At 35.7% G+C, this 72,089-nt stretch overlaps 5 protein-coding genes and 2 long non-coding RNA genes across 12 annotated transcripts; 3 read left to right on the top strand and 4 right to left on the bottom strand.

Annotated features, from left to right (window-relative positions):
• Positions 1 to 5,928: 5,928 nt before the first annotated feature.
• LOC101741438 (mitochondrial ribonuclease P catalytic subunit) lies at positions 5,929 to 13,857 on the bottom strand. 2 transcript variants are annotated; one of them, XM_038017193.2, is made up of 9 exons: positions 13,718 to 13,857; positions 12,601 to 13,411; positions 11,777 to 12,163; positions 11,296 to 11,491; positions 8,927 to 9,815; positions 8,409 to 8,589; positions 7,796 to 7,940; positions 7,038 to 7,149; positions 5,929 to 6,246 (listed from the first exon to the last, which is right to left on the bottom strand). In XM_038017193.2, exons 2-5 carry the CDS (start codon positions 13,209 to 13,211, stop codon positions 9,669 to 9,671), a joined length of 1,341 nt encoding a protein of 446 aa, XP_037873121.1. In that variant the 5' UTR covers positions 13,212 to 13,411; positions 13,718 to 13,857; the 3' UTR covers positions 5,929 to 6,246; positions 7,038 to 7,149; positions 7,796 to 7,940; positions 8,409 to 8,589; positions 8,927 to 9,668. The 2 variants fall into 2 exon arrangements, with proteins under 2 accessions (XP_037873121.1, XP_004928216.2); XM_004928159.4 differs by having other exon boundaries at positions 13,536 to 13,852.
• A 3,082-nt stretch (positions 13,858 to 16,939) lies between these two features.
• Positions 16,940 to 20,287, top strand: LOC693107 (N-acetyltransferase). Its single transcript, NM_001046860.1, is given in 5 exon segments — positions 16,940 to 17,335; positions 17,540 to 17,655; positions 19,157 to 19,286; positions 19,951 to 20,087; positions 20,182 to 20,287. Coding segments are annotated over 5 exon segments (522 nt in total). The 5' UTR covers positions 16,940 to 17,282; the 3' UTR covers positions 20,268 to 20,287.
• LOC101742693 (protein crooked neck) lies at positions 20,284 to 23,993 on the bottom strand. Its single transcript, XM_038017192.2, has 5 exons — positions 23,792 to 23,993; positions 23,533 to 23,718; positions 23,072 to 23,187; positions 22,025 to 22,181; positions 20,284 to 21,930 (listed from the first exon to the last, which is right to left on the bottom strand). The coding sequence occupies exons 1-5, from the start codon at positions 23,828 to 23,830 to the stop codon at positions 20,314 to 20,316; spliced, it is 2,115 nt and encodes a 704-aa protein (XP_037873120.1). The 5' UTR covers positions 23,831 to 23,993; the 3' UTR covers positions 20,284 to 20,313.
• A 3,314-nt stretch (positions 23,994 to 27,307) lies between these two features.
• LOC134200553 (uncharacterized) lies at positions 27,308 to 28,242 on the bottom strand. Its single transcript, XR_009975521.1, has 2 exons — positions 27,722 to 28,242; positions 27,308 to 27,483 (listed from the first exon to the last, which is right to left on the bottom strand). It is a non-coding gene; the product is annotated as an uncharacterized LOC134200553 (long non-coding RNA).
• A 74-nt stretch (positions 28,243 to 28,316) lies between these two features.
• On the top strand, positions 28,317 to 49,187 carry LOC101741306 (supporter of activation of yellow protein). Of its 4 annotated transcripts, XM_038017267.2 has the most exons (15): positions 28,399 to 28,646; positions 28,798 to 34,146; positions 34,217 to 34,625; positions 34,700 to 34,803; positions 34,894 to 34,995; positions 35,266 to 35,335; positions 35,661 to 35,811; positions 36,254 to 36,483; positions 37,310 to 37,536; positions 38,252 to 38,387; positions 39,466 to 39,649; positions 40,466 to 40,654; positions 41,097 to 41,274; positions 45,409 to 45,518; positions 46,797 to 49,187. In XM_038017267.2, exons 2-15 carry the CDS (start codon positions 28,826 to 28,828, stop codon positions 47,030 to 47,032), a joined length of 7,647 nt encoding a protein of 2,548 aa, XP_037873195.1. In that variant the 5' UTR covers positions 28,399 to 28,646; positions 28,798 to 28,825; the 3' UTR covers positions 47,033 to 49,187. The 4 variants fall into 4 exon arrangements, with proteins under 4 accessions (XP_037873194.1, XP_037873195.1, XP_062529600.1 ...); XM_038017266.2 differs by having other exon boundaries at positions 28,317 to 34,146; XM_062673616.1 differs by lacking the exon at positions 46,797 to 49,187 and having other exon boundaries at positions 28,414 to 34,146; positions 43,340 to 45,552.
• Positions 49,188 to 49,337: 150 nt separating this feature from the next.
• LOC101741069 (uncharacterized) lies at positions 49,338 to 68,729 on the bottom strand. 2 transcript variants are annotated; one of them, XM_004928156.5, is made up of 14 exons: positions 68,284 to 68,729; positions 67,932 to 68,116; positions 65,826 to 65,899; positions 64,813 to 64,918; positions 61,739 to 61,908; positions 61,072 to 61,583; positions 59,684 to 59,868; positions 56,735 to 56,866; positions 56,300 to 56,461; positions 55,004 to 55,169; positions 54,434 to 54,535; positions 51,572 to 51,759; positions 50,792 to 50,960; positions 49,338 to 49,483 (listed from the first exon to the last, which is right to left on the bottom strand). In XM_004928156.5, exons 1-13 carry the CDS (start codon positions 68,396 to 68,398, stop codon positions 50,817 to 50,819), a joined length of 2,241 nt encoding a protein of 746 aa, XP_004928213.1. In that variant the 5' UTR covers positions 68,399 to 68,729; the 3' UTR covers positions 49,338 to 49,483; positions 50,792 to 50,816. The 2 variants fall into 2 exon arrangements, with proteins under 2 accessions (XP_004928213.1, XP_012547630.1); XM_012692176.4 differs by having other exon boundaries at positions 50,804 to 50,960.
• LOC134200554 (uncharacterized) lies at positions 64,688 to 65,563 on the top strand. Its single transcript, XR_009975522.1, has 2 exons — positions 64,688 to 64,779; positions 65,346 to 65,563. It is a non-coding gene; the product is annotated as an uncharacterized LOC134200554 (long non-coding RNA).
• Positions 68,730 to 72,089: the final 3,360 nt, after the last annotated feature.

Raw genomic sequence — 72,089 nt, 5'->3', positions numbered from 1 at the left:
GTCTCATACCTAAAGATAGGATAGTCTTAAAATTGAGGTATCCACGAGTTTCGGTTTTTTTTCCTACCTAAGCTTGAGCCTTGAGAGGCTATATCAGCGTCGCCTTAACTAGTAGGTGAGCTCGCGGGGCTCAAACCTGATGACGTTGCTAACACGAACCCTAGCAAGAGCCATGCTTCGCAGAATCTACCACCGGATCGGAAACGCGACGCACTGAGAAGATCCGGCGAGAAACCCAGTGGGCTGTGTCTGAGGGTTAATTTACTCGTCGAGCCCTTCGTCGCAAGCGACGGGTTCGACGCGAACGATGACCGGTGCTTGAGGTACCTAGAAACACCGTTAGTGGATCGGGAGGATCCGAAATGACGTGTTTGGGGCGACGTCGACTGCTTTCCATTCTGTCCGCAGGATCGGGAATGTTCGGTTATTACTTAGCAGCGGGTGTGCTGTGGGCCCGCCTTCCCGTTCAGGTAATTTAATCGCGTATTTAATTACTTTATTTCGCAATTTGTTATTACGTCTATGACTCTTGAATATTCTAGAAAATACAATGCGCCTACCTACACCATTACTGACAGCTCGCTCTAATAATTGTTAGATTGACAGTAAATTGAAAGGTAATCAAACAGAGCGCGCGCGACGGCTCGCTTGTTTTGTAGATCAAAGATTGATCTACGCTCTTCAACTATTTCCGTATCGAACATAACCACCCATAATTAAAGTCTCGGCATTGGATCGTGGTGATAAAAATCTATCTATACATATAAATAAAATTGGAGTGTCTGTTTGTAATATTGAAATAACCGCTTTTTACTACATGCATGTGAATATATAAGTATATACATACGGTACATACACCAAAATAACATTTTTTACAATTTTTGTATGTCTGTCTGTTTGTTCCGGCAAATCTCTGGAACGGCTAGACCGATTTTGACGGGACTTTCATTGACAGGTAGCTGATGATATAAGGAGTAACTTAGGCTACTTTTTTTAGACTAGCTTCGCCCCGCGGCGTCACCAGCGATACGACACTAACCGCGGGTAACATCGCGGGACTCAACTATTCAATAATAAAATTTAATGTTTCCGAAGCGAAGCGAGGGCGGGTCGCTAGTACTAAATAATATAAAATCTATTTTAAATTGTTTTTCTTGTTATGCTGATCAACAAAGAGGACTTATGCAATACAATACACAGGTTCTGTGTAGTAAGTAAATGCATAAGGGTGTCGTTTGCGTCTCAGGGCTGGGTGTCCCAAGTGCCAGTATCTTCCACTTAGCTCCTTACCGAAGACGGCTGTTCGGATTGTCCTGATATGACTACTCTCCGACTCCGGCTCACGCAGGACCCAGTTACTGTCGACGCCCTAGACACGTTCTTACGGATCTATCCGATCCACTAACATTATCACGCCTGCAGCTCTAGCTCAAGGAGCAGGCTTAGAGACTCTGGTTACCATACTCGTCAAACTGGCCAAAGAGTTCGACGTGCAACCTAACTCATACATCAGCCCGCAGAGTTTCTCGCCGGATCTTCTCATCGGGTCGTGATTCCGATCCGGTTGTAGATTCATTCACGAAGCAGTTGCTCTTGAGTTGTTAGGTCTCCTTCGGAGGCGCTCGAGCAGCTGTTAGCAAACCCCACCCCTTCTGGTTGAGCCCGTACTTGCCCATCTGTTCTGGTGAAACTGGAAAAGCCTACGGGACGGGAACGAATCGGAAGATCTTCACTTTGTTACTTTCCTCAAAAACAGGAAGATAAAATAAAAAATATCATAATAAGTTTACCAATTTATTATTATACCATATATATGGTTAACAAGCCAAGGGTACACTGCCGATTCATGATGTTTATTACACGATGAAGGATTTAGATGATTGCCGGTCCAATGTATCCCGGGGCGACGTAATGACCGAAAGCGCTGTTTACAACTGTGGGACCAGCTACCAGGGTCTGGGAAAAAAAAATCAATCGTTTTGCAATTGTGACGCATTAGTGTAACTAGACTTTCCAAACCATCGTCAACGGACAGGTTTTAAACATAGACTTCACAAAAAATCCTCTGGATACAGTAGTTTTGGCACTAACTTAAAGCGCTGTCATGCTTACATATAAATATGACGCTTAAAGTTTGGTTAGTAATATAAATTGTGTTTATACCATAAGTTTGTTGGAATTTAATACTTTCATCCATATGTCGAGTCTTAATTTGTTTTGCAATAATGCAAGTGGCGCCTTAACTTCATCTTCTTCTTGATGCCCTTATTCCCATTGTCTGGGGTCGGCGTAGCATGTCCTCTTATCGTGCGGCTAGATTTAGCATGAGTTTTATAACTGGCAGGCTGTCTGTCGTCAACCTCCTTGGCTTATACTATAGTCGTACATCGATTGTAACGTGTGATAGAGAGGGAAGAGGGACTTTTTTCGTTCCTTTTTTGCTGTTACTTTTACTTCATATATTTTTGGTTCTATGATTTCCATTTTATTACGTAAAAACGTAATACGTAATTACGTAATTAAAACACTAAAATAACAATTAAAAAGTGTGACAATTTGTGACTTTCTCGCTTAGAGTGATTGATATCTTCTAGGCAATCCTGTAGCGATAGGAACAATTACACGCGAAAACGACGGTAGTTTTTATTCCATACAACAATTGTTGTAAACAAGAAAGAAAAGGGACTTATTAAATTAGATTGTTTTCTTCAAGATCGATTTGTAAGTAAGTCTTGTGTTTAATATATTAACTATTACGTTTACTTTAATATCTACATTTCATTAAAAACTCTACCTTTATGCAAAGATTAATTTTTAATAAATAACAAAAACCTTCTTCATTATCTTCTTAAACAAATATATGAAAATATGCCTTAACTTACCATTGTTCTCTAATATAAACAGGTAATGATTTTTATATTTTCTAAGCAAAATAATATTTACCCTAGCTGCAGGGTACGGGACGAAGCCAGGCACGATACCAGGCCATGCTGCGACCACCTGGGGAGAAGCGGCAGCCATCGCCACGCACACCACGAGGAAAATGAACTGGGGAAGATTTTTTTGGAATTTTTATTTTTTTAAGATCTTGAGAGTTGTGCTTACTTATCAAATTGAGCTTAACGACTTAATCTGTCCTCGGAGTCAGTGACCACGAAAATTTTAAGCAACTTATTTATTCGAATTTTCAAAAATTGTGTTAGCGATTTTCTGATTGTTCGTCGCGGTAGGATTTTAAACCTGAAATGTGCCACCCACCTTGAGATATAAGTTCTGCCCCACCCTTCAAACCGAAACGCATTACTGCTTCACGGCAAAAATAGGCAGGGTGGTGGTACTCACCCGCGCGGACTCATACGAGGTCCTACCACCAGTAATTAAAGATAACAACAACAAAAATCATGATTTGTTGTTTTAGATGGACGACTGGTTTTTAAATAAAACAGATGTGTGGTGTCGTAGGACACCGGATAGGAACGAAGTTCCTTATTATAAAAATATTAATTTAAAGTTCTATTCGAGGTATAAAGAAAATAAAACTGGAGGTTTTGCAACAACCCACGGTCATTCGGTAACGTGCGAACTTATTGTGGTACACTTCATTAACGGTTGTTTGCATAAGAGTCAGTGTATTGCGCAAACGAACGCTCTGAGATCGTGGTCAATGAATGATAAAAAATATGTTTTTTTGTACGTTATTACAAAATTAAGTCGTACACTGTGTGCATTATTAAAAAATTCTTACGTTACGGACGTTTTTTCCCGGTTAGGGTACCCCTCCGCATCGTCCTATAAGGAACTTCGTTCCAAAAACATTTTGATTAGATGTGTGTTTAGGCAGTTTGTTTATTCCAGCTTAATGCAAAACTATTAAAACATTTTTGATTGAACTTAAAGTACTTTATTAGTTCATTATCAGACTCAACCAACGGTTACATTATCTCATTTAAATGTCGGCCATGGAGAAAGTGTAGGCCTTTAGGCCTAACTTCACGCGAGTACTCGTAAAACTACGAGACATAATAATAATATCTAATTAATTGGAAAAAACTTTTCTTTACCTTCTACCTCCTACCTGTGGTTTAAACTAGTATTTACATTTCACAAAACGTCAAAAACAAAGAATTGAACTATTTTATTCTTATTTAGTAGGTAGGTAGATACATACACAAGCAATAATTAGATAATGCGTAAAATTTACAGGATGAAAAAAAAATGAATCGAATAAAAAAATACTTACGAAGTATTTCATCGTTCCCGAACAGTAAACTGTGAAGTTCCGCAGAAATCAAACGCATATATACTGATTCAAGAAGGTCATCAACAAACCCTACATCTGAATACCTAATCAAAATACTTGTATTGTATAAAAAATATTATAATATGACTCGCTGTGGTTATTATGCGAACTCATAATTATTACTATTGCACTACCTGATTGTTTTTGCTTAGATTAGGAATAGAATAGAACATTTATATCCAACAAATTCATGATTCAAATTTTGTTTAATTTCTGAGTAGCCTTTGCACTAACCGCAGCTTTTGTCATAGAAGATCCGATTGATTTAAGGTATTGAGAATGGATGCTCCCTTAAAGACTAGCGATGAGACCAGGTTGCGCTTGCAAATATTTTGTATTATTTTAATATACTTATATAATAGCTACTTTAGAGGTTTCAATTGTTAGCAGATTGAATTGCATTTTAATACTTATAAACGTTGCACATTCAACATGCCCAAGATCTCGGTATGCCTAGACGCTGACAAGACATACAAGACACTTAAACAACTTGATATCTCTCACTAAGCCACTCAGACGGAGAATCGAAGAAGATTTAATTCATTCATATATAAAACATTTTCTCTTTAAATTTGTTTTTGACATTTAGTAGAAAAAAAACATCTTCATATTTTATTGACACCTAAAACAAAAACTTTTTACATATAGAATATAATATAAAAAGCGTTATTTTTTCCCAGCTTAAACACTGTAAAATTAGAGTTTCAGGTACTAACATCACCCATGTGAGATGTAGACCTGGTCCGCAAGTTTTTTTTTTTTTTTATTGCCCTTGTAGGCAGTCGAGCATACGGCCCACCTGATGGTGACTGGTTACCGTCGCCCATGGACTTCAGCAATGCCAGGGGCAGAGCCAAGCCGCTGCCTACCGAAAAGTCGCTCAGCGTGTTATGGAGTATGCTCGGAGTTTCTTTGATGGACCGAGTCAGAAATGAGGAAATCCGTCAAAGAACCAAAGTAACCGGCATAGCCCTAACGTTAAGAATGTCTTACGTTAAGAAACTCGCACTAAGCACACTGGACTGAAGATCACGTACCGGTAAGCGCAGCGTTGGGCGTCCCCCTGCCCGGTGGACCTATGACTTGCGGCGATATGCTGGAGAAGATTGGATGTGGAAGGCGGAAGATCGTTCATTGTGGCGGATTAAATAAAAAATATTCATAACTTTGTCTTTAAGCATAAAACAAACGAAGCCATTTAATAGACTTAGGTAATTTAAATACCTCTTTTACCTTTATAAATCTAGACTGTAGGCGTTTGGAATTATTTAAAACAATTCAACGAGTTTTATATTTGTCATTACTTAAGAACTGGTATCACGTTGAGTTATGGATTTGCATTCAATTAACTGTCGCACTGACCTCTAGATTGCATATTGGACTAAAAACATACAGAGCGGTAGGTACAGGAGAAACGAGAAAAGGCAAAGCTGTCGAAACAGGTGTGGAGCAGAATAGCGGTGGGATAAAAAATATGAGGCCTGTATTATTAAAAGACAGCCTGTCCCAGTTTCAAGGTGAAGAAAAATATGACTTTTGAACTACTTCAGAATAATTTTTAGTATTCGTTGTTGAATGTTACTGAAAAAAACTACCTTAAAATTACTGTAGTGGCTTAAAAATGACGCTTTCTTACTTTGTAACTTATATTTCTTCAAATACATAAACATAAGTACATATAATATAAAGCTATAATATTTTGTTATTTTCAAATGTCTTCAAATTTCGACTTAATCTTTTTTCATATCTATCCCTTATCAGCTTCATCTAAAAGAAAGGCTTCTCAGCATCAAGTCTCATGTGTTCATCGTGCCCGTCGTATTCTAAGGCTTCGAGTGCATCGGCACGATACACTGCGTTTTCAATCCAGACGGCAATGCGATCGGAAATAGCCACCATAAATCTTGCTAGACGTCCTGGATTCGACCGAGATGGTTTCGGTTCTCCTACAGATATAATAAAACAAAGTATTGAAAGCTTAAATAGCACGGTTCAATTGCACGCCGAAAATGAAAATTATATATATTTTTAATGTGGTAATTCTAGTCAAAATATTAGAAAATAATATAACGGCAATATTTTCGTCAGCCCTGATATGCGTGCAAATTTTCAAATTAATCAGAGCTTTTTGAGATTAGTCAAAATTACACTATATACAATGTTTTTTTTTATTGCCCTTGTAGGCAGACGAGCATACGGCTCACCTGATGGTGAGTGGTTACCGTCGCCCATGGACTTCAGCAATGCCAGGGGCAGAGCCAAACCGCTGCCTACCGCTAATGTTCTGTTACGTAGCTAAATAGTTAAGTACAGGTTATGTCTAAGATAAAAATTATGTTAAAATTTTAACTATTACTCTACTCTTTTAACGGCCACATTTTAGAATTTAATCCTGTATTGTGGACAGTAGAAAGACATACCTACAAGACCAGAACATGTACACCCAAACACCAGATAGGTACCAAATATCTTTCAAAGGTATCGATTTCGACCGGAAATATAGTCCTCCCATAGTCGCTAGCTCCACTAAGGAAGCGGTCGATATTACATAAACCTTATTAACATTTTTTTTTATTGCCCTTGTAGGCAGACGAGCACACGACCATCCTGATGGTGAGTGGCTACTGTCGCCCGTGGACTTCAGCAATGCCAGAGGCAGAGCCAAACCTCTGCCTACCGCTGCCTACCTAACATACTCTAATTAGTTGATCGTTTTAAATAATAAAGATATACGAACCCAATATTTCAGCGACTCTCTCCAGCACAACGTCAGCGATGCTTCTCAACCTGTTCGATACTAGCATCTCTTTTTGTCCTTTTGCTATGTAATCACACAAGTGGTATGCCACCTTTAAATTGAATACGAAATTATTTTTTTTAATTCGCAACTCAAAAGCCCTTGGGTTCGGGGTGTGTCAACGTTTAAAACGTTATAATAATGCTGTTACGAAGTCGCACGTTTTAATGCGATATTCGTACATGCACGTAGGAACACAAGCATATTTACATAAAAAGACAGCACAGACTGTGATTTGAGAACCACATAATACTCAGATAATCATTTTTAAATTTAACGTTTTTAAATTAAAGGTAAGAGTAATAAATTTTAAACATAATAATATGAAGCAGCTGGTGGTAGGACCTCTTGACAGTCCGCGCGGGTAGGTACCACCGCCCTGCCTATTTCTGCCGTGAAGCAGTAATGCGTTTCGGTTTGAAGGGTGGGGCAGCCGTTATATCTATACTTAAGACCTTAGAACATATCTCAAGGTGGGTGGCGCATTTACGTCGTAGATGTCTATGGGCTCCAGTAACCACTTAACACCAGGTGGGCTGTGAGCTCGGACTCACAAGAGGTCCTACCACCAGTAGCGCCTACAGATAACACAAAATAAATGTAACATATAGAAGGCATCCCTAATTTAGATGTTCTTATGGCTGCATAGTAGGTAATATTAACTGAGTCCATTAATAAATTAATTAAATGAATATAACCTGTGCGCTGAAATTAACCAGCCATTTCTGTCGTTGCTGAAGCTCTTTTTGTTTATCGATCAACTCCTTGCGGTTCACCGTTCCACCTGGTCCCGACCAACGTTTCGAAGATTCACTCAACGCTTGAAAATACTGTTCAGTTTGCCTACATTTATAACAAGATTTTGAGAAAGACCGATCCCAAATCACCTATATGAGCAACGACTCTGACTTCTATCAGATAAAAATCGTACATCGATTATATCTAATTATTTTGTTACTTGTCAAGTCATGGTAAAGTCGTCGTGGCCTATGACACTAAGAAGTGCACTCGTATTAATCGATGCCACTATTTTGGTGTTCCTACTGGACTCCGGTTAATATAATAGACTTCAACCTCATTTTTCAAGGTTCGTGGCATTCCCATATGTCTATTGATTAGGGTAAGTAGCACCAGATAGATCGTGAGCTCGTACACCAGACTGAATAATAATAATAATAACAGAAAAAAAAACGTGTTAAGTAGGTACATTTTTTTCCTACCTATTATAATAACCTCGAGGGGTTATACTAGATTATCATGTTACAGTAATATATCATCAATAACTAAGCACTAATTACAAATAAATCTCACTCGGGACTAAGAAAATAATCTTCTTCTAAAGCGCTTTTAATCTTGTCTCTTCTTTCGGGAGGCAAAATTGCGCATTTTTCGTCCCATAAAGAGCGCAGGCGACGAGCCGTTGGCCGTGCCAACATTTCCACCCGCTCCATGTTACGACGTAAGCGTGGTGGTATTTTCTGGTTACTTCCTTCTACAGTAAAATATAAATTATTGACTTGTGAAACCCGGTCACGCTTCACTGTCTTTCGCTAAGTCTGTGAATGTTTCAAGACTATTCTTCGATACAAATCTGGTTTTGGCAATTACGAACACATAAAAAAATACTGAGACAAACCGATTGAGCTGTCATCACTTATGAAGGTGATCAATTTGACATTTGAATCTCCAAGTCAGCAGTAGGCAGCCGCTTAACTGGCATTCCTGACGTCCTTTAGCTAGGGTGACTACTTAACATTAGGTAGGTCGGCTGTTTACAAAGGTTATAAAAATCATTATTTCATAACTTGACAGTCCTAAGTATAACCCACCAGAATCCACCTTTTTTAAAATTTTTACATTCTGTTCGGAATCTGTTGCCAATTCCGGTTTAGAACTTTTCAATGGCTCCGGTTTATTTTCAAGTTTCTTTCCAGTTTTAGGCATGATTTGCTTTTTTGTACTTTAATTTAGCTACTGCGACACCAAACAAAAAAATAGACAATGACGTATAATGTCAATATCAGAACAAATATGTATTAAATTAATCGTTAAAGAAGGTATAGGCCAATTTCAATTTTTAGGAACTGCTGAGCTATTTCCAGACACCTCGAACCCTAGGAAAAGGAGCACCTAAAGTTTTTTTTTTTCATTGCCTGCGGATGTAAGCAAGCATATGACCACCTGGGTGATAAGTAGTCACCGTCTTTCAGGAAACCGTGAAGGAGAAATCATTGCAGAGCCAAATGCGAAGTGGCTAAATAGTTCTTTGTAAACGCACCGTCAATGATGTCTGCATTCCAGGAAGTCAAACTGATCTTTAGTATATGTTATGGTTGTCAGATGAAAATGACAATAAGTACTAAGGGAACAACATGGAAAACAGTTCATTCCAGAGGCGGAAGACTGACCAATAATCACATTATATCACCATTACAATATTTCACTGTAATTGTAAAGTAAAACAAAAAAAGATGTGTAAAATCAACTTTTTAATCCATCGCCAATTTGGAGTTAAACACAACCAAATATTGAGATTTGGTGTCCCATCATTAACAATATTTAGTCCCATCGTCAATTTGGTGTTAAACACAACCAGTTATTTAGATTTGGTGTCCCATCATTAACAATATTTAGTCCCAACTCTTCATCTTCGCCTTTATAAGGAAGATGCCAACTGTTATTGTTCTTTTGCGGGCACGGTGTGAAAACTAATGGCGGCTGAAAATAATCAATGGAGGGATGTTTAGCTTTCCATAGTTCAATAAAAACTCATTTCACTCAGACTATTGCAACATTAAATATGAAATTCGGATAGTACATATTGTATTATAAATGGTTAATCGAATAACCTAATCCATGGTTAATCGAATAACAAAAATAAATTAGAGGTGACAGGACTTTTTGCGGGAACGCGAGGAGCGCAGTTGTGTGAATTGCTTTATTTTGTTAATTTAGTGTTTCGTGTGTTTAGGTAAGAAAGGTTCCTTTTATTGTTTTTTTTTTATTATTTGCTTAGATGGTTGGATGAGCTCACAGCCCACCTGGTGTTAAGTGGTTACTGGAGCCCATAGACATCTACAACGTAAATGCGCCACCCACCTTGAGATATAAGTTCTAAGGTCTCAGTGTAGTTACAACGGCTGCCCCACCCTTCAAACCGAAACGCATTACCGCTTCACGGCAGAAATAGGCAGGGTGGTGGTACCTACCACCCGCGCGGACTCACAAGAGGTCCTACCACCAGTAATTACGCAAATTATAATTTTGCGGGTTTGATTTTTATTACACGATGCTATTCCTTTCGTTACTATGTTATAGCGCAAGTCAAATACTATACTATGTGCGCTGTAGCATGGCGCGGGTTACAATAACCTGTAAGACATTGACATCTGTCAGTACCACATAACTAGGGATGTGACGGTTAGCAATTGATTTTTATCGCTGATGATACTCTTAATAATCATAGAGATACAAATGGAGTATTGTGTGTTGATTATTATAACTAATTTTATTCAAATATTACTGTACTAAAGTATAGTAGCATATTTTTATTGCAGACAAGTGATGAAGTTCATGGCCCACCTGTTTTAAGTAGTTACCAAAACCCAATACAATTGACAACAACAATAAATAAACAATTGTCATGACATTTTGAAGTCGTCGTGGCCTAAAGGATAAGACGTCCGGTGCATTCGTATCGAGCGATGCACTGGTGTTCGAATCTCGCTGGCGGGTACCAATTTTTCTAATGAAATACGTACTCAACAAATGTTCACGATTGACTTCCACGGTGAAGGAATAACACCGTGCAATAAAAATCAAACCGCAAAATTTATAATTTGCGTAATTACTGGTGGTAGGACCTCTTTTCAGTCCGCACGGGTAGGTACCACCGCCCCGCCTATTTCTGCCGTGAAGCAGTAATGCGTTTCGGTTCGAAGGGTGGGGTAGCCGTTGTAAATATACTGAGACCTTAGAACTATACCTCAAGGTGTGTGGCGTATTTACATTGTAGATGTCTATGGGCTCCAGCAACCACTTAACACCAGGTGAGCTGTGAGCTCGTCCACACATCTAAGCAATAAAAAAAAAAAAAAAACCACAATGCTCTTTGTGTTTATTTGTCTGTGTATGCAAATTTGCAAATTCACTTGCCCTCACTCAACTAAGTGCACCTAAGACTTATTTAAAATATTACCTGTATTCTTAATCCATGTTTGTTATTCGTTTTAAACAACATCCACTGATGTTGCCATTGCCACCTCTTGAATAATATCCTCAAATACTCGTCTTGCAATTTAAATATGTGTCCTCGTAACAGGTCCTTTGACACTATATCTGTATGAGAACCACTGAATATGGCAGCAGTAATGATATACGGATCATCTTGTGATCTGAAAACATACCATTTATAAATATAAGTAGTCGGTACTTTACTTCAGTAGGCAGCGGCTTGGCTCTGCCCCTGGCATTGCTGAAGTCCATGGGCGACGGTAACCACTCACCATCAGGTGGGCCGTATGCTCGTCTGCCTACAAGGGCAATAAAAAAAAAAAAAAAAATTTTCACATCACTTCTTAAGATGAAATATTTCACAACCACCATTTTTCACAGCTATTAAATTTAAATCTAATTTTAAACAGTTAATTTCATAAATGTCAATGTAAATTTATACTTACAAGTTATCTGTAAAGAAACTGCTTGTTTTTGATAGCATGTCTCCTATTAAATTCTTTTTCCAAGTCAAAATGTGCTTTCTACCTAATATTAATACTTTTTTATTTTGGTTTAAGAAATATTCTACTACAATATGTAAAGCCTTTGCCCCTGTCGCTTGAGACTGCTTTCCAATAGAATATGAGACATTCAGAGCATCCAAAATTATATCATATGGTCCAGTTTTCTCTATAAAATTCAGGAACTTTTCCAACTCCTGTGGTGACGTTTTCAGGAATAAATCTGAACCTATAATCAGTTTATCTTTGATGTTACTTTGAAGTGTTTTGAATTCTTCATCTGACAATTTTAAACAGTCTAAAGTTTTACTGCAGCTCTGACATCGACCACTGAAATTTAAATGTATGTAATGTAAATATTTAAAAGTTAATAAATACTTAAATTTAAGATTTTTATCAAAATTTCTTATAATATGATGTGAATTTAATATATATTTTTGCATCATGTTTTAAAAGCAAATAGATGATATAATGGGAATTTAACTGATTAATTATAAGTTTATTATAAAAAAAAACAATAAGTGTTTTGACTTAGCTCATCAAACATATTATTTTGTTGAAGTAGTACCTATATATAGCATTTCAAATATTTCAGTCACCTATAGAGCGCTGAGTTCTATATCGCTGCTACCATATAAGTCAATAGATGAGCCTGTATGTCATTAAACAAGGCATTCCAAATCAGAATAGACATTAGTGTTGGAAAATCCTTTTTTTATGTATTAGATGAATTAACCCAGACATAACATTTCATTACAATTACTTACTTATATTTGGTAATTTTTGTGTAATTTGCTTTCCATCCTAAAGAACTATACAAGTCTTTAATCTTATTGGCTGTGATTTCAGAAATAGTTGAGTATGTGTTTATAATATGCAAACATAACTCATCTGCATATTTTTCTATAATTTTCTTATCTTTGTACTTTCTTAATATGTAGTCAATCCATGCATCATAAGCGTCATCCTGTAGAGGTCTTCTTGCAAGTATACTTTTTTCTATGACTTCCATTGATTTTTTCTTTTTGTTCAACTTTAAAAGCGTAGCGATCACTGTACTGTAAGCAGAATGTGATGGAACACTACTTAAATTTATTTCATCTAAAACTTTCAAAGCCTTTTCCCACTCTCCTATACAACATAGTGCATGTAGAAGCTTCTCACTTGTTGTATAATCTAGAACTTTATACTTTTTGTATAAGTCTCTATATGTTTTAAGTATAAATGTTTTTCCTTCGTCTATTAATTTATTTTCTTTTGACATTTCATAATAGAGCATTAGAAGTCCATTTATTGCACCTAAAGATAGTTCTTCATTTTTTTTATTTATATAACAAACAAAAGAGTTTGCAGCATCAAACTTTTTTCTTTGTACCATAAACTTCAGGAGAACTCCTTCAAAATTTTTCTCATTAATGTTTCCTCTTTCAAAGAGTATGTTCTTTTTTAATTCATTCCAGTTAAATGAGCTTTTCTCGAGTTCCGATTCTAAATATGCTATTTGACTGCTTACACATTTAATTGGTGCTGGTTCTTTAACTGCAGATTTGTAAACGAAACGACAAGTACGCCCTAATCCTGAAATAACATAGTACCTATTTAAGCGATGTATACTTTAATGAATATATATAACATAAACATAGTCATCATGAGTAATATCCGAATATTTTAAGTAGATTAAATGAAGTATTAAAAAACTCACCGAAGTGGGCTAATCGCGCGGTATTACAAAACATACTTGTCATTTAAATAAACTTCTATTAATTACACATTTCTCATGGCTAATAAGCTTACTATTAAATAAAGGTATTAATGATATTTGTAGGTACAACAATGTCCTAGGTTCAATAAATAAATATTAAGTCGTAGTACATACATACATACACTTTACTAAATTTATTAACGGGGTAAAGAGTCCAAGACCAAGACCACATTTTTCACTTACAGAACTTTCAAATCTATGACTTACGACTTACACATGGAGTTAATAAGTACCTACAATAACTCCATGGACTTACACTATCAAAAAAATTTTTTAATAGATTTCAGACCTGGTAACTTTGACCTTAAGGTCATGTCTTATTTTAATTTATATTCATAATTTTATGAAAAATGATATTGGAGTGAAATTAAATAAAATGAGATGAGATGATATGGGATGAAATGTACTCTCAATAAAATGGTGGTCATTTACTGAGACTTTTTCAGTGGACTTTTTGTAGGATCCCGAGAAGCTACGTCCAGTGGTTTTATTTTCCCACATTTATGCACTTCTATAGATACTAAATAGTTAATAAACCACCGTTATTACACATTTAAACCTGAAGAAACACTAAATAGACAAAATAAAACAAATCAAACTATTGACCAAATCAAAGGTCTTAGTTACCAGGACATAAAGTCTCTTAAAAAAATTTGAATTCTATGTTTTTAATACACCACTTTTCAGTTTCAATTTCAGTACCATGACATGGGGTAAATTGGGATTCTGGGGTAAATTGGGACAAACCTGCGGAAGATTCTCAAAGTACTTGTAGCACGGAATCTACCTAATTTTCTTTAAGGTAATATTTATCAATGTATAGAAGAAAAACCAAGTTAACTATGGAAGTACAAGTACATGAGTTAAGTTGGTCCTAAAAATTCGTCAAATTAAATTTAAAATAGTGGTTGAAAAGTGCGTTTTAAAACAGCTTAAAGAACTTTTAAAAAAAGTAATATTATCGTTATTTTTTCAATAAGATCACAGTTTATATAAGTTTTTAATACACCTGGAAATACCACAACAAACGGTAAGTTGCAATATTCTTATTTTAAATACAATATTTCGACAAAATAAAAAATGTATATTTTTTCCTTTCTTTTTGGTGAAAATTGGGACGTGTGTAAGGTAATTGGGAACGAGACTGGATAAATTAGGGACGAGAAAACACAAAATTGGAACGCCAAAAGACAAAATAGGGATGGCTTGTTAGGGTTGTCACTGATATCTTATAATAGATTTTTTAGCCTATACTATCACTTAATTGCGTGATGTAAAGAAGGTTAATGTGTTTATCAGTTAGTTTATGTAAGTATTATAGGTAAAAGAAAAGTATATATATAATTACTTTTTTTTCGCGACATTTACCTTGTAATATCTGCCCGGTCGTATGTTCTTTATAGCAATAAAAGAAATTATAAGTTAAAAGAACTCGAACGAATCAAAACTTTTGTTATTTCAGAATCTATTCACGCGTCGAATCATGATTTTGTTAACATTCACAATGCACACACAAATAAAAACAGGCCTCAGATTTTAAATGTAACATTAATTAAAAATCCGAAATATCCAATTATGAGTGAGTGAATTAATTGAGTTTAGAAGAATTTCTTTTATTTTTGTTATTATTGGCAGTAATCAGATAAAGCTGTTTTTTTTTTATCTTATTCACCTGATATCTTACTCTTGCTCAAAGATTATTTTGAAAATGTTGATTAAATAAAATTGTATTATTGCATTTCCAGTCCTTTTGTTTTCTATTTTTTATTCTATTTTATGATTTTGTTTCAGAGTTGTGATTTTTAAGGAAATTAAATAATAATTTTCTAAAATATAACATGCACATACTTTTTTTGATCATTGTATTGTTGATTATCATTCACGTCACATCGCTTCGGAATAGAAACCAGCTTAATTTACACTATGTTGTGTATTGTGCTTAAATTATGGATTGTATTCATCATTTCGGTCCATATAAATAATTATATGGCACCTACCAATATATCGCAGTACTGCGAGTTGACAACCCTTACAAATATCCCAATTTAACCCTTAACCGTGTCAATTTACCCCGGACGCTGGGTAAATTGGGACGGCCATTATTTTACCGATTATTTCTTTAAAATTAATAATTAAAATAATGTAACGGTTTTTATCACCTAGGTACGTTCAAGACTCAACTTATTTCTTTGGTTGAGCAGTGACTACCGTAAAATGGGGCGATTAGGGACAAATTCCAACTTTATGAGCAATTTTAAGTTAGTTGTTGATGTATATAATGCTATATCAGGATCAAAATGATTGAGTCTTGGAGGCATCTTTGTTGTCTAATTTAAAATTATGCAAGTAGCATTCCAGTTTAAGCAAAAAATGCAAAAATAGGTGTAATCCCTATTTACCCGAAAATTGCGGTTAATTGGGATGAAATGAGAAATTTGCTAGGGTTGGCACTACTTTTATTTTTATATATAGTTTTAATTTATTTAATTATTTAGTTGCACCAACAAAGTGATCATCAATAAAAAAAATTGAAAAACTGACAAAAGTACATGGCAGACATCACCTCAATTATAGGTGCAATTGACAGTGCAGTAACAACAATATATATATATTTATATATATATTTATACACATATAGTGGGCTTTCTTAGAAACGGTTTATATTTCTCCGTTCTTGGTAAGTACTTAGAGGCTGATATTTCTATCTGGGTTAAGAGATTAGGTGTGTCGGTTATTCCATGGATTAATCAGATGAATACCCCCACTCTGAACAAATATTAAATATTTTATTATGTATTACTTAGACATTTTTGTCCACCTTGAGATTTCATTGATCTTGTTACATGTCTCTGCAAAATCGACTTACTTATATTAAATTGCTTATCTATTTCAACTAAAGACTTATTCCCAATTTCGCTTCGATAAACCAGATTTTTACTAACAAATTTAAAAAATATTGTTATAACTACATAGACAACCCTACAAACCTGTACCTATTTATACTGAGGTCGTTTCCATTTCACGTATTCTCATCCCAATTGACCCCTTTTTCGTTGTTATTTGTACCTAAGACGTCCCCAATATCCCCAAAAACAACAGATTTTTACATGTATTTTTATTTAATCAAATACATTAAAACCAATAACAACTGAGACTTACCTTTAATATATATGCTGGTTCAAACACTAAATAACGTTTATAAATCATAGTCGTCTTCTATTATTATCAAATAAATAAAAGAGAGCAAAGTTTCTAGCACTAAAATAATTACCACCACAGGAAGTTAATTTGAAACGCGATTTTTTATAAGTTAGCAGCTATTATCATGCATATTCAGAGTTGTTTTGTGAACTTTCAACATTCTACTATTAAACTACAAAAAAATGGAAGATTTTGCAACGAATATAAAACTTATATTGAGCGTCGAAAGAATTTCTAGGTTTTTTCCCGATTCGCCTTTCAATCCCTAATCGCCCCATTTTACCGGTATTTAATTGGAACTATTTTAAAATTCAATCTGAAGGTCGATTTTGTCCCTATTTACCCCATTGTACGGTATACTCAAATATATTAAGTGTTTATTCTATGATTTTAATGCTAGGTAGGTAAGGTACGGTACAGTATTTAATAATTAATTAAAGGTACCTACCTATAAACCTACTTATAAATATAATTTAAGAAACGAAAATGACAACATTACGACCGTTTACGTGTGAAGATATGCTGAGATTTAACAATGTGTAAGTTTTGTTGGAAATTAACCTTTTGGTTTCTATGATTAACCTATTAATGTCCCCACAGTATTCGGCAAATTAACTATCATGCTCACGATCTAGATTTAATTTCATTTGCCTTACTTCTACGAACATTTCTTCTTTTACCGTCGTAAATCATCTCACTCACAATAACAAATCAATAACTGCACAATTTTATTGACTTTTCAGGAATCTAGACCCGCTGACAGAGACATATGGCCTATCGTTTTACACGCAATATTTGGCACATTGGCCAGAATATTTTCAAGTTGTGGAATCACCTAGTGGAGAAATTATGGGATACAGTATGTTTTTTGTGTTTTAACCAATGTACTGCAAAGCAAACAAAACTACCAACTTATTTCATGATTAATTGTAGCTTTATTTAGACAATAATTCAGGTTTTACCAGGACACTACCAATAAAACCATAGTGAAAGCAAACTACAAAATGAAAAAAATCTGTATGGTCCACCTTCTGAAATAAAGGATAAATGAGTCTACTATTATCAAAGGCGGCAATCTGACTTTTGGACAATGATTGGTAAATCAGAAAAACGAATTATTGACTTTGTATTCCATTGGCAGTCACAAAACTCTTCGGAACGACATCTTAGATAAATAACAGGTTAACTATTAACCTTTATTTAATGCAGGTTTTGAACCGTATTCTTTGAAGGAGACGATTATATTCAAATAAATCTGTATTGACATATCAATAAAATTTTTTTGTCCAAATGTACAGATTGCCACCTTTGATAATAGACGACTCAAATACAGGATTTAAACCCAAAAATACCTATTGGACATCAAACATTTTTACTCCTTTCTGACCTAAGCAATGCATTATACAAATGTGGACCTAATGCAATCTTTCTCTACTGGACATCCTTAGGAGCCATTCAAGTATTACATAAGCAGATTTATTATAATTATTCACCCCCTTTCCCCTTCTAAGCAAAAGTAAGCAAAGCTCTGACCCCCAATGCAATCTAAACATCAGCACAATTTTTCTACTAATGTATTCTAATTTTTTTAATGATTAATGAGCAGCAGTTATAAAATAAATATAACAATAGGGATAGAATAGAGGACTTTAACGCACATCATATTCATTTATAGGAGTGCAATAATTCCCCTACTCGGTCCCAAGCAAGCACCTAAACTTATTCATTATTTATGGGAATCCCTGAAAATGCATTTCATTTTCAAGCATAGACAATGTGTAGGTTGCCAATACGTTTAAAAAAGTAAATAACTACTGCTGAGGTAATGACCATCTAGACCCCCCCCCCATCCTCCATGTCATCAAAAATAAGCAAAGCAAATAACTGCCCCCCTGTAGTGCTTACGTAATACTTGAACGGCCCCTCAATTGACATTAAAGAAACATAAATAACTAATACTAAAATACATATTTAATTAAATAACCACAAAACAATCATAATTCAATAAGTTATGAAAATGCTTATCTATGATGAAATTCTGACTTCTGACTTCAGTAACAAGATCAGGACTCATTTTCTAGTCCACTATATTTGTGAAAGATACTATAATAATATAATTATACAAACAAAATAAAACAAAAGTTGTAGCTTGGACCATGCTTATTTTTAGCTTCCCACCTGGTTCCACAAAATCTTGATGAATTCTCTACTCTCTCTCTTGATGAAGTAAAATAAGTTAATAATTAATAAAATAAGTTTTTTATTAATTATAGTAGTAATGGATACAAATATTTATTGCTGTGATGTAAGTGAACCATATCAAATGGCACTCCTTGTCTATAAAGTATTTAAAATTTCAGTAATGGGGAAAGCTGAAGGTCATGGTGAGAATTGGCATGGTCATGTTACAGCCTTAACAGTAAGTCCAGACTACAGAAGACTTGGACTTGCAGCAACATTAATGAATTTACTTGAAGAGGTATCTGAAAAGTAAGTTTTGCTTTAGTGTTGTTTTTAATACAAAATCAATCCCAAACATATCTAGCCAGTGGTCTAATTTTAAATTAAGTATGTGAAGAAATCAATTCTCCAAAAAACAAATTATAGTAATGATCAAAACCAAAGTAATGTCAAAACATAATCCCCAGTAACTCTGGGTATTTACGTACACTAAGCTCATATTATGTACCTTTTTTCCTTATTCACTGGTAGCCAAAGGGACTATTTCAGCTTCTCGTAGAAGGGAGATGTACACTAAATATTTTTTGATTTGATATATGAGCGAAACTTATTATTGTGATCAATTAATATTGATTACTTGGTAAGGTATAATTTGAAACAATATTAGTGAGTGCTGTTATCATTAAATGCAATTAAAGGAAGTAGACCATCAAAAGAAAAATATGAAGAGCACATGTGGACATACCACTTAAAATTATATATGTTTATGATGATTTATTTTCATTCCAATTTTGCAACATAAGTGAGAATTCCTATCACTAAAAATTAATGACAGAAATATCAACCATCCATGTTGATTTTCTTCAATACCAAATTATCTATGAAAGTACTTTCTATTAAGACTTGAGGTAGCTGAAGTTGGTAAAAACTCAATTTTTTGCTTTATTACCTAATTATTATTATTATTTTTCAGGAAAAAAGCATATTTTGTGGATTTGTTTGTAAGAGTGAGCAATAAAGTAGCAATAAATATGTATAAAAACTTAGGTTACATTGTTTATCGTACAGTACTAGAATATTATTCTGGAGATCCCGATGAAGATGCCTATGGCAAGTTGCTTATTCAATTAGTTTTTTAACATAAAATTTATATATATTTTTTTTATTATTATTGGACCAATGTATAATTTCTTAATCTTTACAGATATGAGAAAAGCCTGTTCGAGAGACATTAATAAACAATCTGTTATACCATTATCACATCCTGTGAGGACTGAGGATGTAGATTAGAGAAATAAAAGATAGATTTTATTCGGATTTTTATTTTATTTTAATGTTATTCTGCCGTTGTTGACCCATCATTACTTGAACTATCTTGTGTAGGATGTCCTTCAGGGGTTCCTGGTTCCTCATCATTATCATCCTTTTCATTTTGTGTACTTTGAGGTATTTCTTGTTGTTTGCGCCAGTTCTTAGCTGCAGCAAGCAATTTAAGATTAGGTCTAACCATTTCATCTTCTGGAAATATATAATCAAATACTTCTTCCCAGCCTTCTTCAACACCAGCTTCACTAATAATCTTCTGCCTCTTCTTGACACGTCTAGGCATTTTGGCAAGGACTTTTTCAAGTTTCACTTCATCTCCGATTTCTGTTTCAAATTCCTTCCATGCTTCTAAGAGAAGAACTCTCGATTCTTTTTCGCCTGCACTTCTTAGACTATCATTAGCACGCTCATATACCCGTCTTGCCAATTCAACATTAATATTATCAGCATTTTCAGCATTCAATTCAAATTTAGCATATGAAAGCCACACTTTGACATGAACTGTTCGTTCCAAAAGTCTTTCATAAAGCTGTCTTGCTTTTTCAGTTTCTCCTTGTGATACCTCAAAATCGATATAGCTTTTCCACAACAATTCTGGCATATCTAATCTCTGTTGACCTACAGCTATTTCATAAATAGCCCTTGCGCGATCTGTATCTCCAAGCAGAGTTTCTAACTCTGCAAACTTTATCCATGTTACACAATTTTCTGGACCATACTCTAAGAATTTCTGGTATAATATTCTACATCTGTCAAATTCTCTCAACTGTATCTCAAGGTCTATATAACCTCTGTATAATTTATCTCTGGGGCACATGCCCAGAGCCATACCAAGTGTTTTTCTTGCTTGCTTTAAATCTTTACATCTCACTTCAAACTGAGCATACATGAGCCATATTTTTGAGAAAGTAAATATCTTATGAGGAATTAATTCTAAACAGGTTCTGTAAACTTGTCTTGTTCGATCTAAATCTTCTGCTTCTAACTCTTCATATAAAGCGTAATTAATCCACAAGTAAATATAACGCCTCCAAAATTGTTTGTCCTTTGAAGGAGGGATATTTGCAATTGCTCTCTCATATGTGTCTCTTATGTCATCTAAATTACCCTCATTCTCCACTAATCTAATATAATCAAACCATGCATCATAATTTGTGGGATTCTCTATAACTTCCTGTTCATACATATACTTTCTCTTATTTACTATTACATCCTCAATGCCAGATCTATCACCATACTTCTTTTCATGAATAGTATAAGCTTTATAAAGTTCTTTATTTCTGTCTTTTGGGACATGATCCAGAGCATATTTGTAAATCACTCTTGCTCTGTCATGTTCTTTTTGATTTTCTTCAAATTTGGCAAACGCTATAAACAGTCTTTCATCTAATTCTTCATCACCAAAGAATTCAACAGCTCTCTCAAAAACTGTCCTAGAGCCATTTATGAAACCATGGTTTTCTTCAAATTTTGCATATTTTATCCAATTCTTTACATCTGGATGCACCATAACAAACTGTTCATAGATTTGTCTAGCCCGTTCAAGTTCTTTGTACCTCAATTCAAAGTTTATGTATGTTTGCCAAGCTTGCTCATCTGGATGCCATTCCATCCAACGTTCAAATACCTGTGAAACAAAAGTAAATTAGAAACCTTGTTTCAGTTACAGTCAGTGACTATTATCATTATACGAGAAATTGTACATGTATAAAAAATATCACCTGTCTTGCTCCAGCTACATTTTCCAACATTTCCTCCATGTAAGTATATTTGTACCAAAACTGAGATACTCTTGGCAGAATTGTAACAGCTCTGTCCCATAGATTACGGGCATGGTTTACCTGTCTGTTCCTCATTTCCATTTCAGTATACTTCAGCCTAAAACCCATGATACGCTGAGAATATTTTGGTGTGGTATAACAGCCTAAAGTACAGGTAGTTAAGGTAGTGTGGATAATTGAAGAGTGACGCAAATTTAACAGTTAAAACTGTAAGAAATTTACCAAGAAAGTCCATGACTTTTACAGATTTTTCAAAGTACAGATTGTTTTATTTGTTAAATAAGTGGCTCTTGGACTAAATAGGCATCAATTTGAGATTGAAGTCTCAATTCCTTTATAAAACAACTGTTGGACAATTCAAACCAAATGCATAACTGTTGAAATAGGCAGGATGATATATTACATGCCAGTTCACAATACATTAATAGAGTATCAATTTTGTAATGACACTTTGTTCTTATTTACTTATGAAATTTCTTCATATCGGGTATGTATTTCCTTAAATATATTGGGCTTTAGGTAGCACAAAGGCTATGAACTCTAGTATAGTTGTATTGGTCATTACAAGTATATCAAACATCTTAACATTTCGTCCACAATTGTCTACAAGTTTACTAACCAAATAAAATTGTAATGTGAACAGAGTGACATAGGAATCTTTTTTATATGTTCTATTATAAGCTGATCTTTGTATGGTAACTCTTTAAGAATTAATTTTTTTCTTCACTGTGACATGAATTTTGTTCTAAAGCCCATGTCTTGAGTGATCCAACAATATGTCCTTGTTCAAATGAGGCTTACAAAGAGTACTCAGTAGTGTGACTAACAATTACTATCAGATGAGCCAAGAATGCAAAAAAAAATTAACACCACAGATTTCTCAAACATTTTTTAAAATAGTCATATGGTTTAAACACTGGCAGTACCAAGAGCACATAAGTTAATAATTTTTCAAATAAAATTGTTAATTGTAATGATAGCTCTCACCATAAGGTAACATTTCTGTGATCCACATCCAAAGCACGCTCATATATTGAACGAGCTCTTTGGATTTGCTTTTGTGATTCTTCCCATTGTGCATATTTAAGCCAGTTCCCAATAACCTGAAAACAAAAACAAAGCATCCATTAAACTAAAATTCGATATTATTATATTATTTGTTGTTTTCTTGAAGAAATACTACTAAATAAAAGTATCCTCATCTGGTTTTCGTCAGTAATGCTCTGAGTAGAAATTGTTTAGTACCCTTCTTATTGTGGAAACAGCATGAAACCTATATTGTTCAAAGGATCGTAATGGCACGAAATCAATTAATGAAATTAATTTGGTGAACTCTATCAGCTAGTAAAACTAAGCATTGGATGGTCTTAAAACTGAGAAACAATTACATTAATAGGAAAAACAGTCATTTATACATTGTAAGCGACTAATAAATTGAATTTACTTACAAGTCTGTTCTTTCTTATGTTGTCCTCAAATGCTTTACGTTTACGATGTTGGTAGTCTCGAAGTTCCTCAGGATCAGATATTTTCTGTTTAGGTGGCGGTGGTAATATCTCAAGGTCTCGTTCTTTGGCTTCCCTAAGTAATTGTTCAGCTGTTATTTGGATTTCTGCTGGTGCTTTATTCTTCACCTAAAAATCGTGAGATCCATGTTAAAATTGGAGTAATATTATTCAACAATACCATCAAACACTTTTTTCGTACCTTTGCCACTTTCGGCATTTTTGTTGTCTTGCTGTCCATGTTAAGTTCTACGTTCTGCACAGTTTATAATTTTTTAGTTCAGTTTAACCTAAATTTAATTTGATTACATACAATAAACAGCTAAGTACAGGAAAGGAAATCTTCAGGTTTTTTTTTTATTTATTGTCAAAATGAGAAGCATAGATTATACACATTTTTAAGAGAAGTGAATACGGTAGGTAGTGGTTAAGGGTGATACCGATATATTAGCATTCACTAAGATATTCGTAATACAGCTTGTATTCGTCTATCGGTAATCCGTCGAATTCTGATATGCTAATATTCCGTATTCACTTATTCATAATAATAGCCAGCTCACATCAGTCGGGTTGTATCTATCCACAGAACACTGTTACTCCTAGCGAAATATCTATCACACGAAAATATACTGACATACGCCGTACGTGTCTCGCGGATATCTGTTTATCACATTCATATCAATGCACTGCATGCGCTAAGAGTAAGTGAGATAATCTACATGTTTATATACTGAGCAATGAAAATAACTATATTTCGCTATGAGTTTAAGGACTATTTTGTATTGCACTTTTTACATGTCAAAGATGCCAGTGGGAATTTTTAAATGCATTACTTTTTATGTTTGTACTAAAGATTCGACTCAAGACAAAATAGTGCATTTCCACATTTATTGGAATAAAATCGGTGAGCTTTATTTTCATTAAATGTTTATATGTAATAAATTATGATGACAATATATTTTTGTGGTAGTAGTTAATTATCTTCTAAGAACTTCTCAAACTATAAATAAAAGTTTGATTTTTGAATCGAAATGACTTTCTAACCAAACGGTTCATGGATTATACTATTAATATAACTGTTGTGTACCTACTAGCCACCTCAGTACCGTATCAGAGGATTTTTTCGAAATCTGGAATACTCATTTCTGAGCGACGTACCGGTCATTCGGTAGAAAAAGTAAAAAAGCTGATGTTTTTATGCACCAATAAGAAATAAATAATATTACTAACTTGTTGTTTATATTAATGTACAATGTTGACCAAATTCTGGTTTAATAATAATATTCATATTAATGTACATAATATTACTTGTAAAATATTTAGTATGAAATCAAATTCCTAGATACAGTATACTATTTATATTAATTTAATAACTAATTTATGTGTATTATCTATGATTATTAACTTATTTCACGAATACCGTACTCGGTTAACTCGTTTACCCGTTTTATCGAAGTATATTAAGATATCAGGATATATTCACGCATTAGTTAAGTTATTATAATATTACATCATGAATATATTCGTATTCGCTAATATTGACAAATATCGGTATTAACCCATCTTTAGTAGTGATATGTAGGTAGTAGGTAGATTTTTTTTTATAAATTTCTAGTGGCTTCGAAACAAAGTTTTTTAAGCCAAGTAGGTAGGTATCTATGATAAATAGCACAGATAATACACGTAATATGTAAACTAAGCCATCGAACCACAGAGAATGTTTAGTTCGTTTATTGGACAGACAAAAGTAACTAGGCCATACAGCAAATATTTTGTAACTAAGGCTGAAAATATTGTACGAAGAATGAAATGGAACAAATGTAACGTATTTAATAAGAAATTAAATTAAACAGGAAGACCATAGACACTAAGAGGTGATTTAAATATGTTGGCTTAGTTGGCTAAGCTATAATAATAATGCAATGAGAATTTAATGGATTTGTTGAAAAAATCGAGAATCGATATCTAGAGTCTTTATATGCTCCTCTAAATAAACCATGTCGATAAACCTAAACGGCCAACTGATAAGTGGTGACTAGAGCTCTTGGACATCACAACCTCAATGCCGCTACCAATATTGGTGCATGAGGTTGAAATTTCTATTTGCATTGTGTAATTATTATGGCACCCTTCAAACCATTTTAAGTCGTTGTGGCCTAAAGGATAAGAGGTCTGGTACATTCGAACCTAGCGATGCAACGGTGTTCAAATCCCGCTATCAAGTACCATGTTTTCTAATGATATTCGTACTTATCGAATGTTCACTATTAACCTTCCACGGTGCAGGAATAACATCGTGTAATAAAAATCTAATCCGCAAAATTATAATTTGCTTATTTACTGGAGGTAGATAGTCTGGTGATTCCACAAACGTAGGTAACACACCACCCTGCCTATTTCTGCCATGAAGAAGTAATGTGTTTCGATCTATAGGGCAAGGTAGCCGTTGTACTGTAAAAACTGATACCTTAGAACTCATATCTCAAGGTAGGTTGTGATCTACAGAGAACTCGATGATTATAAATCTTACCAGGTACAGATTATTTTTTCCTACTCCTTGTACCTTTGTAGGCAAATGAGTATAGATCTACCTGACGGTAAGCGCTCACCTTCGTTCCTACGCTGCAGTAATGTCAAGGCACAGCTGAGCCGCTGCCCATTCTTACCAAGCACTTGCTTTAACATAGGCGTCAAAGAGAGAGCAGCGCGAGAAAAATAGATTGTTAAGTCATGCAGCTGATCGTCAAAACTAACCGCAGCTATTCTTTTAAGAAAGTGTACCTCAAAGTGGTTACTAAATTGTTTAAGTTTTTACTCTGACTAGACAAGGAGAGAGTAGAAGGAGTAGTCTATCTTGAGTTGGATCTCAAGTTGGTAATACGACATGTAATTAGGTAGTTTGAAAGGAAAGTAAAGTACAAAAATTTAAACACTAATTTTGAAATTGAAAATAATACTGTTATATTAAATTAAACAGCAAATACTAAATATATCTTTAATTATGAGAAACTTGGAAAATACAAATCTAATTTTGCAAAATTTGTTACAGTAGTCTTTCGATTACACACGTTGAATTACTGATACCACCACAGACTACCAAGAGATGCCTACGCTTTTTCCATTCTATCCTACACAGGTAGGCACCGGTAAAATGGGGCGATTAGGGATTGAGAGGCGAATCGGGAAAAAACCGGGAAAATCTTTCGACGCTCAATATTAGTTTTATATTCGTTGCAAAATCTTCCATTTTTTGTAGTTTTATAGTAGAATGTTGAAAGTTCACAAAACAACTCTGAATATGCATGATAATAGCTGCTAACTTATAAAAAATCGCGTTTCAAATTAACTTCCTGTGGTGGTAATTATTTTAGTGCTAGAAACTTTGCTCTCTTTTATTTATTTGATAATAATAGAAGACGACTGTAATTTATAAACGTTATTTAGTGTTTGAACCATCATATATATTAAAGGTAAGTCTCAGTTGTTATTGGTTTTAATGTATTTGATAAAATAAAAATACATGTAAGAATCTGTTGTTTTGGGGGATATTAGGGACGTCTTAGGTACAAATAACAACGAAAAAGGAGTCAATTGGGATGAGAATACGTGAAATGGAAACGACCTAAGTATAAATAGGTACAGGTTTGTAGGGTTGTCTATGTAGTTATAACAATATTTTTTAAATTTGTTGGTAAAAATCTGGTTTATTCATGATGTCTTTGTCTAGAACTTTTATTTAAAATTATCAATGTGTTATTTTATTGTTTGGTAAATATTTATATTATCAGTTACGTATTGTTTTCTATTTTTAGATATGCCTCGCGTTTACGTATCAAAGAGTGCAAAGCCTTATAAGAGATGTGATCCCTTAATATTAAAAACAGCAATAGAAGCCTATGAAATTGGGAATAAGTCTTTAGTTGAAATAGCTAAGCAATTTAATATAAGTAAGTCGATTTTGCACAGACATGTAACAAGAACAATGAAATCTCGAGGTGGACAAAAATGTCTAAGTAATATATAATAAAATATTTAATATTTGTTCAGAGTGGGGGTATTCATCTGATTAATCCATGGAATAACCGACACACCTAATCTCTTAACCCAGATAAAAATATCAGCCCCTAAGTACTTACCAAGAACGAAGAAATATAAACCGTTTATAAGAAAGCTCACTCGTTCGAATTTAGGTGCTTACTCTCCCATATACAGAATCCTTTGGGACTACAATAATGTCCACGGTAGCGTGGTCTCCGTCAATGTTCATTCGGAGTTGTCCGATTGCGCTGAACTAATTTTAAGTGATGAAATAGATGTTTTTTTTAATTGTCTCACAACTTACTGGACAAATCTGTCGTGGATCATTTCCTAAGTAAATATAAATTAATCATAAGTAAATAAAATAAATAAATTAAAACCAAGTAGTGCCAACCCTAGCAAATTTCTCATTTCGTCCCAATTAACCGCAATTTCCGGGTAAATAGGGATTACACCTATTTTTGCTTTTTTTGCTTAAACTGGAATGCTAGTTGCATAGTTTTAAATAGGATAACAAAGATGCCCCCAAGACTCAATCATTTTAATCCTGATATAGCATTATATACATCAACAACTACCATAAAATTGGTCATAAAGTTGGAAGTTGTCCCTAATCGCCCCATTTTACGTCTAAAAGTCAGGATCTTTCAAGAAATTTTTATATTATTGCCACTGTTAATAATTATGGACACTGAAGTTTGCAAAGTGATTACCCTACTCGCTCTAACTTAGGTCAAAATATATATTCAATATTCTTTTATTCTCTCTTACAAGTTAAAAGCTCAAGTGGAACGATCTATGGCTATGGGCTTCTTGCAGTTTACCAACACGACAATGGCCGAATTGTCTGTATAGATATTTTTTATTGGCCCATACATCTCGACCTGCCATGTCTTTGGTTTTAAAAATGGCGTATACAAGCTTTTTGTTTGCCGGTTTATGCGAATGAATTATTTCCAAGACGTCTCGAGTTGTCTAACGAGACAGAAACGTCGTGAATATGAAATTAAAGTACATGTGTAGGTATATTATTAACGCCGTGGACCCCGTGAACGAATTTTCATAGCGTTATGGTGAATTAGAATGGTGTCTGTGGCTTGTCAATCTCGCACGTCGTCAGGTTACCAATTCGTAACGTAAATATCATCAAGCGAGCGTTTTATATTTCAGATATGACAGTGTCGCATAACAGTAGATAATGGAGAGCTCGGAAGATGATGCGGGCCCCGCGACAATCGCTTCCCGCCGTGCATCGGCGCGGGAAAGGGACGTCGGCCAGGCCGAGGACCTCGATGCACCCACTGGCATCTACCAACAAGATCGAACAGAGAGTAGGACGTCGTGCCAAACCCCCGCGATGTCGGAGGATAATTTCGACGGTGACAGCGTACCATCGCCGTCGGTGCAAGACGTCAACACAAGTACCGAAGCGATACTTGACATGATAGATGAAATCGTGGATGGACCAGGCGCACCAAAGCGAATACCTATCGCAAGCGATACTCTTCTGGTCGCTCATGAAATTGCTTCGGAGGATGATTCGGGACTCAGTCAAGAGCTTTTGAATACAAACAGTACTGAGTCTTTAACACCAATTCCAGATGTTTCGCCCGCGCTAGACGTCAATGCCGACGATACAGTTGTAAATAGCTCTGCTACTGAACAACAAATTAGTGCGGAATTAAATATTGCAAGTGTAAATAGTGAAAATATGTGTCAAGAAAGGCTACTCATACCAACAGAAGAGTGTACAACAACTGAAAAAGAGTGTATAGTGTCACAAGTAGAACTTGAGCCTTCAAGCTCACAAACATTGTCAAATATTCCTTCCAGCAGTGCATTTCATGTGCAAAGTGTTTCTGAAACTGTTAGTGAAAGTGAAAAAACAGATAGAACAGTTAAATGTGTCACATCTAGTGAGATTCAGAACAGAATAAGAATAGAATCCGCTGAGTCAACTTCAAGTGATTGTAGTGTTAGTGAGGACAAGATTGCAGAGCCTACAACAAAGGTACCTTTGAGACGAAGGCTTGTGAGGCCAGCCCGTTGTGATCGGCGTTCTGATTGCACAGTATCTTCCAGTGTGGACTTGAAATCTGTTAATATTAATACTATTGTAAGTGTAAGTGAAAATGTACCCAAGGATGTAACTAGTTCTTCAGATTCCAATCAGTCTGTTCATGAAGTTCTGAGACCTGAGGTTAGTGTTTTAAATGAGATTAGTATCAGCAAAATTGAAATTCCGGCAGGTTCTCCTAAAAAAATTAAACTCATTAGGCAAAAACCTGTTTTAAAAGACAAAGAAAGTATTGTTGAGAACCTGCAACAATTTAAAGTGGAGAAGGAGCAATGTCAACCTACATCTTCTGGAACAGTGTTAATAAGTGAAATTACTAAAGATATACCATGTAATTTAGAAACTTCGCAGCCACTAAAATCTACAGATTCATTGAATGTAAACAAATCAGAAGATTGTCCTTCACAAACTAATGATGTTAATGATATTTCATTAGATTCTTGTGAAGCCCAAAAAATACAAAAATCTGAAATAGCAGTGAATATGTTTATAGAAACAAATTTGAATGCTGAACCAAAATATGGATCTGCTCCAGATTTTTTATCCTTCAATGTAAATGATGTGAGAGAAAATGAAAATGACAAAAATGAGAGTGTATCTCTTAATGCAGTGTCTGAGGTACTAACTGGTCTAAGTGAAACCTCATCTAATAAACACAATCAGCTAATTGTGGATGTGGCTTCAACTTCTAACAAAGAAACTTTAAATGCTAAAGTCATACCAAAAGAAAACAGCAGTCTCACACAAGAAGAAAAAATAATAATACCACCTATTAAATTAAATGTATGTTTGCCGGATACAGATATTGCAAATTTAAATGATCAGAACCGGGCAGAAGTTCAAATGGAACACATAGCTGAATTGGAACCATGTAAACAGGTTCCTAAATTAACAATTAAATTAGGAATCAAGCCACCTGAAGAAGTAAAGTCACCAATTCCTAAAGTTACAATAAAATCAATTAGAACAGACGAGCAGTCTTTCTTGAGAGCTGAAGATGAACAAGAAAAACCAACTGTGACAAAATTTAATATCAAACCAATACTTAAACCGCAGAGTGAAATTCATGAAACTTCCTCAAACTATGTTAAAGATGAAGAAAATGATCAACAGATTCTATCTGTAACAAGGCTAAATATTAAGCCAATCCCCAAACCACAGAGTGACCAGAAAAAAACTCATTCTGCTGTTAAAGGTGATCACAAAACAGAAAGTTTACAAATCCCTTCCATAACCAAATTAAACATCAAACCTGTCCTCAAACCACCAGAAAAGATTAATGATTCTCACAGACAATCAAGTAGCAGTGAGATATCAGAATCAGAATACTCTGAAAATGATGAAACAACCAGTACTTCAGATCATGCATCAGCATCTGATCATGGTTCAGAAGATGTTCCAAAAGTAACTATAAGATTGGGAAAAGTTGGTACTGAAAGTGAAGGGAAATTTTATACTGATCAAAACGTACCCAAATTTACAATAAAAAGTTTACAGAACACTGATACTGAAATTCAGGAAACCAACTTAAAATTACTTATAACCAGTCAATCAGATGAAAAGAGACTAGAAAAAATACCTAAGCTAACAATAAAAACAGTTACAAAAACCGATAGTCAACCTTTGAGTCCAAAATTGACAATCAAACCATTAAAATCTCCTGATGGTGCAATAAAAGAAAGTGAAATTCCCAAATTAAAAATTACATCTGAAAGTTATTGTGGGAGTCCTGACTATAAAGACAGTTCACATGTGCCTAAAATTACCATTAAACCCATCACAAAAATGGATGTTGACAGTTCATCTAAAACATTTAAAAAATCTTTTACTAGTGATGTTGCAGAACAAATTCCCATAATAACAAAGTTAAATATTAAACCAGTGTTAAAACTTGATTGTGGAGAAACCTCTAATATTGTAGAAGAAAAAGTTCCTGTTATTTCAAAATTAAATATAAAACCTGTGTTAAAACCTAAAGATAATGATAATATAGATTCTAATGTTGAAAATGTACCTAAAATAACTAAACTAAATATTAAACCAATAAAAAACCCCGAAGAAAATTCTTCAGATGAAAAAGACTGTGATGGATTGAATGCTGATACAAATAAAGATAGTGTACCTGTTGTTACTAAAATTAATATTAAGCCTATAGTTAAACCATTGGAAGAAGATATCTCAAAAGATTCAGAGAACCAATCCTCCGAGACTGGGAACTCAAGTGATGATAATGCAGATCATATACCTGTTGTTACGAAGTTAAACATAAAACCTATTATAAAACCAGCTGACTTTGATGAGAACTCCAGATTGCACAAAACTAATGAACAAAGCATTCCAACTGTAACAAGGCTAAACATAAAACCATTGGTAAAACCAGAAGAAATAAATGCATCTAAGAAAGAGAGCTTGAAAAGTTCTGATTCAAAAGTTTCTAGTGTACCTGTAGTTACTAAGTTAAATATTAAACCTGTAACCAAGTCTGATGTCAATGAAATAGGTCATGATGAAAATAAAGAAGAGGTTTGTAGTAAAAACCCTCCAATAGTTATGAAAATTAACATGAAAGCTGTTGCTGAAACAGCATCTAAAGAAAATGTTAAAGGGGAACACAGCCTTTGCAATAATGTTAATACTCATTTTTCACTTTCTAAACATAGTACAGAGATGTCAGAGAGTAGATCTGAAGGGGACTTTTCAGAAAACCTACTCACCTGTAGTCAAGAGCCATATTCATCTGATAATTCAAAGACTGATCTTGTTCAAAAAGGAAAAATTGAAGAACACAGGGATCTTGGATTGCACAATTGTGTAACAATAAATGTTGACGATGGCCTTTCAAATATCCCTAATATACATTCAAAGAATGAAAATTTATTATTAGACTTGTCAACCCATGATAGCATTGTGAAGCATGTTCCCGTAACATCATCAATTACAACTCAAAGTATCACAAAAGAAAATCACCCAGAACCTAAACAGCAATTTTTGTTCACTGAGAAGCAAGTTTCTCAAAAATTTAATGTCATTTCAACATATGGTGAGCCACCTGTAGGTACCAGTGGTACTTTTAAACAAAAATCAATAGCCTCATCTTTACAAAATTGTACATTATTAAAAAAATTGCTAGAAAATACAAAAGAACCAATTGAAAATATAGAATTATCACACAGAAGTACTGTGAATTGTCTTAGTGCAGATCAACAAGAATCCCAATTAACATTTAGAAAAGATTTCAGTAATTGTAATATTCCCCAAGCTACAACAAAAGGTAATGACAGTGACAGTATTAATTATAATGATAAAAAGAAAATTATTTCAACTCATAGCATCAATATTAATGAAAACAGAAAATTAACTGAAGAAAACATATTTGTGAATCAAGGGATCTGTGAAAAATCTAATGAAAATTTAACTAAGCCATTAGAAATAAGTATATCAGAAAAAGTAGTGACACAAAGCTCTGAACAAGATTCACCAAGAATAATTTTGAAGATAAACAAGACTGATCATGGTCCTTCAGCAAAAATAATTACTGAAGAGACAAAAAGACCTGACTCTCCACATAAAAGCTACATAGAAAATATACAAGAAAAAAGTAGTGAAAAAGAAAGCTCAAAAAGATATACTACAAATAGCAAACGTAGACAAAATACTCCAGATTCACCTACTGTGGCTGTAGGTAAAAGATTACGAAGCTCTAGGATTGTAGAAAGTGTTGAAAAGTCACCAATTATTAAAAGAAATACAGGAAAAAGATCTACATCAGAATCAAGCCCTCCACAAATGAAAGATACTGAAATTTCTATACTAGACAATAAGCGTCTTAAACTAGAGCAGCTCCTGACAAGTAACAAATCTTTAACAATAACACCTGTTGCATCCAAAATATCACCAACGTCTCCTACAAAAAGCATAGAAATCAAACAGTCACCAAGATCTGTTAATCATTCAATACTCAACAATGAAAATTGTGCAAAAAATGGAAATTCTAAATTACACAATATTCTCTCAAATTTACAGGCAAAGCAAATGCAGTCAATTTCATTAATTGATAGTAATAATTCAATAAAATCTGTGATGACTAATCCAGAAGTTATTTCTGATCCGCCAGTAAGTGGTATGGCGGATGTAACCGAATCTGTGAGTGAAAATTGTCATCCCAAAGTTCAGGAGATGTTAATTAATGAGAATTCGGATTTTCGAGATAACAGCATTCCTACCGACGAAGCATCACAGGATCCTCTCGAAGTCGACACTTCTAAGATTTCAGAAAACGTCGCAAACGAGAGCAGCATTGCCATCAGGCCTGAAGAATTCACGCCCCAACCGAAGAAACGAGGTCGACCCCGTAAATTGCCTACCTCGGAAGGAGCCAAACCGGTTACACTCCCAGTGACGGCGTTAGAAGAACGACCGCAACGTTCACTTCGGTTGACGAGGTGAGATTTTTTTTAACAAGATTGTTAACGAAATTTTTCAGTTATTTTCAAAGTTAATGTCACCGTACAGGGAGCGTCCTTCAATAGTGACGAAACCGCGAGGAGGGCGAGGACGCGGACGAGGTGGAAGGCGCGCCGAGGCCGAGCCATCGCTAGCTGCCAACCCAACTCATCCTACCGACAACCCTACCGAAGAGATCGATCCCACCAGCTCACGAGTGAAGCTCCCGCGTCTTACTGAGGCACTTGATCGCATGCCAGGAGGATGTGTTACGCCATTGTCGAGTCGCCGACGTGGTTCGGTGGAGCCCGAACCTAAGGTGGTACTCGAAGCGGTGACACTAGATGAGATGACTGTACGGCCAGAGAGCACGCCGGGCCGAGGCCGGGGTTCTCGAGGGGGCCGCACACCGCGCGGTCGCACGCCACGTTCCAGGGCGCGGGGGAGAGGAGGAGGCCGCGGCGCCGTCTATATGAAGGTATGACCAGCTTCCTGTTATTCCATCTTACATTATTTCAAATTTTCAACGAGAAAGTTAATTGTGTTCCAAAGGAAACCCTGGGCATTTACGGTCGTGTTTGCGGCCCCGCGACGACCACCGTGCAACTCTTTGAAGAAGAAACATGCATGATGGACGACAACGCAACGCCTGCCAAGTGAGCAAACATTTATAGATTTCACAAAGAAAATATAATTCGATTTTAGTTTATACAGGTCTAAACTCATTGATTTAATTAAATTTTCAGACCTTCACATCTTCTGGATGAGGATTCACAAAGCTCAATCAAAAGTTTAACAAATGAGAGTAGCAAATTAAAGAAGTCAAAATTTGCAGACTTGTTTGACAGGTAATTGAGAGAAAAATATTTTAAATATGTTTCATTTTTAATTTCAACTATATTTTATTAATACATGTATAAATTAAATTAAGTAAGGTAAAAGCATAAGGATAGCCTTGGGGGAAGCCTATCTATATCCAGCAGTGGACGTTTTTGGGCTTATAGACAGATAGATTTTGAATTTATAAATTATTCACAGTTTATGAAAAAGATAAAATAAAGAATAATAATTTTATTAAACAGAAAATAAATTATTAATTCATTTTTATTTCATTTCAGTAATAAGCAATGGACAGCAGCAGATGTGAAGGAATATATTTGGCCACATCCTGGAAATAGTGAACCTCAGGTAATCAAATAAAACTGTCTGGGCCTCAAAAAAAGTATCTTAAGATTGTCTTTCTCATGCCCAAATCAAAACTGGTTTTAAATATATTATAATAAATAAAAAAACAACCATTTTTTTAAACTAAAACTATCACTTAATGACCTAAACTGTCTCTTAATGACTGCAGTAAATGACTGTTTTACTACTGAAATATGCCCAGTTCAGTTGTACGTATCTGGATTAAAAGAGGGTGTATTTTACACCAGTATATTAATTATGTGAAAAATAATTGCGATTCTAGACCACTTCGTAAAATATCATCCTACGTTTATAATTTGTCTACCAGGTCATGATGATACAAGAGCAGGTGGCGATGTTCCTTGGCGTGAAGAGCTTCAAAAGAAGATATCCTGAACTAAAACGGAGATCCATCGTTGGTGACGAAAAGGATTATGTTTTAGCAAAAAGATTGGCTACAGAAGCTCTATGCGACTTAGGTAATGTTTACTATCAGTAAACAGTAAACAAGGAACAAATACTGAAATCCTGATAAAATATATTATCCTGATAATTTGTCTCTCCACTACTTGCTACAATAAATTGTTCAAGCATCATACTAAAACTTCCGAGCAAAATCAACTTTTTTTTTAAAATAAACTTTTTGTGTATAAGTGACTTCTTCCAATTACGTATCGTTGTTTATTTTAATTCTAAGTGTGTGGTTGTACCAACAGAATATAACTAAAATTGTTACTGTCACTTCAGGGAACATTCTTTTATTTTTTGTGTTTGTTGTTTAGATTAGTGTATTAGCTTATGAACCATCTAGTGTTAAGTGTGATTGCTGTAATCCATTGCAATAAAGTGTGACAAGGACTTAAATTTAATAAAACTTAAAAATATCAATTTTCATTAGAAAAATAAAATTAATATCCACAGGTATAACAGCAGTGGATGCGAGCGAAGTCTTGGATATCATGCTATCAGATTATCCACATAAGTATGAGGAATATCGTGCATACCAGCGGGAAAGACAACTCACTGAACCAGAAGAGATAGTAACTGAAGTGAAGATGGAAGATAAACTGACAAAAAGTGATGTAAAATCAGAAAAATCTTCTGATCACAAACCGGAAGGACCTAAAATCGACCCTGAGAAGTTGAGACAGGTATTATAAACTTAATCATAATGGTTAATCCAATCATCCAAGAACAGTAATAAAACAAAACATCCCAGTGTTAAAGTGTGACCTGACTTCAAAACTTTCGATTAATTCGAATCTGAAAGACTATAGCATTGATTTTAGTGAAAGTTTTGAGATTGAAAGCTTATCAAAAGTCAGTATAACGGGTATGTGGGAATACGATAAGAGGGCTTAACTGCCAAAGAGAACAGTTGTTATTTATTTTATATATCACATTCACAAGTATCTTTAAAATTAGTTAAGTAGTTCCTGTCACCTCAGAAGAACAAAAAATACAGATAAAAGTATAAAAAATGTCCGATTTAGTGTCAGTGCTAGTGAAATATATAAATAATTTACCTCGCTTTCGATTATTACGATTACGAGAGTTTGATTAAAATTATTAACTTTTCATAAATAAAAAAACAATTTCAATTAAGGTCTCTATTATATTTGAGCGTATGATAACATGGGCACAAGTATGTCAAAAGCGGAAGATATTTTAATGTACTCCCCTGATATTATTTTAAGTAAAAGTTAACTTAAACACAAAAGAGTAATAGTTCGTACGTTTACTGGTGGTAGGACCTCTTGTGAGTCCGCACGGGTAGTTACCGCCACACTGCCTATTTCTGCCGTGAAGCAGTAATGCGTTACGGTTTGAACTTAGAACTAATCTCAAGTTGGATGGCGCATTTACGTTGTAGATGTCTATGGGCTCCAGTAACCACTTAACACCAGGTGGTCTGTGAGCTCGTCCACACATCTAAGCAACAAAAAAAAACCTCATATTCGGCATCGATGTGTACAGGATATGGCGGCTGCAGCGATAGCGTCGGCCAGCGAGTGGAACGCGCGCATGAACGCCAGCCGCAGCGTGGCGTGCGTCGACCTGCAGAGCATGACGGTGCACCGGCGCCGCCCCCCCGCCCCGCGACCCGCGCACCACGTGCGACCCCCCGCCGGCTTCTACCCGCACGCGCTGCTGCCTGGACAGTACCAACACGCCTACAGAATCTATACGCCTGAACAGCTTAGGTAACTGATTCTTGCTCGTTTCATCATGGTAACTGTTTCATATCAAATGCCAATTGTAGGTCTACCTAGGCCAACTGTTTAAAAAAATACAACATAAGATCAGCATACTGAATATTAAAATAAATTAACGGGATATTAATTTGAAAAGATTTATAATTAATGTATCATTAACAGTTGAATTTTTAACAAATGATTAAGTAGTAAGAGGTATGGAATTAGCGCTGAACATTATCAGAAAAAAAACCATTCTTAGTCTATCCATAAATAATGTTTCTATTATTGAATTGTATCATACACCTGATCTGATGTTTTGAAACTTTATCACAAAACTATACCTTGATATCTAATACCCCATAATACTATTAAGTTGTTTTTGAACACAATGTCTTGTATCCCAGCAATTTTGAATTCTTTATTTATTTTTTACTGGTGGTAGGATCTCTTGTGAGTCCGCACGGGTAGGTACCACCACCCTGCCTATTTCTGCCGTGAAGCAGTAATGCGTTTCGGTTTGAAGGGTAGGGCAGCCGTTCTAACTATACTAGAGACCTTAGACTTATATTTCAAGGTGGGTGGCGCATTTACGTTGTAGATGTTTATAGGCTCCAGTAACCGCTTAACATTAGGTGGGCTGTGAGCTCGTCCACCCATCTAAGCAATTCAGATACCATGTAAGTGAGTAAATTTTTAAATGTATTTGAACATTTTCCCAAAGGTACTTCCCACTGAACACAGTACTGGCGGCACCGCCGGCGAGCGTGTCCCCGGAGTGCAGCTCGGAGTCCGAACCGGAGTCGGGCTCGGCCTCTGACTCCAGTGTGCACTCTGACTCACACACGCAACAAGCTAAGGTGATTTTAAGTCGTTTATTTTGCTTGTTTCTCAAAAATTAATTCCCACAGTTTTTACGGTAGGCAGCAGCTTGGCTCTGTCCTTGGCATTCCTAAAGTCTATGGGCGACGGTAACCACTCACCATCAGGTGAGCCGTATGCTCGTCTGCCTACAAGGACAATAAAAGAAAAAGTTTTTCCAATTATTAAAAAAAGCATCCTAAACAAAGGTCTACACTATTTACAGAACCAAATATAATTGGAAAATTTGTTTGTATGTATACACGACTTTGTGCTTGTAATGTATATGAAATACCTGTAATTATTATACCTGTAAAGTATAAAACAAAACAATATCTCATTCAACATAAGTTTTTTTGAAACTGACCTGCAATGTTCTAAGGCAGGACTCTCAACACACACACACACTCTTCTGTAAAAAAAAAAAATTTTTTAAGTTGTCCAATCTTACACACCAAAATTTATAATGGCCCATGTTGGCATCCATAAAATGTAATTTTATTTATCTATTGAACATTCGTACCTGACAACGAAATTAGGATGGTTCATTCATTAATATTTTGTGATCATTGAAACGTCTAAAATGTCTGTTATAGTTTCAGTAAAGAGTAAATGTCTAGGTAAATTAAAAAAAAATGAAGTGACAAATCAATATTATTGTTTGTGTCTGTGATACTTTAATTTCCTTATAAATTTTTCATTCTAAGAACTTATTATAGACAAATATATAAATATCAATTAAAATATAAGTAGTATGTACTGTTTAAAAGATTTAAATTTTTATGCATGAAATCTAATTATATGTGACAAAAATTTCACTATATTATTGCATATAAGACATTTTAAATAAAATCCCGTCAATTTAGCCGTTTTGGAGAGTGGCCCAGACAAATGTTGTGTACGATATTTGAGTTAGAAGATTTATACTGAATGCAATATGTTTGTATGTATTTTATCTAAGTGTACTATATCTTAGTTTTCCAAACGTAAAGAAATGAAATACATAAACAGACAGACTATAAAAAAAGTAAAGTGTTTTAATCAAATTCATAATTAACCCATTTCTGTATACTACAGCGCAAAAGAGTGAGTAAAGTGAAACGCAGCAGTCAAGCGGAGAAGGAAAAAGAAAAAGAGAAGGAGAAAGAATTAGAACCCGCGGAGGTGGAGGACACGTGCCGCGCGTGCAAGCTGCGCCTCGAGGGGAACAGGAAGCACACGCACGAGCGGTTCCTCGTCTGCGCTACTTGCAACGCGAAACGTGAGCACGCCTTTACTAACTACAGTTCTTACACTCGACCCGGTGCGAAACTATATTTGAATATGGTATTTCGAAAAGGGCACATGTCGCATATTTTGTCAAATACGTTTTTTCATATACATACATGTAGTTTTGAGGCTTACCTACACCCATTTTATAATAATTCCAGTAATTTTCAATTGCTAATTAACACTAAAATATATCTCAAAAGTTAATATTTTAAATTTTACACTGCTTTAGAAAATAATCAGTTTTTTTTCATTTCCTGAACATTTTACATTTTTAGAGATGTGCCCTTTTCGAAATGGCATATTCATTTATATCCTTGGTTTATAAATTGAAAAAGGAACGATTTATGAAATTACCACAGCTCTTCGTGTCTAGAGTGATGTTCTTGAATGTCCTATATGCTTTTTCATTGGATTGGGCTGCGAGCCGAGCTGAGTCTATAGTTTTCGTACAAGCTGTCACCCCCCTCTTTTTCATTTGATTTTATTTGATCTTAAGTAATCTAACCAAGTTGTACCTAAGTAAGCATCGCGCGTCAGGATATTATACAATAACACATGATACAATAAAATAAAATCTAACATTTTACACTCTTAAATTGGTATTCTAAGGTGACATCCTAAATTACGATCCGCAGTCAGATGGACTCATGCATGACTCCAAGGACTTAATCCATGTTATTTATAACATCAGCAATATTGTGGAAGACATTGAGTTTTCAAAGTTTTACATACATATTAAGTGTTGCAAGTGCGAATACAGCGGAGGGAGACAGTAATGCGATACGTTTTGCGCGTTCGTCCGCAGTGCACCCCGGCTGCGTGGAGCTGGGCCCGGACACGATCCGCAAGTGCCGCGAGTACCCGTGGCAGTGCGCCGAGTGCAAGACGTGCGGCCAGTGCAGCCGCCCCGCCGACGACGACAAGATGCTCTTCTGCGACCTCTGCGACCGCGGCTTCCACTCCTACTGTGTCGGCCTACCGGAAGTGCCCACCGGTAACCGCAAGCAAACCTCTATTAATTAACACGTCAATGTGGCTTTAAGCTACGGTTATTTTCAAAACGCTCCTTAGTATGGCTGTCTTCTCTAACCTGCGCATACATTTTTATAGTATCTATCTTGTCATCGGTAATCTTAAGAATTTTATTTTTTCTTGCACTGATTACATGCGTCTATAGGGTGATTGATGAGTTACATGGCTATAATCATTATAAAATTATGTATAAATAAATGTTGTACTCTTTCGCAACCCTATAGAGGAAACTAAAATTGAAGATTTCGAAGCGCATATAAAACAAATAATTAACATACTACATATATATATTACACAGTCCATCGCTTTCAAATAACTAGTCCCATTAGAGTTTAATTAGTCTTAAGTAACAATACTGACTGGTTTTCATTGAACGTGTTTATATATAAACTGATACGTTTCAGGTCGGTGGCACTGCGTGGAGTGCGCCATCTGCAAGTCGTGCGGCGCGCGGTCACCGGCGGGCGCGGCGGCGGCGGGGGGCGCGGCGGGGGACGCGGCCCCCGAGTGGCACCACCAGACCAAGCGCGGCCCCGGCGGACACAAGGTGTACTCGCACTCGCTGTGCACGCCCTGCGCCAGGTCCGTACCCCCTCCCCCACGCCGGAACGCGGCTCCCCCCTCGGCCTTCGATCTGATTTCACCTTTAAATCGTCGTTCCAAATTTAAAATATATATGGCATTTTGAGCCAAAATTATGTTTTCATATATTATGAAAGTTTTAAACTCCTATGTGCATATCGAAATATTTCACTTTAGTACGCGTCAATCTTAAAAAATGCTAAGTGTCGGTTTACATTTTGTTGTAGATCAAAGTATCCTATGTGCTAAAAAAATATTTGATTTTTTTTTCAGGAGGTAGTTTTATTAGATTTTCTAACAGTAGAACAGTACATTTATACACATAGGAAATTTCAATTTTGCAACGACGAAATACTAGCCAATTAAATCAACGCTCACCAACAGTAGAATCTCAATTACGGATTGATAATGAGAGCCAATTGCCTAAGGTACATAAACGATGATTTACTACGCGATGGATGATTATTCGAATTAATCAATTGTAATATTCGATATTAAATTCGCGATTCATTTTATCGTATCCCATAAATAATTGACTTACTAAGATTTCGGTGTAAAATATCATAGATAACGCAATGACAACACATAGACAGGTTTGCTCGTGTTGGACAATTCAACAAACAACATAACACGTTTGTTAGATTTTTGGTGTCCATTTACCATAGAGACCATCAGTCTATCAGTGAACTTATAGTACGGTTCCCCATCACACTTGTTAGATTCGAGATTTTTTTCTACTTCGCTCACCGAAAAAACCTTGAAGAACAATGCCCCAGGCTCGGCTTGGTACCGTCGACTATACGCTATTATTCTTAATACATATATAGATTTACGCAATTGCATAGTAATATTGTGGATGGTCAGAGCAAAATTATAGTTTTTTGACAACAAAAAAAATACAAATTCCCACAATATGTGACTAGAAATCAGATCGATGCCTGAGCGATATTTTAATATATTTTTGTTGTTGATTGTTGATTGTTATCACCACAATTATGTTGCTTCAATAAAATGTAACGATTGCACTAGAGAATCAGAAATGATTCATCTCACACTAAATTCACAGTTAATAATTTCATAATATTAGATTCAAAATAATAATATCTATTATGATGTTAATGAGTTGTTACAAAAAAAAATACATTTGAATTTAAAAAAAAAACAATATTGTCATCTATATTGTTCATTTAGATTTAACTTAGAAATTGTAATTTTTGTGGTCGCTGTAAATCGAATAATGACTTAAATTAGCTAGCTAGAGTTAAATGGTCACATGGTCAAATAGTTTAATGGCCATAGACAAAAATTCGACACGAGATTTCTGGATTCGATTGTAGCGACAGAAAGCGGGATTATAGTAATTATTAGTGCGGCTTTACAAAACGCCTCGTCACAATTCTATATTCATAGATACTTGAAATAAATTTAATTTTAATTCGCCATGCTATTCCTACATTTCGGATGTTGTGCGTTTCAGGTTAATATTTTTCTAGAAAGAATCATCTGCCTTAGGAGTCGAATCCTAGTGTAAACTTAACACTAAATAATAATTGGTTATTTCTTTAATTATCGATTATCAATCTTATTTATGATGCGATAAAAACCCATTTTGTTATTCTTGTTTTGATAGTGAAATGAATTAATATCGCTCTAATATTTTTCTTTAACTCTTACTGTTATTTACATATCTCATTAAAAGAACAAATGGATAACAATCTTCAATCAACGTTCTTCGGCACTCGATAACTGATGTTGAATTTTTTTATCAAAAATTTATGGAAAGGATGACCAAAATTGTACTAAGAAACGGAGACTCCCAGACATCGAGTGGCGAATCGTAATTCTAATTGTGCAATATGAAAAATCTTAAGGCGAACCAACAGTTTAATTTAAAAAACTGAAACTACTAAAATAATTTATTTTTATTAATACAATCTCAAACGACTTAGGTTACGTAAAACAATAAAAAAAAAATAAAAAAAACTTTTTATTATACAGGAATTGTTAAAGACAATAACATTAACGCTACAAGTGTTATAATAATGACGTATTATTTTTCAAGTAGAACCCTGAGATGCGCCAAAAAAATGTGAACCAAATATCGTTGAAAGTACGAGACGACTTTATAAGAGGGACGCGCGGACAAATAAAATAAAAAGTACACAGTTTTATACAGAACCGTTAAATGATTTATGTGTAATTAATGTTTGCGTAACAAAACTAGCTGGTGATCCATGTGCTCGAGTCATCTCGTGTGCGTGTTTTGATGTGAACTAACACGATTCCATTTTATATGTCACGTCCGAACGCAATTCGCTCTGTCGACATCCGCTTTGTCTATGGTATCGATCATCTCGTAGCGATGTTTGTGAAAGTAATGCGTAAATTGTGTATGACTGTTTTTGTTATTGTGATAGTGTTCGAAACGGACGCGTGATCGAATCGATTTAATCGAGTCTAAAATCGATTATCTGAATATTTGAATTTTAATCGATTCGTTTAAACGCTCACTGTTTAAGAACGAGTTAACAAAAGCACCTGTCATTACTACTTGCATGTTGATGTCAATTTTTTTAATGTATCTACAAATAAGTAGCCTGACAGATTAAATTATGAATATAAATAAAAATCTATCGGATCGATCCATCTGTATAGCAGTAACGATTTTAATTTTCGTGAATACCAATTTTAGCATTACGTTCGTAAGTTTCTGTCCCCCCGCAGAATGACTCCTCATGCTACACAGCACAAATTTTGGTATCATTTCCATATAAGTAGCATGCCACAATATATTTCTCTTCAAAGATTGTTAACGCACTTCAATAGCGATGATGATGACTCTAGAAAAAGCGCGCATATACACTTAATTATAAATTTAAATTATTATTTTTCAATTATCACAATATCTGATAATAGGAAATTGTTAATCTTAAATTATTTTAAATAATACAAAATATTACAAAACGTGCGCAAATAATCTTCTTCAATTTACTGGCAAAGTTTGATTTTCAGAAAGCAGTTATCGCGAAAGATTGTTTTAATGTGGTTTACAAAAAAATGTATATGTAAAATTTAACTTTGCTTTCTGTTTCTATATAATTTTCATTGTTATTAATATACATTTTGTATCGAAGTTTTTTTTAATTAGTTTCGGTACTCGAACAACAGAGATGTGTACAATGTATCTACTGCATCTCTTAGTTTTCATCATTGACAATGGGTGTCGACGCATCATCCCACTGCTCTTAATTCGACTAACTCACCGACTCACTTAACTAACAATGGGCGTAGAAATCCATTTCATTTTCACAGGCATTCTATTTACTAACACCGAATTCGTTACTTTTCTTCGATTGATCTACAGTATGATAACAATGTATCTATTTAATGATATCGAATACTACAAACAACACAAGCACTATTATTTCCTGTATTTTATTTATCTATGTGTTTATAAAGTATTTTATGTGTACTATGTATATACGAGGCCTATAAAATCAAAGGCAGCTAAATCCAAGTCTGTCAAATATTCAGGTAAACTACAAAAATCGGCCCTAAACACGTCATTACGGATCCTCCCGATCCATCGAAGTACTGCTCTTGCTAGGGCCAGTGTTAGCAACACTCCCGGTTTGAGAAGCTGAAATAACTTTGGATAGCTACGGATAGCTACGATATTGTTTATTTTAAAGGAGATTTATAAAGAATGAGAATATTACTAATAATCTAAATTTTAAATGATAAAACTTCGTTTATTAGTACTTAGTAGAGTAAAAATAAAAAATTTCAACTGAATTTGTTAGAGATTTAACTGCATTTGTTATAACATGAAAACACTAAAGCGTGTCCAACTAACTAAACAAGATAGCGCCATTATTAATCCATTTTACGACATTAAGGCGTTTAGCTGCCTTTGATTTTATAGGTCTCATATGTGACACACGCGCACACACTTAAAATATATGATACTATAACAATAATCGAATAACATAACAATAGTTGAGAGCGTATCGAAGAGAAGTAATGAAGGCATCGTTGAGCCGAAGCGTGTGTCGTAATGCCGGCCGGTGTTGTTAACTAATGGCGTGTTTCTGTGTTCCGGTGGTTGCGCGTACGGTCCGTATGTGTGTGTAGGGCGTATCGCATCGGTCGCTACTGCCCTCTGTGCGATCGCTCGTTCGTCGGGCCCAAGGGGACTATGCAGCTCGTCATATGTAAGCTCTGCGATAGGCAACTGCATCAAGGTACGTCACACAACAAACAAACAAACAAACCAACAACCAGTAGAAACGCACTGCGCCTGCCCCCGCAACCCAAACGCCACACGACGACACGTAAAACAATAACTATTGCAACTTATGCAACCTATATATCTCATCTAGTATCATTCGAATATAATGTTCGAAAAAATTCAAATTCAAAATTATTTAAAAATTAATTGTTTTTATTTATTGTTTTATGTGCAGTGTACAGCTTGTTTGTTCTGCTTGTCATTGCATTTTCTTGTTCGTGCGGAAGAATTTTGTGTTCACATTTTAATTATTGTTTTCGCGGTTTTCTAATTCATGCTTAAAGTGTGAACGTAATTTCTTCCTTTCTCATGCTTGGTTCGTTTCCATAAATGCTCATTTAACTATATCGGTTATCATGTCATCTTCCAGATTAGAAAAAAATGTGCTTGCGTTTTTATTTATTTATTTATATAGTATGCATTCGTTTATTTCCTATTATTGTGGCCATTTGTAAAATACTTCAAAAACAAATACGCTACGAATATGCATTAAGACTATTATGAAGGAGCTTTCTTCTAGAAAGGTTTTACTAGAATTTGTAGGCGAGCATGACGTCACAACGCAGCAGCGTTTATAGCCTAGACTTTAGCTGGTAGAGAAATTGTTGAGCCGCGTTATATAAAAAGAATGCACCGATCATCGCTGAGTGCGAGTGTGTGCAGCGCGGTTTAGGTGTAGGTGTGAACGATATGAATACGGCCGTGTGCTGGGCTCGTCCGATGAAACTTTACATTCGTAACGATTTTTTGGGTCAACCTCAATTAATAATCAGCATTGTGTATTTTTAAAGGAATAAAATAATAGTTTAAAAAAACTAAAAAAATACGCTTTTATAGAAAATCCAACTAAAAAATAGAAAATAAATTTTAATAAATTTGAATTAAAAATAATGTAAGAAAAAATGTTTTATTGTAAAAAAAACCGTAGGGTGCTTTTCAGAATATTTTCAAAATAACCCTTCTACTCATATCGGGTCATAAAATATTTATAACTACTGATACCATGCACCTCACGCTTTTTTTTTACAATAAAATCATTTTTTCTTACACTATATTTAATTAAAATTTATTTTCAAGGATTTTTTATAAAAGCGTATTTTTTTAGTTTTTTTTAAACTATTCTTTATTTAAATGACAAAATCGCGATGAATGCAAAGCTTTTATGAAGTTGCTGTGAGTACGCGCGTCGTCTGCGGATGTGTAACGTTGGGGGGTGTGTGTGTGTCGACAGAGTGCGTTAGGACGACGGTGTCGGTGCTGAAGGTGTTGGACTACACGTGCGGCGAGTGCCGGCGCGGCGGGATCACGTCGCGCGCGGCCGCCGTCCGCCTGGCGCCGCGCACTATCGCGACGCTGTTCATGGCCAAGCGACGGTTCAACAAGTACGCGCACCGCCAGTACATGCTCTCGCGCACAGAGCCCGAGCCGGAACCGGACCCGCTCGACGTGGCCGCGCCCTCCGACTAGCCGCCAAGCGAACGCCGGGCTACTAATAATGGTCAACCAGGGTAATTGTGAACAGTATGCTTGGTGCGAGTTTTTTAACGTTCTCGATAGCGTAAAAGTTGCTCAAATTTGTATGGGATCGTTTGCGTACGTTTGCCGCTAGGGGCGCTGTTCCAACTGTAAATTTTAATCATGAAATGTATGAAATGGCATTTTTAAGCGTCGTTTGATCGAACTGTAAGTTTTTTGAAGTGAACGAAACGATTCATTTAACGATATGAATGATTAAAAATAAACTTAAATTTTTCGACGGTGACTTATTTAGCCCAATTTGAATGGGATCGTTTGCGTACGTTTGCCGCTAGGGGCGCTGTCCGAACTGCATACAAAATTGGGTTAACTTTTACGCTATCGAGTACGTTACGAAACTCGCAGTAAGCACACAGAAACTCTCTTACGATTTTTAAGTTAACGCAATCCCTGTTCGATTATCGTCAAAATGAGAGCACGACGGTAGCGGTTTGCAATCAACTAAGTCTGTTTAGAATTACGTTGGTTGATCTTATGTTAGTGTTGGTGTGAACGTTATGTGAGACAAACGATGTTATAGTGTGCTCGTCCAGGATATAGGTTTTACGTTGGGGCGTGGAGTGCGAGAGCTCGCCGAGTCGCGGCCGGACTGTGGACATTTGTAAATGTAGACGCGTAAATGTGTTTCGTTCTTAAAAAACGACTATGATATAAGTTTCATCTCAAAAAAATAAATATATATATATATCTATAAAAAATAAAAGTATATTACGAAAAAAACATCTGCCTTTTAATGCATTTTATGTTTGTTTCACAAATTATTTGGGCACTGTTTTATTTTTTTGTCGTCCGGTTGCCGGGATGCCCGCTGATCGTTAGGTACTACGGTGCGCATTTGATTTTCTTTCATAACCGACTAATTTAAGGATATCGTTAATTTCGCTGTAAGGTATTTATTTTAGTTGTACTATGAGACGGATACAACTGTATACAATCTGATATCAGGTAGATTGTAGATTGTGGACGATTGTTACGAAACTATAGTTTGCGGAGGCAGAGATAGACTTCAGGTTCATAAAAAAACGAAAAGGCGCCGAACCGCATCTCTGGTCACCGGAGAGGAAATCACTTATGAATGTGAAAACAGAATTGATTTACGAATTACCTTCAAAAATACACTTTAAAAGTTGTTAATTAATAAATAACATTATTAATGATAGTTTACGTTAAGGTGATTATTAGCTTGTTTAGTTTTATGAATTAAATTCAGCAGCTCTTCTCTTATTGACTTTTTCTTTACTTAATTTTCCAAGTACAAACTTATGTCTCTTATCATCATTATTAAAATTAATGTAATTCATTTTTCTACGTTCTGGAAAACGTACTTGCCCGATTTCGATAATAATAGTTTTTAATTATACTATAGAAAAATAAAAATCGATCGAATAAATTATTTAACTCTTGAGTATCGTTAATACTTTATTAGTTTTCATTATGAGACATTCTTTTATTTATTATACACGTTTACGTTTTAAAAAAAAAAAGGATAGTATTAAAGTATATAGGTTTTGGTGTGGGTTTTGGACGTTTCCAGGGCTTCGTTGAAGTATCAAATCGACTGGCAGTAGTCGCGTCCTGTATTCAGTAGAGCTATACTCGTACTTATGGATAATCACTGCGCGCGCTATCGTCTTTAAACCGCTGTGTGCAATCAATTATCCCCCTAATGTTGTGTAATGTACATTGTATTAGTATATATTTGTAAGTGAAGAAGACGTCGCAGTTACTTCATCGAATACTGACATGTAATGTATCATGATTTAGTTTTATAATTATTATTATTATGCTTCGGTTAATTATTATTATTAATCATAATTTACGTAGTGACAATTTATAAGATGAAAAAAAATTATGTCAAAACAAATTTGTTTCGTCAGATCATGGTAATTTAACTTTTATACGATATGAGCCGGTCAGGGTGTCGTCCGCACCGTAATTTGCATTGCTTTATCGACACAGGTGAATGTAAGACTTATCTGTAAGAGAATTATTGTAACTTTATGTCTACTTAATGCAAGTGTAAACGTTCTAGAAATCTCGCACTGTTCGGTCAATTTTGTAAAAAAATAAAATAAATTTTATTTGATTTTTGTTTTCATTATTCATTGTCATCGTGCATCATCACCATCACGCATCGGTATGGATTTGAGTTTTTTTAATTTTATTATAAATAAAGATTTTTTTAAGCTCTCGAATCTCAACGTTAATTAATGTTAATATAAATAAAACAAGAATGTGCAATAAAAAATAATGTATAATTTGACTTATAATACGGTAAACTTGGTAGCATAGTTAACAAAATTTTTATAAATACTGAAAATATTCAGCAAATATTTATAAATTGGCAATAAAGCATCTTGAGTTTTTAACGTTCGATGAAACCTGAAAAATAGAAATAAAATAAAACAATTAGTTTTCCAACAAATTAACACAGAAAGTAAAATCACACACAGAAAAAAAAAAAATCTTAAGATAATCGAACAAACAGATAACTTTGGAATGTATGCCTGAGAAAGTTTAAAAAGTTATACTTTGTTTCAGAGAGTTAACTTTCGCTAGCGCGCTAGCTTTCAGATGGCCACGAATGTAGGTGGTTTTGTATTATTACCTACATTCTATGATATTATGAATCCAATGTATTATGTATACGTTTGTTTATAAAAGGGCGACGTTTGGTTAGTTTTAACTAGCCATGATTTTGTTTTGCAAGATTAATCATGGACATGACCTTTGTCGTGGCGTGCAACCTCTTTGACAGGACATAAGACCTACAACGACTAGACATAAATAAGACTTGACAAGAATTCGAAAAGAAATAAAGAGAGAATGGAACGAGGGCGGACGTGACTAGCGACAGGCAGTACTTTTAATGCCTTCCTAAAAGACTGACGCGAACCAGACGACAAGGAACGAATTGACCGTTCAACCTTATTAGCCCTTTGACGGCCTGCCATGTAGGTCACCGGTGCCCTACGCTGTGAACTGAAGTAATTATGTCGATTTCTGTTATTACTAAGTCGGCGGAATACTTAGTAGACTCTGGGAGAGTCGAATCGGAACGATACTGAGAATGAACCTACATATTTCTAAGAGACATAAAAGACAAACTAACATTAAAAACCAATAGAAAGTTAAGGCGCTTAGTATCAGTCAATCGACATAATTACTTTAGTGCGCCGCGTAGGCCCCAAGTGACCTATACGGCAGTCAAAGGGTTAAGAATCATTTATATGGGTGCCTGTAGATATATATGTACTCTTGAGTCCGTCATTATTAAACTCACCCTCTACTTATATATTTTTTTTATGATTGAAAGAGTACTGATGACTCGGAGGCCTTTCCAGTTTCACCAGGACAGGTGGGCGAGCAAAGGCTCAGCCAGGAGGGGTGCGATTTGCTAACAACTGCCCGAGCGCCTCCGAAGGAGACCTAACAACTCAAGAGCGACTGCTTCGCGAATAAATCTACTACCGGATCGGAATCGCGATCCGCTGAGAAGATCCGGCGAGAAACTCAGCAGGCTGATGCATGGGTTAGGTTGCACGTCGCCCCCTGTGTCGAATTCGTCGACTACGGTTACCGGAGTTCCTAAGCCTGTTCCTAGTGTTAGAGCTGAAAGCGTCGCTCTACTTATATTGAGTTGTAGCGCAACGGCAGCGCTAATTTTCATCATAGGTGAGGGATACAGGCCTGGTCAAGTACCGGCGCCGAGTCGTCACTCGTCGAGCCGCAGCCCGGCGATGGAGAGGAAGGTGAAGGCGTTGTGCAGCGCGAGCACCGGCACCGCCGTCAGCGCCAGCCGGGCGCCCGCCGCGCGCCGCAGCCGCCCCACCCAGCCCGCCGCCGGCGCGCTCCACACCTGCGACACGCGAGACAATTGCTTAGATGGATGGACGAGCTCACAGCCCACCTGGTGTTAAGAAGTTCTAAGGTCTCAGTATAGTTACAACGGCTGCCCCACTCTTTAAACCGAAACGCATTACTGCTTCACGGCAGAAATAGGCGGGGTGGTGGTACCCACCCGCGCGGACTCCCAAGAGGTCTTACCGCCAGTAATTACGCAAATTATAATTTTGCGGGTTTGATTTTTATTACACGATGTTGTGACCATTTGTTAAGTACGTATTTCATTAGAAAAATTGGTACCCGCCTGAGATTCGAACACCGGTGCATCGCTCAACACGAATGCACCGGACGTCTTATCCAGGCCACGACGGCATCAAATTCTGCCGTGAAGCAGTAATGCGTTTCGGTTTGAAGGGCGGGGCAGCCGTTGTAACTATACTGAGACCTTACAACTTATATCTCAAGGTGGGTGGCGTATTTACGTTGTAGATGTCTATGGGCTCCAGTAACCATTTAAAATCAGGTGGGCTGTAAGCTTGTCCACCCATTTAAACAATAAAAAAAAACCCTAAATAGACAGAATTTCGACTTGGTCGCGCCACCGGCTCCGCTATGATCGGTTACCTGGTAGAATATCCTCATTTTGACGGCGGGCCCTTGGTCTTTATCCCTGCAGTCACCTAACAGCTTATTGAGCGCGTACTCCAAGACTTCTTCGAGTTGTTCCGTGGTCATGGCGCGCGCTCGCACCCGGTGAGACTTGCACGCCTCCTCGCTCGGGAACGACAGTTGACATGTCGACGGAGATGAGCCTGTCGGGAATGTACATACGTATAGTTATTTACATACGTCAGGGGTCGATTATCTATATATCGATGCTTGAAAGGCAAACGTGACTAAGCAACAATGCGTGAACTTTACAGGAGACTAATTTAAAGCTGAAATACCTGAAAAAAAAATATTTTAACGAATCTAGCTGTAGGATTGAAATGATTTTAATAGACCTAGAAATATATATTTTTTGCGCATCGAATATGGTTATTGCCTATCATTTATGTATAAAGCAGTTATTGTCGCTTAGTCACGTTTGCCTTTCAAGCGTCGAATTATTAATACGTGAAGCAAAAACTTTGTACCCCTTTTTACGAAAATTGTGCGGACGGAGGAGTATGAAATTTCCCACATTTATAGAGAACATAGAGAAGAAGTGCAGAGAATGCTAATGTTTTTTTTAAATTATGCAATAAAAATAACTCAATAAAGAAAACATTACACACCCTACCATGTATTTGACACAACATATAATATACTCTTTGTGCATTGTCAATTGAGAACAGATTAATATTGCTATTCTTTAATATTATTTATTTATTGTGTAGTTTTGGCGATATCTGTATTATTATAGAAACATAATAGTGCTTGACAATAGAACCATAATAATGTTTAAACTTTTAATTTCAATTAATTATAGTCTAATTTCGACTACCTACTGCGGGGACCACTAGTTATAACTATTAGATCAGTCGATCGTGGCAAGGCAAAAAATATAAATACATAGAAGAGACTACGCAACGTAATCACCAACTACTGCGCGCATCATCTTCATCATTTGTTAATCGTCATTCTTCTTCTTAGTCGAATACTTCATTGCTGAAGGTCGTGTCCTTGAAAGCCCTTCGTGGCTCTTTGTACCCTCAGCTTCCATTTGCTTCGGTTTTCGGCTTCTCTCAGGGCGTTGGTAACAGAGAGTCCAGTGAGCGCAGTTATCTGATCCGACCAACGGTTTGGTGGCCGGCCGGCGGGTCTTTTCCCTTCTACCTTGCCCACCACAATCAATCTTTCAAGGTTGTCTGGTGGCCGCCGAGCAATATGACCAAAGTAACCAAGAACCTTCTGGTAGCAAATCGTCGACAGTCTCGTTTCTATACGAAGTTGCTCGAGGACAGATTTGTTTGTTCTCTTGGCGGTCCACGGTATGCGGAGCATTCTTCGCCAACACCATTAGGTCACATTATTTATTCTCTTCCACACAATAGTTCTCTTTTATTATATAATTTCAGTTTTATGTTAATAGTTTTAATAAAATATACTACTTATTTGTCTACTTGAACTATATTGTTTCATTAAATATCAAGAAATGTCATTGGTAGAGAGTTTCGTCAGTAAACAGTACATCTTAGTTCTAATAAAGTTTGTCTCCCCTGATATACGTTATTTTTGAAAAACATTTTTATTTAGTAGTCGAAATCAATTTCACTTCTGGTTTGGCTATATTATTGATATGAAAGGTTAAGTGATATTTCCATAGCAATAGGTAAGGTATATTAATGCGATGTACATAGTTAATATGACCATATGCTGGAAAAAGGTTTATTGGCCCATATAAAATTTTCCAAGGTTAGGTCGGTGCAGTTTCAAAGTTCACTAATTAATTTTGTCTATAAATAATTACCTACTATCGCTTTGTTGTTATCAACGATCCGTGACCAACCGTACCAACGTAAATTGCAAATACAAACGTACAAAGGTATCTTATTTACAATTGGAATCTCACTTATACGATATTGTTTGTGTAAAGTGACTTATACATGGTCCGAAACAAATCACGAATGATCATTCGATCCCAATCTAGAATTACTCTTACTGTCCACCAAAAAACGATAAATATATTTATACATGATTATACAGGGTTACAGGTTAAGTCGACCTATTCCCGTTAAGAGCGTGTAGCTTACATCGTTTCTGACTGATTTGACTATGAAACACCCTACCCTAAATCTAACCGATCTGGAGATATTTCAATTTAATTGTTTTTTATAAAAAATACCCGATTTTCGGCTATCAGCTTAGATATTTTGAAATGCGTAAGTCTTATTATTATTATTACATGATTTTTACTTGTAAGATAAGATACTGTATGACCCCAATAACCAATATTGTACGTAAAACGAATAAACAAGTCGTTTTAGACGATTAAAACTTATAAAAACGAATAAAAAATTAGAAAGATTATTTTTCTTTCAAGGATATCTTAAAAATATATTATGGCGCCTGTTTGGCAGATGTGCTTAACAATATCTACGTTTCATCAGCTGTCCATAATATACATAATCAATTTTAATCACACGACCTCAAAGTCACCCTGAGAGACGATGTTGAAGTCTCATTAATTGTTGTACCAAGGTTGTGGCACTGTTTCCCCGCACGTTAGCTCCGCGACAAAAATAGGCAATGCCCCCCCCCCATGCCCCTCTTTTGTTCGGGCTGGGGGGTCCAACCTCCTACGAGATCCCCGCGCCTAGGGGACGCGCGAGGTATGTTAGACTGGTCCGCGACTGCGAAACCGCAACCCTAAAGGCAATGAATGCCCCCTACCACTTTTATTTCCCTACCTATGCTTATAACCTTGAAGGGTTGTGTTCCTACCACCTGTTATCACGCATATTTATACTTTTTGTTGTTTTTCATCGACCTAAACATACAAACCTGTGGCAACGTTACATACAATCGCCGCTACGGTGTTTTCATAATTCCATCTTCTCGTTATAGCCACTTTATAATCACCGATGTTGCACCCTGTTTCTTCATCTGCAATTTAATTACCGTATTTTTTATAGACTCTTCAAAATTATGTTAAATGAATAGTATTGTCATGCTGTGTGTTAAACACGTTCATGATTAGTATATCTCATAACAAATCCGAGCATTTTCTTGGTTATGTGTTTTTACGGTTAAATAAATTAGCCCAATATTAAAATGACGGCACATGGCAGTAACCACCGTTTCCAATACAGTTTCTGTCTTAACATGAACGCGCTTCATATTTACTCTTAAAATGACCTCCATCATGATTCATTATAGAAAGGTATGGATTCACCCAATATTTTCTTTGATTCTATTTTTCCTTCATTCGTCGTATTAGCAACAGGAGCAAAATAATACGTCTTTCGCGATGATACGTTGTAGATGTCTATGAGCTCCAGTAACCACTTAACACCAGGTGGGCTGTGAGCTCGACCACCACCTGAACAAAAAAAAAAGTATGTATGTACGTACAGTCGAAGCGATCGTTGTCGGAGTGCGCCCAGGCGTGCCACTCGACGGCGGCGTGTCGCGGCAGCGCCTCCACGAGCGCGTACTGCACGATGGCGGCCGCCGTGCGCCGCTCCAGCTGGCGCCGCGCCTCGCCCACCGCGCCGCGCTCCGTCGTGTAGCACACGCTCTGCGCGCACCAGGCCGATGTTATACGTGACGTCACGTATACATTGCATTACATAGGCAACGGTCACCATTCAAACTTTCGTATTTTTACAAATCACATCTATATCTCTAGCATCGGAATCTATTCTATATATTAATACGTGAAGCAAAAACTTTGTATCCCTTTTTACGAAAATTGCGCGGACGGAGGAGTATGAAATATTCCACACTTATAGAGAATATAGAGAAGAAGTGTACAATGCTAATATTTTTTTAAAATAATGCATAAAAGATACATTAAATCAATAAAGAAAACATTACACACACTACATACCACGTATTTGACGCACACACGCATGCATACTATTTATTATCAAACTTTTGTTCTTGACGTCTGTTGTCAAATTGAGAATAGATTAAATATTGTTTGTCTTTGTTAATATTTTTTATAGTGTAGTCTTGGCGAAATTTGTGATTATAGAAGTATAAAATACAATCATAATAGATAGTCGAATTTTGACTACTGCGGGACCTCCAGTATTTATGATTGTGTGTGATTTACATGATTTTTTTTATGATTGAAAGATTACAGGTGGTCCGGAAGCCTTTCCAGTTTCACCAGGACAGGTGGGCGAGCAGAGGCTCAGCCAGGAGGGGTGGGATTAACTAACGACTGCCCGAGCGTCTTCAAAGGAAAATGTACATGAATTATCTGTAGCTGCTGTAGGTACTGCAAGGTGGCAGATTTATGTCCTAACAACATTTTACAAGTGGCGCACAAGTACTAATTAAAACAGTAATGTCCCAAACGCGAATACATGCATCTATTTCTAGTCTTTTGATAAATTACCAAAAGCGGCACTAGCGGTAGACTAATTTAAAATTGAAATACCTGAAAACAACATTTATTTTAACGAATCTAGCTGTAGTAGAATCTAGCTAGTAGCTGTAGGATTGAAATTATTTTAATAGAACTAGAAATAATATATTTTTTGCGCATCGAACATGGTCATTGCCTATCATTTATGTACAAAGCAGTTATTTTCGCTTAGTCACGTTTGCCTTTCAAGCGTCGATATCAAACTAATAAATTCAGTCCACTCTCATTCACCACAACACAACTTCTGTCTATTTTCAAAGAACCTATATTACCTGTACGACGCTACGTATGTGCGCCCGTGGATGCGCCGCCCGTATGACGCGCGTGAGGTGTCGCAGCGCGAGCGCGCTCTGTCTGCGCGCGCCGCCGCCCGCCAGCGTCATGACGCCCGGTATTAACGCTATCTGACCGCACGTTCCGATTACTTCACCCACCTGGACACACATACCAACACTATGTAAATTGTATATTCTTATTTATCTGTAAAGAAGCAAAATTATTATTACCTACCTTACATTGTGCATTTGTATGTATATTTATAAATGTATATATGTAAGGGAATTGTGTATATGTATAATATATGTACGTGTGTATATATATATTGCCAATTGTATTTTTGGTTTTATATTTAATGTTTCGTATATATTTTTTGGTGTACAATAAAGAATACTCTCTCCCTCCCTCTCTCTCTCTCTTTAAAAACAAACCTTAATCGCTTGACTATAAGGTCCGATGTTGGCTGGGGCCCAATGCGAAATGCCTTGAACATGCATAGTCTCTCGCACCTTCACGTTACCTCCGTCAGTCTCGGTATTGTTGTTACTTGATTTGAACGCCACCTGTTTCAATACATTTAATGCAATATCAAACTGCTATCTTCAAATAACTGAAAGGTACCGAAATTCGTTGTGAAACTAACACGTGGGGTCTGTGATCGTGGTGACGTCCTTTATTTTTAAGAATCAAAGTAATTTACTCTTGACAAATTCTAGTAAGGTTACATTTTGTCGTCTGCTAATACTGCGAGTATCTTGTATAATTAAAAAGTAATTATGCAATCCAACAGAAACAATTTTAAGTAAGGCTATGCCGACGATCAACCAGTTAATCGGTAATCGGGTTTAGACATAACTACTTGTACGACGTAATCTTAAGCGTCTGGTTACTGTCATTATTTAAAGTCCGATACCCCACTGAGTTTCTCGCCGGATCTTCTCAGTGGCTCGCGATTCCGATCTAGCGGTAGATTTTGCGAAGCACTGCTCTTGCTAGGGGTAGTGTTAGCAAAATCTTTCAGGTTGTGCCCGTGAGCTTACCTACACGTCCGGGCATAGCTAGAATAGCCTCTTAGGCGAATAAGTAGGGAAAAAAATGCGATGTTTCAAATAATAAACGGTTTTCGAGGTCACAAGCCGTTAAAACAGCTCTAATTATTTCAACTGCTCGCAAATACCGAATATAATATTGTTTACTTCATATAATTTCAGACACTTATTGAAAGCATTAGTTATGATAAAACCAGTTGCGCCAAAAACTTTGTAAAAAAATATATGAAAGTATTGCAAAGTAAGCTAAGTAAGTATGTAGGTAGTATGTCCAAGTATGTATGTATGTATCACTAAGTATGACACAAACACAAACATGAACTTTATGCCCCGTATTATTACGTCATAATTTATTGCTGAATTTCTAGACGGATACTACGATATCTTTTCGGGTATACGATAGACCTTCGCGAAACATCAAAGCGGACGCCGCAAAACATTAAAATCACCCGACACGATCACAACGACTGCACGGGCATGCCCCGTACGAGATAATACACGAGATAAAAGATCGCAGTAAAGACATAAAACGTGATAATCTCACAAATACCCTGCTACTACTTTTATGTAGCAGTTTTGTATTTTGTGATTGTATTAGCGATTTCGTAATCGTAACAGTTTTTTTTTTTGCCTACCTAAGTTGATAGCCTTGAGAGGCTATATCAGCGTCGCCTTAACTAATAGGTGAGCTCACGGAGCTCAAACCTGACGATGTTGCTAACACGAACCCTAGCAAGAGCCGTGCTTCGCAGAATCTACCACCGGATCGGAAACGCGACCCACTGAGAAGATCCGGCGAGAAACTCAGTGGGCTGTGTCTGAGGGTTAATTTACTCGTCGAGCCCTTCGTTGCAAGCGACGGGTTCGACGAGAACGATGACCGGAAACAGTTGTATAAAACGATAATTATACTATAACATTCAAACAGGATTTTTAAAGGGAGTCTTGCGATAAGTGTCACGTTTCTAGATACTTTAATTTTCATATCTGGGTAAGTAACACTTGACACAAACATACACTATCTGTTATGTAAAAATGTAAACGTGATAAGACATTTTATTAGTAATCCATAGCCGAAACACGCCTCCGAAATGTTATCTTGCGTGTTTTTACATTTAATCTTTAATTTTTTTGTTAAAATATCTCAGTAATATTCAATAATTTTTCGGTATTCGTACAATTTTGACCCTTTGACTACCATGTAGGTCAACGGTGCCCAACGTGGGGCAGTTAAGTAATTATATCGATTTCTGTTATTACTAAGCGCCCGGAAGGCCTAACATTGTCTTCTTTTGTTATTAATGAATGTTTTAGTCTTTTCCTCCTGCGTGCGTCGTATTCCTCAGTTCTGAGGGCCGTGACCCTTACTGAGCACTTTTGTTAGGACTATGTTCCTCCATTCACTCCTGTCCGCCGCGCAGTGGAAGCGACATTGATGCTGGATTCCAAAGTCGTCTTAATCTGATCGGACCAGCGCATGGGACTACGTCCCCTGGGCCTCTTTCCTTCCACTTTGCCGGTGATGAGAAGTTTTTCCAGATTGTCACCCTTTTTCCTCGCAACGTGACCGAAAAACTCTCAAAATCCTACGTAGGCAAATGGTGGAGAGTGTTAAGGAGACGCCTAGTTCTTCCAGAATTGATGCGTTTGTCCGATGCGCTGTCCGTTTTAGTCTTTTAGGTCTGTTAGAAATATTCTCATTCTCAGTATCTTCGGATTCGTCTTTCTTAGTCTACTTACTACATATTCCGGCACCTTAGTTACTGAAATCGACTAATTACTTCAGTGCGTCACTAAGGCATCGGTGACCTAAATGGCAGTCTTTTTTCCCTACTAATAATACCAATAAAATACTTGAGAGCTTCTCCTTGACGTGTAGGTGAGCTCACGGGGCTCTAACCGGGAGTGTTGCTAACACTGGCCCTAGCAAGGACAGTGCTTCGCAGAATCTACCACCGGATCGGAAACGCGACCCACTGAGAAGATCCGGTGAGAAACTCAGTGGGCTGTGTCTATGGGTTAATTCTCTTGTCGAGCCTTTCGTCGCAAGCGACGGGTTCGACGAGGACGGTGACCGGTGCAATGGCAGTCTTTTTTTTCCTACCTAAGCTGAGAGCCTTGAGAGGCTATTTCAGCGTAACCTTAACTAGTAGATGAGCTCACGGGGCTCAAACCTGACGACGTTGCTAACACGAACCCTAGCAAGAGCCGTGCTTCGCGGAATCTACCACCGGATCGGAAACGCGACTCACCGAGAAGATCCGGCGAGAAACTCAGTGTGCTATATCTGAGGGAATGGCAGTCAAAGGGTTAAGTGTAATTTATACTCACCCCATCCAAAATAAGTCCTACGTTGTTCGGCAGAGGGCACTGTACGCAGACACGCGTCGGGGGGTTCGGGTAGCAAAACGTCTTGACATAAACGTCATTCAACGAAGCATACTCTTCCATATTCCTCATGTATATGTTGACGGAGCACACATCGGTTAGATGCATGCTTTCAGAATCTAACAAACCTGTAATCGATGACTTACGAATAAGAACAATTTGTAACATTTTATTTATATAGTATTTTAACACTAATCATACCACACGTAGTGATTGATACCTATTTCTACCATAGCGGGTAGATAACGGTATACGACAAGTATTACTCAAAAAAAAAAAAAAATTGTATAATAACTATACTATTATTTCGTTTAATTCGAATAATTCGTAAGAAAAAGTCATGAAGTCAAATGTGCAAAAGCAATAAGATGATACGTGCACAATGCAAAAGTTCCAAATGGGACATTTGACCCGTTATGGTTGTTTAGTGTTAATATTTTGTTTTAATATGGAAGGGCTGATCTCCCTACGCGTCTAATGGTTACCGAAGCCGATGGATGTGACCTTGAGACATGAGGTCGAAATTTTAACTATATTGCGTAACGCCCGTCCATATTTCTTTAGAATGGACATCCATGTTTCCGCTTTATGAATAAACTAGCCGTACTCGTCCGCTTCGCTGGGCATTTAAAATCAACATTATTATTTATTGTCATTATTATTAGGGAGTCCAACACTCATATAAATATTAGCCTACTATCCATTAAGTACATGTATTTTCTACATGGATACCAAGTTTCAAGTCAATCAGATGAATGGTTCAGTAGTTATAACGGAACATTCGTAAAAGCCACTGTATTTTTAATAAGTATAGATTAGTATAGATAGTGTAGATTAAATATTAAATGTAGAATTCGATCGAATCGAGATATATAGGGTACGCGGCATTGCTGACGTCCATGAGCGACGGTAACCACTTACCATGGCAGGTGGGCGGTATTCTTGTCTACCTTACCTACAAAGACAATAAAAAATTAAATAAAAAACAATACAATATTTGTGCAAATGTAAACTAGTCCCATTAAACGAATGGAAATTTTATAGATATTATAATAACAACTGTTCTAATTATGCTAGAATGTGTTTATTAATATCGCAAAATTAATCCAGTCCGTAGATAACAATCGGTAAACGTGTAGAACAAAACCGTAGAGCATAACAAAAGGAATCTGCGACTGACAGAACACAATGTGTAGGTACCATTAAATTGTATTACGTCACATCCGTTTCGTCAAAATCTAAACAAACGTTACCGCGAATTTTTAGCCCGCTTATAACAACATAATATTATATAACGTCAACAAAGATGGGTGTTAAACAAGTTTACCTACTAATTAATTTATTCATCGCATCTTCAGTTGCCACCCTCGTGTCGATCCCTTCGCCGACAATCCCTCCAATAAAATACCATCCATGTTTGTTCCCGTATATCGATCGATGATCCGTTATCGTGTGCGACGACCTATCATCGTTCGTCTGTTCGTATACATATCCGTTGTCTAATACTTCCGCACTATCATTTAACTTGTGTATAATATCTAAATTGTTCTCTTTGTCCGGCGAATAAGTGAGCAACGGATTGAGTTCGGCACTGTTCTTCATCTTTTCCTCTTTCTCTAACTTCTCTATAGACTCTATTTCTGTCTCACTCAATTCGATATCGCTTATGTCGCTAAAGACCGAATCGCTCAAGTCGTTTAAATAGTCTAACGAGTTTTTAATGATTGGAGGTAGCTGGAGAGGTTCGTCGCAGTTCTCTTTAGGCTCGAGGTGCAATTTCAAGTTCAAATACCCGACAGGAGCTACAGGATCGTCTGAATGCATAACCATTTCTTTTTCATCGCTGCCGGAGAATAATAATATACACATGTTACGTTTAAACTATAAATATGACAATGTAAATAAATCTAATCTAAGCTAATCATATTAGAGTGCAATAAATGATAATGTCTGGGTAAGTACGGTAGTAGTTATAGAACTAATGTCAACATAACTCACATGATCAGTTTTTTCTTGAACAGGGGACAGTCGAGTGTGAAGGTTTCGTACTCTCCCCCCTCCCCGCACATGTTGAGCCCGTACTTCTCTTTCATGACTAGCAAATGTGGCTGGATGTCGCGTATCGTCATACCTAAGTGTATCCTCGGATCGAGACCCATAGCTGCCACCTATAACCATGCGTAATACATTAATTTTTCTTTTTTTTTCTTTAGAAGATCTTGAGAGACTATTTCAGCGTGACCTTAACTAGTAGGTGAACTCACGGGGCTCAAACCTGACGTCGTTGCTAACACTAACCCTAGCAAGAGCAGTGCGTCGCAGAATCTAACACCGGATCGGAAACGCGACCCACTGAGAAGATCCGGCGAGAAGCTCTGTGGGGTGTGTCTATGGGTTAATTTACTCATCGAGCCCTTCGTCGCAAACGACGGGTTCGGCGAGGACGGTGACCGATGCTTGAGGTATCTAAAAGCGCCGTTAATGGATCGGGAGGATCCGTAATGACGTGTTTATTGCGACGTCGACCGTTTACCATTCGGTCCACAAGATCGGTTATGAATAATCATAATAACACGAATAAAGTACTGGCCTAAACTAAATCGTGAACAACTCTCATTTACTGAATAATACGAAAATCATTATGGTTTTTCCTTTGGTGAACGAGAAATGCAACGCGTAATCAGTTCGCCCCCCCACCCCGCGTTCCCTCGATATCATTGATTCCATACGTCAGTTGTTTTTAAGTCGCATTACATTGCATGCTTATTATATGATATACGCAAAGACATACAATGAAAAAAATTAAATCTATACTAATATTATAAAGAGGAAAGATTTGTTTGTTTGTTTGTTTCGAATAGGCTCCGAAACTACTGGACCGATTTGAAAAATTCTTTTTCCATTAGAAGCCGACATTGTCCCTGATGAACATAGGCTACTTTTTTTAATTTTTTTTAATTTTACTTTTTGGTTTCATGTGTGTTTTAATGTTTCCGAAGCGAAGCGAGGGCGGGTCGCTAGTTATATAATATTTTTCGAATGTTTCTTTTTAGTGCGTATCGCATTAAGATTAACCAATACTTCGTCTTCATTTTTGGGAAGGGTTCCAATACTCCCTGTATGGATGCCAAATATTTAACGTGTAGTGCGTACTGTATTTAACATTCACCAAATGATTCGAATTTTAGTTTATATCTCATTCCAATCAGATTTTTTTTTATTGCTGCGACAACCAGCACGTAAACAAGTTTTTTAACATCAATGTTTATTTAGAATAGAATAGAAAAATGTGATAATGTGATAAACACATGATACATGACAATTTTTTTTGCCTTTTTAGGCAGACGAGCGTACGGCCCACCTGATGGTAAGTGGTTACCGTCGCCCATGGACTTCAGCAATGCCAGGAGCAGAGCCAAGCCGCTGCCTACTGACTTTTATTTTTCGGCAGAACAATTTTCCATTTGTGACATGACACAGGGAAACGACAACATAAAATTTGTAAATGTTATTTTTTTTAAACGGAAAGTTATCAACGCTTCTCTGACGTCAGACGCTAATTATTATTCTCTTAGTGATTGTAATGTAGGTACCTATATATCGATGCGCTAACAACGAAATGCACCGAATCAATTCATCCGGAATTTATGCGTGTTATTTTTAGTGTAATATCGTATCCGATGTACGAGAACGGATACAAACATTGTTGTAGGTACTTGTTTGTTTATCAAACGCTGATAATCTTCAAGTATGCCAATTATTATTAAAAATTTATTATTGCATTGATGTGTGGAAGAGCTCACGGCCCACCTGATGTTAAGCGGTTACCGGAGCCCATAGACATCTACAACACAAATGCCGCCACCCACCTTGAGATAAGGTCTCAGTATAGCTACAACGGCTGCCCCACCCTTTAAACCGAAACAAATTACTGCTTCACGGCAGAAATAGGCAGGGCGGTGGTACCTACCCGTGCGAACTCACAAGACGTCCTACCACCAACAATTATGTACAATAAAGTTTTAGTGGTTGATTTGCGGAGAGTGACCCATTTATCGTAACGTAGACAGAATGTTACCTAATTATTGCTCTAGACTTAATATTGTTACATGCATTTAAGGGGTATAGTTGATGCATTAAATATTTCATGCCTTTTAATTCCTAGTTTTACTACTACTTAACTAGTGAACTTAGTGAACTACTTAAACCAGGCCAGCTTTGCTGGCCCATATATGATTTGACTTTGTTCCGATCGCTACCAAACCTATAACATAATCTATAGAAACCGGTCCAGCCGTTTTCAAATCCATAGGGAACATATACGCATTACGACTTTTATATATTTACTAGCTTTTGCCCGCGACTCCGTCCGCGTGGAATAGTTACTTTGTCATAACGCTAAATTTTACCCCCACTTCATTTACGTAGAAAGTGAAAATACATTTGAATTATAGAATGTTAAGGAGCTATTTAAACCCCCTATTTTAAAACATTATTTATTGGTGCTCCACTTGTATTGGTCTTACCGTGATGGTATATAGCCTATAGCCTTCCTCAATAAATGGGCTATCTAACACTGAAAGAATTTTTCAAATCGGACCAGTAGTTCCCGAGATTAACGCGTTCAAACAAACAAACAAACTCTTCAGCTTTATAATATTAGTATAGATTCTAATAAAACTAACAAATGCGATTGCAATGCAAAGTAAATTTCATTAATTATTCGAATAGACAATATATACGATTTATTACGGAATTGATAAGAAAATAGTAGGTAATTAAAAAAGTTAAGTGTAAGGTAAGAATGGTCACACCAAATTAACTGTTTGGCGTTGACCGTCAAGTCAGTTTAAAACATGAGCGAAAGAGACAAAACAGGAAAAAACCTAGGTTCAATATTAACAGGCACTATGTTTATTTAAAAAAAAGTTAATTGCGATAATGCTATGCTTTGTCGTTGGACGAATCACGTGGGCTTAAGACACACAATTTTCGTTCCTGATAAAGCTTTTCTGTAAACATGGCTTTCCATAAAAATGGTATTACAGATAAAAAATAAAAAACAAACGAACCTTTATAATGATCGCATCAATACCACAGTATATCATTTCCTGTAACAACTCTTTTTGGTTCCGCCTCCATAAATAAGCGAGTGAAACTAGACCCAAGCGTTGACATCTGAAAGCGATAAGACAATCAGAAAATTAAATTAAGACTAGTCTCACGCCATATACCATCGAGGCTAGTGGTAGTGAGCACCGGTGAACTTTCGTAGCCCAGTGATGTCGTTCATGCTTTACGAGAGGTCGCTGATTTGAAACGATTATGTAATCTGAAAGATGCTAACAAATGCATAATGACATGCTTCTCGTCGTTATTCTGTTAACTATGTATTCAACTTTAAGTACAGTAAAATGGGACAAGAACGTCCCAACGTTGCGTGAGCGTTTCAAACTATAGTAGTTTTTTTTATTTCAGGTATCAGGTATCAGTATTAGGTTATAAATAGCAAACAATATATATATATATGAACACTACTGTTAGTTGATTTTCAAACTGAAAAACTAATACACAATTTTTATTAATACGCATTTTTTATCAACAGGCAAAGTCAAGGTCATGAACAACATAAGCACGCGAAATACTTAACCAGTACAAAGACATGTATTTAAACAGTTTCACTAATTAGCGATCTACATAATAATATGTTTACAAATTTGACGACCTCGTCACAAGTAGTTTGCATACCTATGTGGATTATAATAATTTAGATTTGCTATTTTTAACCTTTAATTTCGTACTTAAATATAATTTTAAATATAACGTGTTCCTATTTGTTCTAATTACCATTTAGTTTTAGGTTGTAGAGCTGTAAATATATACATATAAGACCTTTTTGTTGTATGTCTTTGAGCTCACTATGAGTAGAGCTGTAAATATATACATATAAGACCTTTTTGTTGTATGTCTTTGAGCTCACTATGACCAATGGTTAAATAAGTTTTATTTTTATATTTAAAACTGAGACTTTTGACTGAGAGCTTTGAGACTATTAATTATTATAAACCTCAAAAAAAATACTCACACATTCTCAACTCTGATTCTTTGGTAGTCAGATAGTATTGCACCAACAGCAACTGCTTCTATATTTATTTCTTCCTACAAAGTCATACATATTTGTATCCAAAGTAATAACAATATTGTGTACTAATAGTACATACTAAAACAGTATTACTGTAATGTGATAACATTGTTATATTCTTAAAATAAAATCCAGTTCTACTCAAAGGAACATTTCATCAACACTTTGTAGTTACATAATTAAATGACTGGGTTCATAATGCATTCCATTGTTAATGTAAGATTTAGTATATAATTCCAACAATGCTAACAATGTTGCAAAGTGGATTCTCTGAAATAATGATAAAAATGAAAAACAAATATATGTATATCTGGTTATTTTTTGTATATCCTATTGAGCATCCGGATTCCGGAGGGACCGATTATCATTTTAATTATTAAACAGGTGAAAGGTTATGTAAACTAAACTTTGAAAATAATTCTACTTATTATTATCAATATTGTCGTCCATAATTATTATAAAATATTTTTTGTGTATCTCAGGGATGTGGACAAGATAGGACTATTATAACAAATTTACAAAAACAAATATGGTAGTTTCGACAATTGTTGTTTTTTGTATTGTAGGTTATCAATTATGTGTAATTTTCAGATGCCTGATGAAGGTCTAATAAAAGACTGAAACGTTGCTAAAATAATAATGTAATTTGTTATAATAGTCCTATCTTGTCCACATCCCTGAGATACACAAAAAATATTTTATAATTCTACTTATGAGTCGTCTATTATCAAAGGTGGCAATCTGTACATTTGGAAAAAAAATATTTATTGATATGTCAATACAGATTGATTTGAATATAATCGTCTCCTTCAAAGAATACGGTTCAAAACCTGCATTAAATAAAGGTTAATAGTTAACCTGTTATTTATCTAAGATGTCGTTCCGAAGAGTTTTGTGACTGCCGATGGAATACAAAGCCAATAATTCGTTTTTCTGATTTACCAATCATTGTCCAAAAGTCAGATTGCCGCCTTTGATAATAGTCGACTCTTATATTTTTTTCTTGATGAATTTTTGCATTTCAGTTTTTTTGTTTATGAAATAATCAACGATACAACATATAGAAAAAGTATATGAATTCAACAGACAGTTTAGCATTGGCTGTGAACTGGTTCTCGACAAACCATGACTTCCAAAAATGTATACATGAATAATAAATACATGATTACAATTTCATTTTACAGGGCCCAAAAACTAAGAATCTTTCAAATTTTTTTTTTCTTATTGTACTTTAAGGGCTAGGCAAACAACCATCAGCTACCTTGTCTGCCAACATTTGCATGAGTTCTATAACAGCATTTAGCGATACATGTCTACAAATATCTTTATCTGAATATGCAATACCCAACATTTATGTACTTAATATTTCATATAACCCAGAAAGTATATGATTAACAGTTTAATTTCCTTCCATGCAGAATCTGCAGTTTGCACCATTAGTCAGATTAACTTTATTTAGGCGCTCTTTGGTCACAAAACATGTAGTAGTCCCAAATAAACAGTCTGGGCTGATTTTTATAAAGCCTTTTAGCTTTGGCATCATTGTAATGTAAATGTAATTCAATCATCCTTGAATTATTTCCCAGGACTACTAACTTTTGAAAATGATTTTTGATGTCGAAATTTATAAAAATCAACTACTTTTTTAAATAAAAAATTACCTTTTTTACTTATTCTTAAATTTATATTATAATACATTAATAAATATTATATTAACCACACACATTTAAATGACAAATTGTTAATGAAAAACGTAATTAATATTAAACCACAACAATCATTCATGATCATCACTTTTAAATCTCATTAGGTGCATCCTCATCATCTCATATTTCCTTATTTTCAAATTTGTATAGTACATTGTGCACCAAGGGAGAAAAGTTAGACATTTCCTCCTGCGGGTTTAATTGCCCCCCAAGCCTAAGGCGAGGGTAGCAATCACAGAAAAAAAATACAGTTTATTAAAGTAATTTTCACAAAACTAGAACAATCTTTTGTTTATGATGTCAGAAAATGCTAATGAATAAGTTAGCCATATACATAACTTACCTTGACTTTGGAAAGCAACCTGTATAGGTCCTCAACTTCATCATTATCAGTGGGTTTGTAATTTTTTCCTTGATCTACAGCTGTACCTGTTATTATTTCTCTATAAAGAGGTAATCCCATTGCTTCAGCATAAAGTTCTATGCCATGATGACCTACTGATTGATACATGTAACTGTCCAATTCATCTGCAATTGTTCCGTATTGCTGTTTACTCTTTTTAATTTAATGGTTACTGTACCACATATTATTATGCTATACAAAATACTACACGTAATACTTTTTCTCGAATAAAAGTGTGAATTTCGTTAAATTTGCAAACGATTTACAACTGCTTATTGAATGTAGAACATACCTTTATGAAGAGGTTGGAGATTCGCCAGTGCAACGATAGTGTGCCCGGCCCCTACACATTGCAACATGTTGTAGCAGCTGTCTTTGCCACCACTTATTAACGCTACAGTTCTCATCTTCACTAATATATAATTTAGTTTTTAAAATATAATTACATAACGTTCTAACTAATCCTGTTCCTTTTTTTTGAAAAAATTCAACAAAATAACGAGGTCTTATTCACAGGGGTGACATTTCTGTTGTTATTTATTTACTATACTAATCACAAGAGAGTGACTAGCACAAATTCCCACAAATGAAAAAGCGAAACATAATCCTTATCTGTTTTGATAAGCAGTTACTTGAACAAGGAAAGAAACGAAAATATTCTCAAAGAAACCACGGCGAATAGTGAACATTGCAGTCAAATTTTGACAACACCAACAGCAATAGTTGAGGTGAGACAATTTGACATTTGATTTTGACGTTAGTGAAAGGATCGGACCTAAAAACGTCTAAAACATAACATGTGAACAACCCAAACTGCCTACTTTAAATTTTATAAGCTAGCTTATCCATTTACTTCAATTTTAAAATTACACAATAACATGATGATATTATTAACTTCCATCAAACATTTTAATCATGTTTTATTTGTATCACAACGTATTTATTCATCAACCTACTCGTAACCTTATTTACACCGATTTTGTAAACTTTTTCAAACAATAATGAAAATAATAAACCACGTTTATGTGTAAATTGTTAATTATTTTATGGTATTATAATATTTACGGTGTTGTATGTGTATTTTGTTTGTGTATCAGTTTTTCTTGCGATTCATCTGAGATTATTCCAAATGCACAAATTCTTAACAATGAGATATTCACTAACACACTTTTGAGCTGCATCGTTTTATGGAGCAGCTAATTTAATGTCTTCTTTTTCTAAGAATTTCCTTATTTTTCTTAGGCGCGAATGGGATGGAACTAACGTTGATTGGGCCCTTTCAGCGTGATAGCGTAACGTAAATATGAAAACTAAGGAATGGAACTTTATAAAAATATGTATTTTCATCTATTGTAAACTAATTCTTCATTTAATGTCTCATCGATTTATAGATCAATTAAATCGGCAGAAAAAAATTAAACTCTTTTTTTAATGTTTTTCGATTTGTCCATTTGTGTAGTTTATATTAAAATTTTAACCCTAAAGTAAACTGATCATCTAACAATAATTAAGTAGTAGTGGTTTTTTCAACTGGAAAGGTGAAGGCTTGCCATTCGGCCTAATCTTTTTTTTATTTGTTTTATGAAAAATGATATGGAGTCAATTGATTATTAAATGACATTAATCAATTGGGGAGAAATTAAATGAAATGAGACGACATGGGATGAAATATACAATCAGTAAAATGGTGGTTATTTCCTGAGATTTTTTTAATGGCCAAAAAATATCTAGAAACGCACTCTCGATAAGCGCAGTGGTTCCAGATAGTATGGATGAATTTTGCTATGGTTAAATATAGATAGTAATACTTAGTCTGGCCATAAGTACTGTTACAATTAAAAATAAACAAAATATTACATTTGAATTTGGAATCTGTCATTTTTATATGATTGCTCATTGAGTTTTCTCATTTTGGCGCCAATACATTGTACAATATTTTGCTATATTAAAATGGAGTGGGGTGATAAAGAGAACCGAATCGCTGTGATTGCATTACACAAAGTAGGTATGGAGCCAAATGCAATTTTTAAAACTCTCCATACGCTTGGTATTAATAAAATGTTTGTGTTCCGGGCTATTAATAGGTGCAATGAGACCTCTTCTGTTTGTGACAGAAAAAGATCTGGCCGTCCACGTAGTGTTCGTACGAAAAAGGTGGTCAAAGCAGTAAGGCAAAGAATTCGAAGAAATCCTGTCCCAAAGCAAAATATTTTATCTCGGGAGATGAAGATAGCACCTAGAACCATGTCGCGTATTTTAAAAGATGACTTAAGACTTGCAGCCTATAAGAGATGTACTGGTCATTTCTTAACTGATAATTTAAAAGAGAATAGGGTGGTAAAATCGAAACAACTACTGAAGCGGTACGCAAAGGGAGGTCATAGAAAATTGAGAGAAAATCATGAGAAAATTTTTACAATTGAGCAACATTTTAACAAACAAAATGACCGTATTTATGCTCAAAGCTCTATGGAAGCTTCCCAATTAGTCGACAGAGTGCAACGTGGGCACTGTCCGACTTCAGTGATTGTTTGGTGGGGTATTAGTTGAAGGAGTGACTGAGCCATACTTTTGTGAAAAAGGTATCAAAACATCGGCACAAGTGTATCAAGATACCATTCTTGAGAAGGTAGTGAAGCCCCTTAACAACACCATGTTCAATAATCAAAAATGGTCTTTCCAGCAAGACTCGGCGCCAGGTCATAAAGCTCGATCTACGCAGTCTTTTTACGTTTCGGACTTCATCAGAGCTGAAGACTGGCCGTCGTCTAGTCCCGATCCTAATCCGCTGGATTATGATTTATGATCAGTTTTAGAGAGTACGGCTTGCTCTAAACGCCATGATAATTTGGAGTCCCTAAAACAATCCATACGATTGGCAGTAACAAATTTTCCCATGGAAAGAGTGCGTGCTTCTATTGATAACTGGCCTCAACTTTTAAAGGACTATATTGCATCCAATGGAGACCACTTCGAATAAGCTTTTTATATTTTAAATTGTTTTATATTTATGTATTAAACTAACACACTGTAAAATGATAAATGTTATTTGCAATAGAATTTTTTTTATTTTTTATTGTAACAGTATTTATGGCCAGACTAAGTATATATAGAGTAAAAATTGGAACATATACACTATCTTCGTAGATAATATCTAATTTATAGAGACTAAGTTTGACTGTTAAAAATAAAATATTGGTAATTTGGCAATACTCAAAGATACACTGTAAATAAGACGGACTTTTTGGCGGGAACACGAGGAGTGAAGTTGTGTGATTTGTTTTATTTTGTCTATTTAGTGTTTCTTCAGGTTTAAATGTGTAATAACGGTGGTTTATTAACTATTTAATATCTGTCAAAGTGCACTAATGTGGGGAAACAAAGCTGCTGGACGTAACTGCTCGAGATACTCCAAAAAGTCCTCTAAAAAAATCTCAGTAAATGACCACCATTTTACTGAGATTATATTTCATCCCATATCATCTCATCTCATTTCATTTAATTTCATCACAGTTGATTAATGTTTCAAATTAATCATCTTCATTTCATTTTACTCCTTAATGTCATTTTTCATAAAATTAAGAATATAAATTAAAATAAGACATGACTTAAAGGTCTTAGCTACCAGGTCAAAAAACCATTAAAAAAAAACATTAATTAAGACACTCGTATTTTTTAACAACTTTCACGTTGCTACACTTGCTACACATTATACCTACCTGATGCCCACAATCAAAACAATTGAAAACGATTAAAATCAAATACCGTACAGCGGATCATCTCAGTCTACGAGTTCAATTAATAATCACAGATATAATATCATTATTTTTTATACTATAACATAGATTATTAATACATAACACCATAAACAGCATTTTGCTAAATGATAGCCAGCCATGGAGTTAATAAGTACCTACAACTGGAGTGCTGTCTAATGCCGAGAAATCGGTCTCGAAAGAGAATACTTTTTGGTCGCGGTGTCCTTGTCTAATGTGGTGACCATATATAATTTAATTATAGGACAAAATTATACACATGCATCAGTTTTGAATTTACCTTAAGTAATTCTGTGTAACCCTATGTAAATACAAAACACGT

The sequence above is a fragment of the Bombyx mori genome, chromosome 18, assembly GCF_030269925.1.
Source record: "Bombyx mori chromosome 18, ASM3026992v2".
In the NCBI taxonomy this organism is placed as follows: Eukaryota; Metazoa; Arthropoda; class Insecta; order Lepidoptera; family Bombycidae; genus Bombyx; species Bombyx mori.
Note: the sequence above shows the minus strand (reverse complement) of the source record. Positions and strands in the feature narration are given on the sequence as shown.

Coding starts and splice junctions, on each gene's coding strand:
- LOC101741438 (XM_004928159.4), bottom strand. CDS start 13,578: ATGACAAGTATGTTTTGTAATACCGCGCGATTAGCCCACTTCG. Junction 12,164..12,600: donor ACAAAAATTACCAAATATAA/GTAAGTAATTGT, acceptor TTTAAATTTCAG/TGGTCGATGTCAGAGCTGCA. Junction 9,816..11,295: donor AACATGGATTAAGAATACAG/GTAATATTTTAA, acceptor GATTATTTTCAG/CCGCCATTAGTTTTCACACC.
- LOC101742693 (XM_038017192.2), bottom strand. CDS start 23,830: ATGGACAGCAAGACAACAAAAATGCCGAAAGTGGCAAAG. Junction 23,719..23,791: donor AAATGCCGAAAGTGGCAAAG/GTACGAAAAAAG, acceptor CACGATTTTTAG/GTGAAGAATAAAGCACCAGC. Junction 23,188..23,532: donor ACATAAGAAAGAACAGACTT/GTAAGTAAATTC, acceptor TTTTGTTTTCAG/GTTATTGGGAACTGGCTTAA.
- LOC101741306 (XM_038017266.2), top strand. CDS start 28,826: ATGGAGAGCTCGGAAGATGATGCGGGCCCCGCGACAATCGCTTCCCGC. Junction 34,996..35,265: donor TTTGCAGACTTGTTTGACAG/GTAATTGAGAGA, acceptor ATTTCATTTCAG/TAATAAGCAATGGACAGCAG. Junction 35,336..35,660: donor CTGGAAATAGTGAACCTCAG/GTAATCAAATAA, acceptor TTTGTCTACCAG/GTCATGATGATACAAGAGCA.
- LOC101741069 (XM_004928156.5), bottom strand. CDS start 68,398: ATGAGAACTGTAGCGTTAATAAGTGGTGGCAAAGACAGCTGCTACAAC. Junction 64,919..65,825: donor AGAATCAGAGTTGAGAATGT/GTGAGTATTTTT, acceptor TATCGCTTTCAG/ATGTCAACGCTTGGGTCTAG. Junction 51,760..54,433: donor TGTATGTAACGTTGCCACAG/GTTTGTATGTTT, acceptor CATTCCCGACAG/GCTCATCTCCGTCGACATGT.